The following is a 72,089-nucleotide window of genomic DNA, read 5'->3' as shown; positions in this document are numbered from 1 at the left end:
CGAGGTACTAATAAAGAAATCAGTATGATCTAATATATTTCCGCAGTGGGGCTGGGTCTCATAATGTTGACATATCCGTAATCGGCTTAGTAGCTTGGCTGTAATTCATTGATGTGTCCGGTCTATGAATACAGCATTACGTTTGTATGGTTATAAATATTTTAGTGCTGATAATGTGCTGCACTGGAACATATAGCTTATTAGGATTATATGTATACAGTATGTATGATGTATATATGGGCATGTATTTTGAGGTATAAGATGTACTGAGGTCACACACGTTCAGTATATACAGTTAACTTATATCTGCTGACATAAAACAAGGCGTTGGAGAAGTCACTGTTCTGCAGAATGAAAGACTCCATACTATCACACTGCATACTAGCATACTGCCCATTTACACTTAACTCTGCTAGACTTTACAACGTCTCACTCTGCTATCCCTCACATCACCACAACTCTCATTGCCACATCGCATATTGACATACCGCGCACTGCCACACCCCACACTATCACGTCTCACGCAGCCACACCTCATACTGCTGCAATACATATACTTCTTCACATCACACAGGCGAGACTCACACACTCCACTCACTGCCACACCTCCTTTCTAATTCACAAAAACTTTTCTTTCAACACTCCTTACATACATATGCTTGAGTGTGAGTAGGGTGGTGTGTATGTACGTATTCTTATCTCGTGTATGTCCATCCATGTGCACATCTCCTTCCCTGTTGTTTATGTATGAGTGTGTGTAAGAGCGTCCTTGTCACTCTGTTTGTTTAACTGGGCGCAAATGCAACACAATTTTGGTGCGTGTGCCTGTGTGTTTGTCTGTGTGAAAGTGCTGGTGTATCCGTGAATTCATGCAGGAAATTTATGCTTCTGTGTGTGTGTGTGTGTGTGTGTGTGTGTGTGTGTGTGTGTGTGTGTGTGTGTGTGTGTGTGTGTGTGTGTGTGTGTGTGTGTGTTTCATCTCATTACTTTTTACTTATACGGTCGTTGTTTAATTTCGTTCACCATGCCTTCCTTTCCTCACCTCTTTTATATATATCTACGTTCAGGGAACGAACAATAAATTATGTAAGTGTGACCTTTATATATATATATATATATATATATATATATATATATATATATATACATACTGTAGATAGATAAGATAGATAGACTGATAGATAAAGATAGATAGATGGATAAATACTGAACACACACACACACACACACACACACACACACACACACACACACAGATCGTATATATTTTTCTTTATGCACTGTAAAATATTTGACTTGTTATATTTCCTAGTTAACCTGTAGGTCAGTAACATTCAAGTTTTGACGCAATAAATCTGAAATACAGGTCGCCGGGATAAACAGAATTCATATACTCTGAATGTAGAAAAATGTTGAAAATGAATTATTTTTACGTAAAACGAGAGTTCGAAGACAGAAAAGACTCTTTGTAAAGTACTTCTCCCACTGAAATCCATCCGGTTTTCAAAAACATGTGTTCTGTATGTCAGCAATATCAGTCTTTTCAAGCTCTTCGAATGTCATAAATTCAGGCTTCACGTTTTGTCCGTCGATTATATGAAAATATGAAACGTTTTGTTTCCTGGCTCAGTTCTTTCAACAACACACCAATGTATTGATAATCTCTGTCATACCGCTAAACACGCTACAGCATAGTGATTTTATTTATATCAGTAACGGTGGTACTATCATCAAAGCTGTACAACACTGTTCCATCGCCTATCACTTCCACAACAATTATTTTCCCCATTATATGCATCACTATTGTATAAGTAAATGATGTTTTGGATGGGCGTAACTACCCCATACAACCCTGACACGACTGCCCAATTCTAGTCTATCAGGAACTACATACTTTGAGCTCATAACCAATAATTCACATGTTGGCCATAACGTACTGTCCGCAGTCGGTGAGAACAGCATGGTGTGTGAAAAAGGGTTAAACACATATAACACCAAACTTCAAGATTTCCTGCATTTTTTTTTTATGGACAATAAACGTTTTCATGTTAAAAGAATATATGGAAATCACGATACACTCGAAAATTTCAGACAGAGTAAGTTACTGGTCAATAAATGCGTCGCAAACTGGTATATATTTTCGTTTCTAATTTTGTACCTATGAAACAAGTTATAGACAATGAGACCAGCCAGCCTTACTAGAATCGTTACCTTTTATTGCTTTGTGGATCTATGTAACTAAGCCAATCAACATATCCTCCTCCCCTGTTTTCTCTCTTACCCTTCCTTCCATTCTGTCCTCTTTTTTTCACTTTCTCCCCCTCCTTTCATTTTCACATTCTACTTATTAGGCCATATCCTGTTTCATTTACGCTGTTTTCCTCCCATCCTTCTCTCTCTCTCTCTCTCTCTCTCTCTCTCTTTGTTCATTAATTGAATTTTCCTTTTCTTTGTTTTGTCCCCGTCACCTTTCACCACTTTTCGTATCTTCCTACATCTTCCAAACACAGTCCATCTGTCTGAGACTAATAAAGCGATCACATTCTTTATCTTTCTCTGTTTCACACACACACACACACACACACACACACACACACACACACACACACACACACACACACACACACACACACACACACACACACACACACACAGCATTACCTCAAACAGTATCAGCTCGTTCAGTCTGTCCGTCTCAATTCTTACCTTATATTTCACTCGTTTTTTTTCTGTTGTGATTCTCCTTTTCTTCTCGGCCTGCTATTACATTCTTTATCCTCCAGCTCTTTGTAAATCGGGTTATTCTCTTTCTTCCCACCACCTTCCTTCCCATTAAGACATCCACTTGTGAACTTTCTTTTTTCGCTGTTGTCCATCCCGTTTTTCATTTGTGTTTTCCAATTCTCTCTGACACTACTTACTGTCAATTCTGCAGTTTTTCTCACTCCTCTCACCTCGCTTTCATTGTTTTCTTTCGGTCGTTCTGCCAGATCCACCACCATTTTCCTCCAGGTCCCATTTCCCACCTCTCTCTCTCTCTCTCTCTCTCTCTCTCTCTCTCTCTCTCTCTCTCTCTCCAGTTTTACCTCTCTTCACTCTTTCTTCTTTTGCTTTGATCCTCCTTTTCTCCTTCATTCTATTTTGACTTCGTTATTCCGTAACTTATTTTTTCCCCCGGTTCCTCCTCTCCAGTTCACCTCCCATTAGTACTCGGCCACCTGTAAAATATATTTCTCTCTGTTTTTCATTTCCTGACTTCCGTCCCGCTTTTCCCATTCTCTTTTCCTTAGTCTTGGCTTTATGGCATTCCCCTCTTCTCTCCCCTAGCTCTCAGCCTCTCCTCTCAGTCATTCTCTTTTCTCTCGTCTCCCTTACCATTTCCCTCTAACTTCCATTCCTTCTCTCACCTCTCGCTTTCTCTGCCTCTGTCTGTTTGAAAGTGAGGACATTGATATTTCTTCAACCAAAGTTTAGTACGGTCAGATTCGGGTAATACAGTGCATTTTGGTTTCCTCATTGAACAAGGCATTAACAAAATGAGTGGCCATACCATAAGGACCAACTGAATTATTTCCTTAAATTTACGACAAATATGGATATATACTAAAACAATTTTATCTATACGCCCAGTCTAAACATTAACAAAGACCATATAATGTTTCAATATAGTCAAAGGAATTGATAACTGAAAAGAAATGGATAATTTCTTCACACCTGTCCCAGAGACACCAAAACGTGGAAGCAGCTAAAAACTAAAAGTATACAGAGCTAACCAATAGATTGCTAAATATGTGTGGACAGACAGCTGTGAACATGTTGTAATATTAATGGATATTCAGATGCAGCAGTCAGCATTGTCTACGTGAAAGTTAGCACTGCTTAGATAAAACAGAATGGTGTGCTGGTATCTCATATGTAAGTAAAATAAATGGAAGTATGGTTACTACCGGTTGATTTGTCCCCATTAATTCTATTAAATTCTCTCTTGCTATATGAGTAAGCATCATACAGTGGTTACGCCGTGAACAAAGGACCTGAACGAGACTGAGGAAAACGCCTTTGAGCCCTCCTGCTTGGTGATGAAAAGATGAATAAAAGTTTAGGCTTCCCTTAGATACATAGACTTTTAACATAATCTGACACATAATATATATATATATATATATATATATATATATATATATATATATATATATATATATATATATATATATATATATATATATATATATATATATGTGTGTGTGTGTGTGTCTGTGTCTGTGTACGAGTATATGTAAGTATGTAAGTACGTACTCGTTTGTTTTACTTCTGTAGGGTTATTCTTCTGTGTAATTTCTAGTATTGGTTATTGCCGGAAGTTCTGGAGGTTGCGAAATAGCTTTCTGTAATGATATTCTCTCTCTCTCTCTCTCTCTTCGTGTTCTTACCACATCTTTCAAATACATCCATCTGTATGAAAGCAATTGAGGGATCACTTTCTGCATTTTTCTTTCGCGCGCACACACACTCACACACACACACACACACACACACACACACACACACACACACACACACACACACACACACACACCCTCCACAAGCATATCAGTGTCTCTCTCTCTCTCTCTCTCTCTCTCTCTCTCCAGTTCAACTTCTCTCCGACGCTATTCTCAACTCCCCTATACTGTATTTTTTTCATTTCTCTATCCAAATCTCTCCCTTTCCGTTTTCTTACTTACTTTCTTCTTTCTTTACTTCTGACATTTTTCATTCCTGCGTAATGCAGTTTCTTTTATCCTTTTACTATTCTACCCCTTTTGGGTTTTCCTCAGTTATTTATACTTTTTTCTTAGCCTCTTTCACGCTCACTTGCTCTCTTCTCTCCCCGACTTCCATTCTTCCAAGTCACTCTGTTTTCTCTCGCGTCCCTCTCCATTTCCATCTAATTTCCATGCTCACGCTCACGCCTCTCTCTCTCTCTCTCTCTCTCTCTCTCTCTCTCTCTCTCTCTCCATCCCTCTTCCCAACTGTCTCCATGTATCTCCTCTCCTCCCCTCTGTCACTTTTCCTTTACTTCAGCGTCTCTTATTCTGAAATTTATCTCTCTTTCCTTCTGTTTCTATTCATCATAGTTTATTTCCGTTTCTGTTTTCCATTTTCATGGCCTCTATATTTCTTCTTTCCTCCACACTTATTCTTTCCCCCCGCTTCTTTCTCAATTTCCTCCTAATATCCATTCTCACCCCATCCTACCTGTCTGTCTCTTTTCTGTCTGAATGTTTGTCTGTCTGTCTGTCTGTCTGTCTGTCTCTCTCTCTCTCTCTCTCTCTCTCTCTCTCTCTCTCTCTCTCTCTCTCTCTCTCTCAATTTGCCAAGATGCATAATAATATAATACCATTTATTATAAATATGGCTGATCCATCTCTTTGCTTCATTTCTAAAAAATGGTTCCATAAACCCTCAAGTAATAATTAATGACAGCACTGAAGCGGCAACAAATTTCAAAAAAACATATAAGAATGGACAAGAATGAAATGCTGAGCGTGTCACAGTCACAAAATGGTTACTGCAATGATGCATCATCTCCGCGGAACCAGTAATAGCGGTACTGGAGTAACTTCAGGGGCGCTGTTGGGGGTCAGTTCTCTTTAATATTTACTTCCGCCAGCGAAGTTGGACGGAGGTTAAGAATTCACGTATGTTTGTTTGTCTGAGTACAAGATATCTAAAAAAGTTACTATCGGATTTCAGTGAAATCTGCTAAGCAGTGGGTCAAGGAAGGGTTGATTAATTTTTAAAGTGCATCCGGACTCGGATGCTGGGGAAAAAAAATAAAATAAAAACGTAATTTATTGCTGTTGGCCGAGGAAATCGTTCCGAGATTGTTTAACAGGGCAAATTAAAACCGTAGAATTAATTGAATATATGAGATCTTAAAAATATGTTTCACAGAAAATAGGAACCTCAGTGGTTAATAATAAATTTTAATGACATTCACGAAGGTATGTGCTCTCTGTGTGCCTTCTAGGTACTAAATGGTACTTATGTACGTTACAATATTTTTGCACCATATATGACAGATGATTCTATATCGGAAAATTAGTCAAAGCTGATGAAGATATGGCATCTCTCTAAACAAGACTCAGAAAAAAAATACTGATTGGTCACTACAATAGCAAATATGCTTCAATGTTAACTAACGTATTACAAACAAAGAATCACAAGAGAAAGTGTGAGTATAAAATATTAAGAAGGCAAAGAAAGAACATCTCCTGGCGTACAAATCTTAGAAAGACTATATTAACGAACTTAGTTTTCTAATAGTGTATTGAAGAAGCCAAAAAAGAAAGTTATTAATGTAAAAGCAAAGAAATCGTGAAAACATTTAATTGGACATGAGCATTGTTAGTTTCCTGTGTGTGGTGGTGTGGATATAGGCAATGATTTTCGTGTCGTTATTCAAAGCTGTATTTTCAATAGAGAATAAGTCCATCCAACAGTACCAGTATTACAAGCAAACAACCTAGAGTGCTTAGTGATGTTTTTGTGGTCTGTACTGCTGGGAATATCTATGTTAAGTCTCTCTCTCTCTCTCCCTCTCTCTCTCTCTCTCTCTCTCTCTCTCTCTCCAACACGGCCATCCATCTCCTGGAAACAATACTGTCTCTCCTTACTTCTCCATCTTTCTCTCCTCCTTCTCCCTCCCTTCCTGTGCAGTCCTCTCTTACATCCCTCCACACACACACACACACACACACACACACGGGAACAAATAATCATGTACATAACACACACACACACACACACAGGCACAAACAATCATGTACATAACACACACACACACACACACACACACACACACACACACAAATAATCAAGTACAAAACTTAGCGGACACACACACACACACACACACACACACACACACAAATAATCAAGTACAAAACTTAGCGGACACACACACACACACACACACACACACAGGTAATTATAATCATGTACATAACACACACACACACACACACACACACACACACACACACAGGCACAAATAATCATGTACATAACAAACACACACACACACACACACACACACACACACACACACACACACACACACACACACACATACAGACACAAATAATCAAGTACAAAACTTAGCGGACATACACACACACACACACACACACACACACACACACACACACACACACACACACACACACACACACACACACAGGCACAAATAATCATGTACATATCTAAACACACACACACACACACACATACACAAATAATCCCGTACATAACTAAACACATACATACACAGACATAAATAATCACGTACATAACCAACCCTCCCCCCCTCCCTCTCTCTCTCTCTCTCTCTCTCTCTCTCTCCAAACCCATCAATCTTCCAAGACAATATCTGAATCTCTTTCTCCCTGTATATCATCAGACTCAAGCCTCCCTCGCTTTTTTTTTTTTTTTTTTCGTCGTAAATTCTCGTCCTCTGCCCCAATTTCCTCTTTTCCTCCTTTACTCCTCTTCTCTCTTCCACAGGCTGTTCAGTCTCTCCGTTTTCTTTTTCATTCTCTTGTTTCTCCTTCCTCTGTTCATCCAGTCCCTCTCATTTATGTGGCCCTCGTCTCTGTCTCCAATTTTTGTGTCTCCTTTCAGTCTGTCTTTACTGTGTCTCTGTTTCACACCCACATGCTTTCTCTCTCTCTCTCTCCCTCTCTCTCTCTCTCACCAGGGCCACCCATCCATCCCCTCTAAGACAATAGCTGCCTAATCGCAGGCCAAGACTCCGCCTGCCTCCCCTCTCTTACCTCACGCCTCGGAGGCTCGATTGTTTGCCCTCCCCTCTTCTCTTTTATTTCCCCCACTCTCTATTATTCCTCTTACTTTTATTTTCCCCTCACTGTTATTCCCCTTACTTTTATCCTTCCTCCTATATCTCCCCTCTGAACTGTCCTTCTGGCCCTATTGTGCTTCTTTCTTCTGACATTTTTCATTCCTCAGTCAATTCAGCTTTCTCCCTTATCTCTTGTCTTCCTTTACTCTTCTGTCTTTTCTCTTTTTTATTCTCCCTTTAAGGTAATCTTTCTCTACGGTTTTTTTTATGCGTTTGCCTTCAGTCTTTTGATATCCCTTCTCCGTCTATCTTCTTTTCCCTCTGTAACTCTTCATTTCTCATATTTCATTCTTCATTCCTCTTACCATTCCTCCTCCAGCGGTTCCTCTTCTTTATCTTGCAGTCTCTTTTCCTTCTGCCTCGTCTGTCTTCCCTCCCGCCTCTAAGACACGATTGTTTGCGGCCCCCCTTTTCTTTTATTCCCTCTTTCATCTTTCTTTTATTCCCATAATTCTTGTTTCCTCCATATTTCCCCCCCATTTTTATTTCTCTGATCTTGCTGTGCTTTTTCATTCTGTCCTCTTCGCTCCTCTTTCATATTTATCTCCTTTTCTTCCCCTCTTTTATTCCTCTGATCTTACTTTGGCTCTTCGTTCTGTTCTCTCTCCTCTCCTCGTTCATTTTTACTATCTCTTCTTTTTCTGTTACCATTGCTTCTTTTAGTTTCATTAGCCCTCTTACTTTTGTCTTGTTTTTTCTTCATCTGATCTTACTAATCTCTTCTCCCCTCCCTTCTCTCCTGCTTCATCTTTCCTTCTACACCACGTTTTTCCTGTTTTCTTGCTATTCATCCTCTAATGTTCCTTTCAGTCTTTTTCCTATATCCCTTTTTTTATTAGTGCAATCTTCTACCACCTCTCCATTTTTACTTTCTTCTCTGTGTCTTTTCTAGGCATTTCCTCTTTTCTTACCACTCAATTAATGTCTCTTTTCTTCCTCTGTTCTTACCTCGCCCATATTCTTCTCTCTTTTGTCAACCCTGCAATGTCAGTCGTCTATTCTTACTGCTTCTCTCGATTCCCGTTTCTTCTCATGCCCTTTTATTTTCATTCTGTCCTTTACCATTCCCAGTCCATCTACATTCTTGTAAAACTTATTTTTCAAAGCTTTCTTCTTGTCCTTCCTCTTCCACCGTACTAACTCTCCCCTTTTAGTCTATTTATTACGGCCTCAGATTGCTCCCCTCGCTTATTCTTTTCTCTCAGTCATTTTCTTTTCTTTCGTGTCCTCTCTCTCTCTCTCTCTCTCTCTCTCTCTCTCTCTCTCTCTCTCTCTCTCTCTCACCCCTGCCATTTCTCTCCTGCTTCACGCCTTGGAGACTCGATACTTTACTAGTTTCATTTTTTCTTTTTACTTTTACATTCTTTTTCTCTCTCGTTTTGACCATTTTTTTTTTTTTTCCTGATTCTTTTAGCTTCTCTCCGTCAATCCAGTTTTTTATCTTCCTTTCTCTTACGCTCTCCCCTACTTTTCTCTCCAGTTCTTTTGATCCTCTTATTGTGTATCTTACCTCTTTTTTCCTCATCTATTTTATCGTCCCTTTCCTTTATCAAGTCTTATGGTTATTTGCTCTATTTTTTGTATTCTTCTTTCATCCTCTGCCTTTTGTATTCGTATCTTCCTCTTGCCCCTTCCCTCCCATTAATACTGACTTTTTGCACATACTTTTTTCTATCCTTTCTCCCTCTATGTGGCTCTCACTTTTTTTTAGTTTTAAACCACACGCCTCACCAACTCTATTGCTAGCCTTTTATTCTCTTTGGTTTCCCCTCTTTTGACCCATTTGCTTTTCCCAATCTCTCTCTGCCTCTACCGTTTTATTATGTGTCTGTTCCTCGTTCCTCTTTCATCGTCCCTCCTCTACCTGTGTTCCTTCCTTACGGTGTCTGTATTCTTCTTTTCTTTTCTTTTCTTCAACTGTGTTTACAATGCTTCATCTTTCTTTATCCTCTCTTCTCTGCCCACCATCCGTTCTTACTGTATCTCTATTCCCTCAATCTTTTTCATTTTTCTCCCTTTTCCTTGCCACGCCTTTTCCTTTCCTTCATCTTTGTTTACTATGCTTCATCTTTCTTTATCCCCTCTTCTCCGTCCACCATCCGTTCTTAATGCATCTCTATTTTCTCAGCCTCTTTCATTTTTATTCCCATTCCTTACCGCGGCTTTTCCCTTTTCTTCATCTTGTTTACTATGCTTCATCTTTCTGTATCACATCCTCTCTGCCTATCATCCGTTCTTACTGCTTCTCATGTTTCTCATTCTTTCTCATTTTCCTCCATTTTCCTTACCGTTCCTTTTCCCTTTATCATCCCTCCATTATCTTCATTTCTCAACTCGTTCAGCAGGAGGGCGTCAGTTATACTTTATTTTCTATTTTCAGACGATTTTGTTTTACTGAAAAATGATTTCTCGACCTGGAGGGGCTACATAGTACTTTCGTTAACCCCTACAATACAATAAGTCTTTCCTACGCTGATAGAATTTTCCGGAGGGGGGGAGAGAAGAGGAAAAATGAATTAAAATAGGACATCATGACAGCGAAGGAATTAATGCATCTTATTTTATTTTCTCGCTCTTCCCTCTGTCTTTATATGCCTGGTCCACGTTTTGCCTGCGTCATCTTTCTGTTTCTTATCGTTATCTTCTCATCGCTTTTCCTTTTATGCTTTATATCTCTCCCAGATTCACCCTTTCTTCTCCCATCCTGTATTATATATATGTCTTCCTTCTGCCCCCCCCCTCCCTCTTTATTTTTCTGTACCTCTTTCACTAAGAAATTCACCTAGAAAACATTCAGAAAGCACATACCTCCTCATACGCCGACAAAATTTATCATTTAATACTGTAATTCCTCTTTCCTACAAGATGATTATTTTTACGGTCTCACAGTATCAGTCTGCTCTGCGGTCCTGATGTGCCCTCTTACACATATCAGAGAACGCATACCTTCATCAACGCCAATAATATTCATGAATTATTCTTGTATCCAGATCAAGATCCATCTCAAATCTATATCAACTTTTCCTCGACCCACTGAACACCTACCCAACAGATATCATTGAAATCTGAGAGCAACTTTTGTGATAACTTACACACAGACAAGATAAACAGACCAACACACAGGCCAATATACAACATGCGACCTACTTCGTTGGCAAAAATAATCAGATGGCATTTTTTCTTTTTATATTCCCTCGGCATCCAAAAAGTTCTGTTCTGCTTAGGGGTGACGCTTCCCTCCGAGGATCTTAGACATGGCCTTAATTAACCCCTTAGCTTGTAGACATTATTTCGAAGCTTAAAAAAATCGTCCGGAGGCAGAGAAGATAAATATGATGTCCTGCGAATGAACGAGTTAGCTCTTCGTTGCTTTGGATATGCGTTACTACATCTCCCACTTGTCACTTTCTCATCTCTTTAGTTCCTTGGGTACGGCCAGGGAGCTTAGGTGATTAATTCCAGCTGATCCCAGACGATTTTATTAAGCTGAGTGAGGCCTTCCAACGCAAGGGATAAATGTTTGTCTGTTAACTTGCATTCTCTGATATTTCCCCTTTCCTTCGTTTGCTCTCTCTCTCTCTCTCTCTCTCTCTCTCTCTCTCTCTGTTACATTTTTTTATCACTTGCTCTTCCTTTTGTTCACTTTATTTCTATTTTCTTTTCACGTCCTTTAGTGTTTTCATCTTTTTCTTTTTTTGTTACTTTTCTTTATCTTATTACCATTATTTCTTCCTTCCCTTTTCTATCTCTTATTTCACGATCCTATTTTTTTCCCCTATCCCCTTCCTTTCATCTCCTGACTTATTTCATTTCTCCTTCCTCTCTGCTCATTTACTTTCTTTCATCCTTCATCCCCTGTGCTTTATAAATACTCACTCTTTTTCCCCCCATTTTCTTCTTACCCTCTTGCTCTTTCGTCTTATCTTTGACCCCCATGTTTTCTTACTTTCTTGCTCTTTCATCTTATCTTTGACACTTCCCTCTTTACGTCCTTCAGGCTCATTTTGAACCATTTTTTTCTTACACTTCTAGACTCTCATCCCTTCTTTTCCTTCATCTACCTTATTCTGTTGCCCCTCCTCTTATGCTACCATTATTTCTTCTTCCCTTCCTGCTATTCCACATCTGCCATTCTCTTTCTCAGTTCCTCATATCGGACGATCCCTCCTTTTTCTTATAAATGACACCTAATTTAACTCTTTTCTTTCGTTTATCTTTCAAAGCCATTTATTCTTGGCTCATTTTTCAGTCTTATCAATGCTCTTCGTAATTTTCTTCCTGTCTTAATGACTAGCTTCGCTTCTTCCACTTTCTTCCGTTTATCCTACATTCGCTCTTCTCCTTGCCCTCTTTCATTATTCTTTTTCATTTTTCTCCATATGTTCCCCTTTTCTGTTTACCTCTTTCCTTTCTCTTATTCTTTGACTCACTTTGCTTTTGTTTCTGTTTCCTCCAACTCTCTTTCTCCCATCTTATATCTCTTGCCTTTTACGTGTATTATGTGTAATTCCTCTTTAACCTCCTCTTCCTCATAGTGTATCTTTTCAACTTCGCTTTTCATGTTCTCATTCTGTCCTCTTTTCTTCCACGTAGTCATATACCCTGTGTTCTTGCTTTTCCCTTTCTTTCTTTCTTCTTTATTACATCTCTTGCTCTTCTTTTGCCACTATTACTACCCTTTTTTTCATTCTCTTCCTCTAATCTTTCATCCACAGTTCCTTTACCTCCTTCCTCTTTTTTTTTTTTTTTTTTTTCCACTTCCCTCTCCACGTTCCTTTTTAATAACCACATCTTTCTCTTCTCCTTTGACCCCCTTTACTCAACTATTTTAACTCCTCCTGTCATTCCATCTTATTTCTCTTGACCTCTCACAATATTACTACGGTATTTCTTCCTCTTTTTCTCCTATGTTATTTCTCTCGTTCTTTTCATAATACTGCTGCTTCATTTACCCCTTTCCTTGCAACTGTTCCCCTTTCCTTTTCACTTCCCTCTTGCCTCTTCCTCTTCCTCTTGATTCCCTCTTGCCTCTTCCTCTTCCCTTTTCATTTCCCTCTTCCCTTTTCACTTCCCTCTTGCTTCTTCCTCTTCCCCTTCATTTCCCTTTTGCCTCTTCCCCTTCCTATTTCACTTCCCTCTCATCCTCCGTTTTATCACAGTCATTTCTTCTGCTCTTTACCTTCATGGCTTCTCATTTCTCCCGTCTTACCTTCTTGTTTCCTTTCTCTCCTCCTGCCTCATATCTCACGCTCTTTATCTTATTTCCTGCCTCTTTTTATTATTAATTTCCTCGCCCTTCTCTCTTCCGTTCTCTTTTCTGTCTACCTAATATTTCATGGTCTTTTTCCTTTTCTTTATCTCTCGTTCTTGAGCTTCGTTTCTTCCTCTTCCTCTCTTTACTTCCTTCTTCCCTCGGTCTTGCTCTCTTCCTTCTTCCTTCTCTTTGCGCCCTTTCTCATGCTCTTTCTCTGATACTTTGCTTGTTTCGCTTTCTTTTCGTTCCTTAAGTTGAAATAGGTTTTCTCTTTCTCTGATTAACTGCCCCCTCCATCTCTCTCTCTCGCTCTCTTTCTCTCTCTTTCTCTCTCTCTCACTCTCTCTCTCGCTCTCTCTCTCCGCTGTTTCCTTCCCCTGTCTGTCCCCTCCATTTTTTACCTTCCCTTTTCCCTCCCCTCCTCATAATCTTCCTCCATCATTCCAGTTTACTCTTCTCACTATTCTTTCCGTCATTTCCCTCCATTTTTCTTCTCTTCCTTTCCTCCCTAACCCTCCCCTCCCCCTCCCTTCCCTTCCTTTCCTTTTTCGTTTCTTTCCTTTCCCTTCCTTCTGTCGTCTTCCCTTCCTTTCCATTCTCTTCCCTCTTCTTGTTTTCCCTCCCCAACCCTTCCTTTTCCATCTATTTCGTGCCCATTCCTCACCCTTCCTTCCAGCCCCTTCCTTTCCCATCCCTCTCCTTTTTTCCCTTCCCTTCCATTTCATCCCTTGTTTTTTCCCCTTCTCTTTGCTTTGTTTTTCTTTCCCTACCTTCCCTCCCTCTCTGCTTTTTCCTCTTCCTCTCATCTCCCTTTTCTTTCCTTCCTTTCCCTTTCCCTCTGTTTCCTACTCTTTCCTACGCTTCTGTTTCCCTATCTTTTCTTTCCTCTATCCTCCAAGTGCTTCTTTTCTTTTCCCTTCTCTTACCTTCCCTACACTTCTCCCTTTCCTTGCTTTCCTTACCCTTTCCCCCAGCCTTCCATTTTCTTTCTTTATTTTCCCCTCCCTTCCCTTCCCACCTCTTTCATCCCCATTCTTTCCATTCCCTTGTCTTTCAGTTATTTTTTTCCCTTCACCTCCATTCCCCTCTCCTCTTTCCTCTTTCCTTTCTCTTACCTTCCTCTCCTTCCTCTTCCTTTCCCCTCTCCTCTTTCCTCTTCCTTTCCCCTCTCCTCTTTTCCCTTCCCGTCCACTCCTTTCTCTTCCCCTGTCTTCCCTTCCCATCCCTCCCTCTCTCCAATTCCTCCTTCTGACGTGGCGTTAAATTTGCATAAACAATAATCTTCAGGGGTTTGTGAGTTTATAAACTGAATCTCCCCCCCTCCTCCCATCTCTCTCTCTCTCTCTCTCTCTCTCTCTCATACATATACATACACTCATTGTATAAATGTGTGTGTGTGTGTGTGTGTGTGTGTGTGTGTGTGTGTGTGTGTGTGTGTGTGTGTGTGTGTGTGTGTGTGTGTGTGTGTGTGTGTGTGTGTGTGTGTCATTCCTATCCCAGTTTCTACTCTCCGTCTGTCTGTCTGTCAGTCTGTTTTTAACCCCCCTCTCTGTCTGTCTGTCTATCCGTCTTTAAGCCTCTCTCTCTTTCTGTCTATCTATCTGTCTGTCTGTCTGTCTATCTTTTACTCTTTACTTCTCTCCCTCAACCCACTCTCTCGCTCTGTCTATCAGCCTTTAACCCCCCTCTCTGTCTGTCTGTCTATCAATCTTTAACCCTCCTCTTTGTCTGTCTATTTGTCTGTCTGTCTGTCTGTTTATCTTTCTTTACCTCTCTCCCTTCTCCCCTCTCTCTCTCTCTCTCTCTCTCTCTCTCTCAATTCTGCCTCGTTTCACGGCCCAAAGAACCAATTGTTCGATATTCTATTATTCCTGCATTTATTTATTGTTAATTCTCTTGCCTCTCCTATTTCTTCCACTCCCACCATGTTCTCTTAATGGCGCTCTTTCTCTTTTCTTTATCTTTATTTACTCTTTATTTCCTGCTCCTCCTCTCTTCTGGTCTCATCTTTTTCACCTGCTAGTTCTCTTCTCCTCTCTTTCTTTCCTCTCTAGTTTGTCTCTGCCGTCTGTATTTCTCTTTCTTCCTCATCTCGTGAACTTCATTTTCTATAGCCCACCTCTTTCTTTTTCCTCTCTTTTTTTTTTTTCATCTCAGTGTGCGTATTACCTCCTTGCTCACTCTCTAATTATTTCTGCTTAAGCTTTTTTCCTGCTGTCATTTATCTTTTACTTTTTTAATAATTTTCTTCTTATACCTGATCTTCATTCACTTTCTGCCTTTGAACTTGTCTTCTTGTCGTCTATTAGTATTTCCTTCTTTTTTTTTAATGAAGTTATTGTCTTTGTATTTTCCGTGCATCTTCTGCTCTTATTCCTTCTATAATACTTCCTTTTTCATTTTGGTATATTTTTATTAGTCTGGTTTACTCACTTCTTGTCATCATCATCATCTCTCTCTCTCTCTCTCTCTCTCTCTCTCTCTCTCGCCTCTCCTCCTTCTGTTCTTTCTTTCCTTGCACCTGCCCCCTTGTCCGTTTTCTCCTCTCACTTCGTCTCAGTTCCTTACTCTCAGACGCTGATGAGAAGCCTACACTTGGTGGTATACTGCACCCTCGGTGGGGGAGAGGCGGCGTCCACCGGAGAGCCAAACCTGATATATCCCCCGCACTGTGCGTTTGGGAAGGACTCTGTCCGACCCTGGCAAGGTGCTGTCTACAAGTGGGTGCCGGGTCCCTAAACGATTTATGTATTGTGCTGTACTTGTAGGACGGCACCACAGAAGCAGTTGTTTACCTGTGATCGACGAGGTTACCTGGCAGACTGACCGAGGTTAAGCACCACCAACAACAACTGTCTATTTTCCATTTTCATATTTTTCATTCCTCAACCTCACCTCCCCTCTCTTGCCCTTCCTACTCGTCCTGTTTCATGTCTTTGTCTTCTTGCTTTCCGTCCTTACTTCTTTCATTCCATCCTTCCTACCTTCCCTATTTCTCACATTTTTTTTTCTTTTCTCACTTCCGTCAAGTGACTAATTACAGAGGTTTTGTATTTTTGTCATCTTCCAATACTACTTTTTATTACTCATTAGCTCCTCTTGTTACCCTCCCATTCCGCGTTTCTTTTCTCTCTCTTATGCTCCTTTTAAAAATATTCTTCTCCCATTTCTTTCTCCCTCGTTTCTTATCTGTTTCCTTGTGTTCGTCTCCACATTCACTTTCCTCATCTCCATAGCTTTCTTCCTCCTCTTCAATTCCCTATTTCTCACTTCATTTCCCTCTTGCTTTTTAACCTCCTCCACTTCCATCCTTCCTTCTTCCACTTTACACCACGTCTCCTCTTCCTCTTTCTGTTCCCATTTGCTCTTATTTCTCCTTCGTTACAATTTAGTCGTATCTTACCATTTCTCTTTTTCTTCTCTCTTCTCTCTTACTTTCTTCCTTTTCTACCTCCTTCAGCCTACTTACACTTCCGCTCTCTTCTTCCTCTCTTCTGTATCCACCTCTGTCTATTCCCCTACCTCTTTACTCCTCTTGTTCCGTCTCTTTATTTACCTCCATCTCCCCCAATTTTTTTCCTTCATTCCTTTACGTTCCTTTTTAATTCTCTCGTTTTTTCCTTGTTTTTCTCCCTTCGCCTTGTTTCTCTTCGCACTTCGTCTGTATTTAATCTCTCTCCACATTTATTTCACTTCTCTCATTCTAAATTCTCTCATTTCCTCCTTTTTTCTCGCACCACCTCTTTGTCCTCCCTCAGTCCTCTCCTCGATCCTCTACTCCCATTCCCACTCTGTTTTTACCTTCTCTTCCAGCTTCCTCTTCTTCTTCCTCTTCCTCCTCATTATTCACCTTCTCCTCTTCCATCTTCCTCTTCTTCTTCATTTCCCTCTTCCTCCTCCTCACTTCACGCTCCACCAAACCCTTTGCCCCCCAGCCTTTGCATAAACATAACCTTCCCTTTTCCTACATGCCTCCCTTTTTCTTGCTCTTTCCCTTAATTTTTCTTTGCTCTTTTTCTCACTTTTCCTCTTTATTAATTTTTTTTTTCTTGTGTTTCGCTATTTTCTATTAAAGTTTCAATATCTGATCCTTTTCTCTTCTTTCTTGTTCTTTTCGTCTGTTTCTTGGTTTTCCTTTTCACTGCTTTTCCTAGTCGTCTTTTTCCATTTTTCTTCCTCTTTCCCCCTTACTTCCACTTCCTCGCTTTTCTTAATCCATTTCCTTCCTCTATTACCATTTTTGCTCGTTTTTCCCATTTTTACACCATGCTTTTTTTTCTTGTTCTGTTTGGTTTCACCCTTAGCTGATTATTTTTTTCAGTCTTCCTTTCTTTCTCCCTTTTTTGCTGTTTTTTCATTTCTTATTATTCTCTGCTTCCTGTTCCTTTCCCTTCAATTTTATCGCTTTCTTTCATGACATTTTATCCAATATTCCCACATTTTTTGCATTATTCTCCATTTTTTCTTTTCTTTGCTCACTTTTCAAACCTTTTTCCTGTTCTTGCTCCTTTTTTCGTTTTTGTTGTTAAGCTGCATACGCTGATGACAAAGTTGGTGGATTAATTACAGTTTTATTCTGTGGCTGTGTTCTTTGTTTCAGGCACCAAGATAATACTTTTCTGTTCTCCATTTATGAGTTTATGTTCATTTTTTCATTATTATTTTTTCTTCTTTCTCTCTCTCTCTCTCTCTCTCTCTCTCTCTCTCTCTCTCTCTCTCTTTCTCTCTCTCATTTTTCCTACTTACCGAATTCTTTATCACCATTTTCTACTTCTGGTTCCGTATTATATCCATTTCCTGGCTAGCGTCCTTTCTCATTCTCTCCCTCCCCTCTCCTTCTCTCTCTTATCTCTCCTTTTTCTTCTCCTTCTCTCCCTCCTCTCTCCTTCCTCTACTCCTTCTCTTCCTCCTTCCTCTTCTCTTTCTCCTTCTTCTCCACTTTCTTCAGTCTTTTCTATCACTTAGTTTTTCCTACTTTTCTATTCTCCACCCTATCTATGCTTGCTCCTTTTTATTTCTTCTTTTTTATATATTTTTTCCTTACTTCCATTCAGCCCTTTTTCTCATTCTTTCTTTCTTTTATCCATGCCAACTCTCCCTTCAAAATTTCCCCCTCCTCTATTTTTCAATTTTCTCTTCTCCTTCCTTCTGTCTCCCTACTTCCTCTTATTCTCCCGTCTTCCTACACATTCTTTTCTCCTTTCTCACTCCCTCTTCCTTTTCTCTCCTCACTTTCTCTTCTTTTTCTCTCCTCACTCTCTTCCTCACATGTCTCACCTCCTTTTCCACCCAATATCCCCGCTTCCCTTTCCTTCTCTCTTCCTTATTTTCTTTCTCTTTTCCTTCGTTCCTTTTATCCTTTTCCCCTCTCCTCCTTTTTTTCCTGTTTTCTTTCCTTCCTTTTCTTCCCCCCCCCCCTCGCGTCTGATTCCCATCTCCACACCATCTTACCTTCTCATTCCCACTCCCTTTATACTTTTTTTCCCTTTCCCCTAGCTCTCCCCTCGCTTCTCCTCAACCTCCTTCCTTCCCTCTCTCCATCACTTCTTCCTCCCTCTCTCACTCTCCTTCTTCTCTTCTCCATCTCCCCCTTCATTCTTCTCCTTCCTCCTTCTCCTTCCATTCGGCCTCTCTCCTCGCTCTCTTCTCCCACCTCTTCCCTCTTACTTTCTACCTACTTCCCATTCCTTCTTCCAGTCTATCCTCTACCAACTTTCCCATTTCCCTTTCCCTCTTCTCCCTCCACCACTCTCCTTTCTTCTTCCATCCCACTGCCCTCCCGCCTATCTCCTCTACGCTTCTCTTTCCTCCACCCTCCTCCCCATCCTTTCATTTATTCTTCCTCCCACCTCAGTGCCTTCTCACTCTACCTCTACCCACCCTCTTTTCATTGTTCCTTCTTCCTATACCTCTTATTCTTTTTCCATCATTTCTGTCTCCTTCCTTCTTACTTCCCCTCTCACTTTCTTCTGTCTTTTTCCTCCCAGGATCCATTTCCTCTTATTTTTCTTTCTCATTTCCTCCCTCAATTTACTCTCCCTCTTTCTTCCTTCTTCTCTTTTCTTCTTCCAGCCCTTCATCCTTCTCACTCATTTTGTCTCTTCCTCCTCCCCTCTTGCCACTCCCTCTTCCTCTTCCCCCCACCCTCCTCACTCTTCCTCTCATCTGTCGACTCCTTCCTACTGTCTTCAGTTCTCCTCCCTCTGCCTCCTCCCCACTCCCTCCCGTTCTCTTCCTCTCACCAACCCTTATATTGCATTGTATTCCCTTTCTCCCTCCACCTTTTTCTGTTCTCTTCCAAACCTTTCCTCTTGTCTCCCCGTCCCATCGCTTCCCCCCTCACTCTCCACCCTTTTCCTCTGTATCCCCCTTCCCTTCCTCCTTCTCCACTTCTTCCTCTCTCTCCATTGCATTCTGTCTTCCCATCTCCTTCTCCCTCCTCACTCGTTCCCTATGCATTCCTCCTTCCTTCCCTTCCCCTTTCCACTTCCTTGTTATTTTCGTCTCTCCTCCTCCCTCCTCATTCTTCTCCTCTCTCCTTACCACTTCTTTTTCCTTTTCCTTCCGCCTACTCTCCTTTCCATTCCCTTTCCCCCTTTTCCATCTCCTCCTTCCTGTTGCAGTTTTTCTATGATTCATGGCGGTCCTTCACACTTATAGGCTGGGGTGTGGGTGAATCATCTTGTTTTGCTATTCTTATCTTCATCTCGTAAAACTAGATGTCATAATCACACTCCTCTCCGTAACAAACAGCCGGGAAAGGGCCATCAGGTCTGCTGCTGCATGCATTCCTTTGTACTCCTTTGTTATTTCATCCTTCTCGTCTCCTTTAACCTCTCTTGTCAACTCTTTCCTCATCTCTATCCACTGTCGCCTGTCCTCTGCCTTCTCCTCCTCACTTTTTCCTCCTCTCAGGCCATTAGTTCATTCTTTTATCTCCTATTCCCACCTCCTCCCATTCACTTTCCTCTTCATTTCTTCCTCCCCACTTCCCATCCCACCACCTCTTCACTTGTTCCTCCCTTCTCTCCACGACCTATTTCTTTCCCATACTTTCCTCTGCTCTTCCCAGTCCATCCTACTGTCTTGCTCCTCTCTCTCTCTCTCCCCCTTCCTCCTCCTCCACCTTTCCTCTCAACTCCCTCCTCCTCATTCTTCTCCAATCTCACACTCCCGTAGTTAACTCCCCATCACCTACAACTCTCCTACTGCTTAACTCCCCACTCCCATCTCTCTCTCTCTCTCTCCAACTCCTTAACTTTGCCGTCCTCTCTTCATAACTCCGTAATCCCTTGCCTTCTTACACCCTCAGCTCCTCCTTACTTCTCTTGATGCACTAGCTTTCTCTCTCTCTCTCTCTCTCTCTCTCTCTCTCTCTCTCTCTCTCTCTCCACGTCCTTGCTTGTCATCTCATATCTCACCTCCAACTTCTCTCGTGTTTCATCTTTCTCATTCAGTTTTCCTTCTCAGTTCCTCCTCTTTCATTCTTCCCTTCAATGTTCTTTTTTACTCCATATTCTTCTCTTAATGCACTTTCTCAACTCTTGCCTTCTACTTCCTTGCTCTCCTCTCCTCATTTCTATAATATTCCTTTTTCTCTACCGCATTTCATTCTTTCGTACATTCTCTTAGTTCAGTTTCTTTCTTTTTCTCCTTTTACTTTCTTTTTTAATGCACATACTCGTCTTTCAATTTTCCTTACTTTCCTACTTCTCTCTCTTTTCTCTAGTTTTTTCTCCCCCCCCCCCGTGTTTCCCATTCTTCTTTTTTACTCCTCTTTTTCTTCCTATACTCCTTTTTCACTTTCGTTCTTTGCCCTCCTCTTCCTTCTCTTTCCTAATGCCTTTTCCTCTCGTTTTTTTCCTCCACCTCTGTATTTCCTCCATTTCTCTCGTTCTTCTCCTCTCTTTTCGTCCTTAGTTTCTCTTGCTCCTCTTTTCATTGGATACTTTCCCCCGTCTTTTTCGTCTTCATCTATCTTGTTCTGTCTTTCTTCTTTCTCAATTTCATATCCATTTGGCTTTTCATTTCTCTTTCATTTTCAGGTATGTATTCAGTTTCCCTTTTCTTTTTTTTATTTCTTTTTTATCTTCCTTTTCCACTTCCTTTCTTTCCTCCTCTTCCTCCTCCTCCTCCTCCTCCTCTTCTTCTTCTCCTCTCCTCTCTCCCTCTGTTTCGCCCACTCGCCCCTTCTTCATATATCTCCCTGTTCTCCTCCTGCCCTTCCTACCAATTTCTTATTTCTTCCACCTCTTCTCTCTTCCTACCCCTTCCTTTCTCCTCGCTCCCATCTGGCACCATGTTATACTCTTCTCTCTATACTCTGTGGTTAACCTAACTCAGGTCTTCTTCTTTGTCTTTTTTTCTCCTTCCTCTTCTTTTTCTTCTACTCTCTCTCTCTCTCTCTCTCTCTCTGCGAAATTTATCATCGCAATTTTCTATTTCTTGTTCTGTTATGTACCCATTTGTTGTTCTGTTATTGTCTCCTCCTCCTCCTCCTCCTCCTCCTCCTCCTCCTCCTCCTCCTCCTCCTCCTCCTTCTCCTCCTTACAACTAATGCATCAGCTTGTGACGGTGGTGGTGTTGGTGGTGATGTTGGTGGTGGTGGTGGTGGTGGTGGTGGTGCTGGTTCAGGTGATGATGATGGTGGTGGTGGTGGTGGTGTTGCTGGTGGTGATGAATGTGGTGGTGTTGGTTCAGGTGATGGTGGTGGTGGTGGTGATGGTGATGGTGGTGGTGGTCTTGGTGGTGATGGTGGTGGTGGTGGTGGTGGTGGTGGTGATGGTGAAGGTGGTGGTGGTGGTGATGGTGAAGGTGGTGGTGGTGGTGATGGTGAAGGTGGTGGTGGTGGTGATGGTGAAGGTGGTGGTGCTGGTTTAGGTGGTGGTGGTGATGGTGGTGCTGGCGGTGCTAATACCAGTACTGATGCTGGTTCTGGTGGTGGTGCTGGTTCAGGTGGTGGTGCTGGTGCAGGTGGTGGTGCTGGTGGTGTTGGTGCTGGTGGTGCTGGTTCAGGTGGTGGTGGTGCTGCTGGTTCAGGTGGTGGTGGTGCTGCTGGTTCAGGTGGTGGTGGTGCTGCTGGTTCAGGTGGTGGTGGTGCTGCTGGTTCAGGTGGTGGTGGTGCTGCTGGTTCAGGTGGTGGTGGTGCTGCTGGTTCAGGTGGTGGTGCTGGTGCTGGTTAAGGTAGTGGTGCTGGTGGTGGTGCTGGCGCTAATCCTGGTGTTGGTGCTTGTGCTGGTTCAGGTGGTGGTGCTGGTTCAGGTGGTGGTGCTGGTTCAGGTGGTGGTGCTGGTTCTGATGATGGTGCTTGTGGTGCTAATCCTGGTGCTGGTGCTGGTCCTCTTCCTCGATCTGTTTTCCCTCTCCTTCTCTCCTTTGTCTTTTTCCTTCCTCCTTCTTTTCTCCTTTCTCCTTCCTCTGCTTTTAACTCTAATCTTTTCTCTCTTCCTCTGTCTTCCACTCAGTATTTCACCTTTGTACTCCTAATTAAATTTTAACTCAATCCAACCTTGCTTACCTCTCTTATTTCCCTTCCCTTTTCCTTCTGTTTCTGCTTCATTCTCTTTCTGTTTTCTCTTTTTTTTCTGCATTGTTTTATATCTTTACTTCTAGTTCTGCATTTCATTATTCTTTTTATTATTTTAGCCCTTTTCTACTTCATTCCACGTCTCTGCTATTTCACTTACCCTCCTCGGCTTCTATTTCTTTTGCGTTTTTTCCTTCTTTTCCCTATCCCTTTATTTTTCGTCTCTCTGCTCCCATTTTTGTCTTTTCTTCAGTTCCTCTCCTTTTCCTCGGTACTTTCCTCTCCTCCTACTTCGTTTCCTCCTACTTTCCTCTTTCATTATCCCACTTCTTCACCTTCATCTTGTTTCTGCTCGGAGCTTTCCTCTTCCTCTGCCTTCTTCATCCACTCCTCTTCCACTTCCTGCTCCAGTTCTTATGTTTTTCGTCCTTTGTTTCCCCTCCTCCCACATCTACCTTCCATCTCTCTGCACCCATTTTCTCATTTAACCCTCGCTTCACCTCCTCCCCCTGTCTCTTACTCCCTCCTTCCTCCTCAGCCTCCTTCTGTCTTAATTCCTCTTTCCTCCTGCTGCTCCTTCTCATGTGTGCTCTGCGTCTATCCGTTTCATCTAACAGCCTCATTAAGTCGCTAAAGACCCGGCCCGGCCATTTGGTAAACACAGGCGCGTGTCCTTCCTAATTTAGCACAAACAAATTACTACCGCATTCTGCCCGCCACTGTCTTGGTCTTAATACGCATTTCATGGACTAGTCTATTATTCTGAGACTTATTTAATAGCTCAGTGATCAGATGACTTTGGTTTTGTATTAGAGTGATTGTTTTAGCTTTACCTTAATGCGTAAGGCTGGTTGGCACTTACGTATGTCATTCTGGGTACAGCTAAGTGTCACGGAGTTCAAGTACTTTAACTGCAAATAATACATATTTTTCTATGATATTTACTTTCACTTAGCACTACTGTATTTGCGTTTGTGAATAGAATATCACTTCTTTTCCCTTTTGTTCTTGGCAACACTTTTCATATGCAAAGGATAATAGAATTACTGTAGAAGACTGGGTATTACCGACATCCGTGGGAAGTTTCATTATAAAAGTGGGGTGGGGCCCAATACCCAGTGGCCGGACACTGTGCTCTCAGGCGGCACACTTAACCCAAGTATACATAGGCGAGCTGACAACACCATATATAAACAGTTCTTCTGTCCTTGTACAAGTCTCAGGCTTTACCTGTGGCTGACTGGTCCTGAATCGGATTTGTATTGCAGCCCAAGGACAAACTGTATCATACTGTACTTTGTTCACTTTATCATGGCCTAATATTGCCATCTTTCAATCTTGATGCTAAGCTGTAGCAAAAGAATAACACTAGAATATGATGCCAGTCATAAAAAAAAAAATGCTATGGAAAAGATGCATAGCAGTAGTATTTTCTTATTGTGCAACGGAGCACCGGTAAAAATTTTCAAAGTGACGAAAACCTCCAGCTAAAGCAGGACGAACCATAACAGCCAAATAAAGCCAAAAAACGAAGCCTTAGGTGGGGTAGATTTTATAAACGAAGAGCACGCTTTAGGTGGCAGGATTAAATGAATGAAGTATGATTTACACGAAAGAGCTTGAAATTCTGAAAAGCAAATGAGGGTGCATGGCTGTGTGTGTGTGTGTGTGTGTGTGTGTGTGTGTGTGTGTGTGTGTGTGTGTGTGTGTGTGTGTGTGTGTGTGTGTGTGTGTGTGTGTGTGTGAAATAAATGAGGCAAATATGAAAAGATGCGGTGTGGGGGAGTGAAAACATATGGGAGTGTAGGTATAAGGCCAAATGAATGAAATAGCAGATGAACGTGTGAGTGCATTATGACTGACAAGATGAAAAAGGTCAAAGAAAAGAAAAACAGTGAAAGAAGATGGATGCATGGAAGCAAGAACTGTACAAAGTAGATGAAAGTGAGTATGAAAATGAATGACAAGAAAAAAAAAAGAAAGACAATGAGGTGTGGAAGCAAGAACTCCATGGCTAAGGATAAAATATGATTGTATATATCGGAGTATTTGTGGTAGGAAAGTGACTTGGACAATGCTGGAAGGTCAGAGGTCACGACTGAATGGGATACAGAGAAAACGGGAAAGGCGATGCAATCACTGGGGCGAGAACTATAGAGCTAAGGAAAAAAATATTGGCATACATACCTGACTCTTTGTGTGAGTGTGTGATTGAGACCTGAACAATGGTGGAAGGTCAGAAGTCACACGTGAAAGGGACAAGGACGAGTTTTGTGACCAATGTATGATGTCGAGTTACATGGAGAGATAAGTGGACAAGTGAACGAGACAGAGTGGCGAGGCGTTGAGCTTAAGTGGTGTAGTTACGAGAGATGTAATGAGGTGGATGGAACATATTAACACTCTCAGGCTTGTATGTTCACACTCAGCTGACCAAATCGTCTGCCCTTTGCTGGGAAAAGAGTACTTGAGTTGTTCTGATCACAAGAGGGCTAACAAATGCAGAAAGCCCGAAAGATTAATGGAAGCTCAATAGAGAAAATCTGACGGAAGAACAGAGAACGAAAGATTAAATAGAGCGTACAGAAGGAAATTTGTGGAATAAAAGATGAGGAAGACTATGAAATAAAAGGAAGGTTAAAACAGAAGAGTTCCCTAACCTCGCACAGTAGCGACAACTCCAGTATTTTATTCTAGCTAACGCCTGACGATTTTATTCAGCTGTGAGTACGCCATTGAAGCCTGGGAGTTCCTTAAGAAAAGCGGCTTGGGCTGGCATGGAGGAGTGAGCCTGAACGGTGAGAGATTATCTTGGAGGAATGTTTTGTCGCCCCGGTCCTGTAAGTTGTCTGGGATTAAGCGTCTGGTATTGGAGCAGATGGGGGCAATTGAGGCTGAAGGGAAAGGTTGAAGATTAGTCGCTTGAGTCAGTCAGTATACCCACGCGAGAGAGGGTGTTACGCTTTACTGGACACGTGTGTGTGTGTGTGTGTGTGTGTGTGTGTGTGTGTGTGTGTGTGTGTGTGTGTGTGTGTGTGTGTGTGTGTGTGTGTGTGTGTGTGTGTGTGTGTGTGTGTGTGTGTGTGTGTGTGTGTGAACAAAATAACTCGAAGTCTTCATCCAATTTCAAACTTGGTGGAAGAGTTGAGGGATAGCGAATGAGGAAACAAATTTTTAAAAATAGGTAATAGGTCAAAGTTCAAGGTCACAAGGCTAGATCGAAGTATGATTAAGTAAAATGAGCTCTAATAGTTTTCCAACGTATATCAGAATTAGTGAAATGATTCAGGATAAGCCGGGAACGAACTGAATCAGAGTAATTAACAATTAGTCAGTGGTAAAGGTCATAGGGCAAGGTCAAACTTCAATCTGTGTCCCTGCGTGTGAACAAAATAACTAAAACACTTTTGATCTAATTTGGAACAAACTTGGTGGATGGGTTGAGGACCAACCCTGGGGCTTATCAGTAGTTTTTGAGAACAACAGGTCAAAGGCCATGGTGACATGGCAGGGTCAAATTAAATAGGTTTTATCTGATTTAAACCAAACTTTGCGGAAGGGTTCAGGGTAAGGTGAGGACAAAGGATTCAGATTTCAAGAACACTCGGTTAAACGTGAAGGTTCCAAGGAAAGGTCATAGGTCAAAGCATCATGGCAAGGTCAACTTCAAGATTCGACCTGATGTCAACTAAACTCCGTGTGAGGGTTCAGGGTGAGGCAAGGCTGAAGGGACTCGATTTTGAGGGTAATCAGCAAAGGTCAAGGTTACAGGGCGAAGTCAGACGTTCGGCCCTTTGATCAGTTGATGGGAGCCCCAGTACTGCCCTCGGTGTATAGGCCTACTCCTTCTTGTTTTAATTACTTTTGCATGTATTCATATCTACAGGTACACCCCACCGAATATCCTCCATGTCTATCTATATATGGGCAGACGGAGAAATGGCTAACTAGATATATCGGAAGATAGTTAGGAAGACAGACATACTGATTGACTGATTTATTGCAATTGATGTTTTTCAGTATTCTGTTCTGTTCTGTATAGATATTACGGTATCGGAGAAAGCGTAAAAAAAAAAAATGACAGGGATGTGGCAGGAATTACAGACGGGAAGGGAGGTCGGACATTTTTAAGGGCAGTTAAGAATTTTTATGAAATGAGTAAGGCATGTCATAGAGTAGGGACAGCGAATGATCAAGAAAAGATGGGATTAATGTCAGGTGTGTGATATCATCATTACTCTTCAATCTGTTCATGAACGGGCTGGTAGGGAAAGTTAAATGTATGGGTATTGAAGAGAGGGGAAAACTGAAGGGATGTAGGGAGCAAGAGAGATTTGGGTGGTAAAGTAGTAGTTGTCTGCAAAAGACAAAGGTCTGGTCACAGGCTCAGCAGGTAACATTTAACAGTTAGTGAAAGATCTATGAAAGGTACTGTAAAAGGTGGAGACTGAGAGCAAATGTGAGGAAAAAAGTTAGGTAATTATATGTAGCAGGGTGAGAGCGCAGAGTGACATGGCAGTATATTAATGTATAAGATCTGGAGAAAGACGAATGTCTTAGACGTTAAGAAAAACGAAACTGCAGATGAATCACAGAGACAAAATGTAGTCCTCAGGATAAGGGATGTGTGAAAAAAAAAAGTATTGAGGCACTGAGAAAAGTGTGCGGAAAAAAATTCTGTCAGATTAGGCAAAGGAAGTTTGTAATAACAAATGGCACAACATTAATTAAAAGAGATGTGGGAGTAAATGCAATATGATGAAAATTGATGACAGGGTTGTGCTAAAGCAGTACAGCCATAAAGAGAGAACGTATTATGAGCCATTGGTAAGTAGCATATACAGTAAATACCTAAATTACAGAGAGCGAGAGGAAAAGAGGGGCCAAGGAGGTGGAAGAACGAAAGAGGGATTTGAATGATATAGGCCTAAGGGTCCAGGAAATTGAAAACCGTGTATGGAGCAAAGTAAACTGTATGGATTTCTTTCCAGCAGTAGTGAGTAACACGCAAGTGATGGGGGGGGGGGAATAAACCACATACTAATAAGCAAGGTTTGATTGTAGACACAAGTTTGTTTTGGTGTATGTTATTTATTGTACAACAGCTGCATGAGCGACTGTTTTTCCGACTTTGAATATATTTCTGACAGTCAGTTTCCTGAGGCCCAACATTCTAGATGCCACACACCCTCATATGCCACATTTTGGCATTGATAACTACAGTTACTGAGTAAATACAAGCGCCGTCTCATTCAGGACTGGTTTGATGATACTAGTGGGGTGAGTTTTCATGACAGGTCGCTGGGTCAGACTCTAATGGAAGACCAAGAAAGACTAATTTTAATTCAAATGCCCATATATATATATATATATATATATATATATATATATATATATATATATATATATATATATATATATATATATATATATATTTTCCGGACAGCAGATCACTGCTGTTAACAATCCTACTTTTGGGCCCCGGCTCGCTAAATATTCTCCAAGGAGGAAGAGTGATAGCCAGAAGTTCAGATAAGGGAAGGATATCTGTAGGAAGAGTGATACAATGGAAAATCGAAGGGTGTATGTGCCTAAGAGTCACTGCTTGTCACCATTTGAATCATACGCAAGCAAATGAAAAGACATGTTACTAGATTTCTGTCACATTTAGGGATTGAACGCAAGTCTCGAATCACATGGACTGAGAGACCAAGGAGTTAACCACTGAGTGACCTTAGCTTCAACATATTATATTAACATAAATATAAGTTACACACACACACACACACACACACACATATATATATATATATATATATATATATATATATATATATATATATATAATGTGTCCGACTCTGGGCATAGGCTTCACAGGCTGCTCTCAAGGCCCAGTAGTCCTCCTACATGCCATACATCTCTACATGTCACCACTTCGGCGCCAACACCCACCGTCCATATTGAATACATGCTAGGGCGGTCTTATATAGGACTGGTGTATTGGTAGTAGCGGGGGTATTTTTACATGTCGGCGGGTCTTCTGGTATATCAGTAAAGTCTGTTTTTATGAAATTCAAATCTTTAAACTGTTCCCTGCCCCAGCGGGGATTTGAACCTGGGTCCGGTAGGACTGCAGGCCACCTCTCTACCGACTGAGCTACCGCCTGCCCCATCTCTCTCTCTCTCTCTCTCTCTATCTATCTATCTATCTATCTATCTATCTATCTATATATATATATATATATAAGAGAGATGAGAAAGAGAGAGATACGCTGACAGGCAGAGAAGCTTTGTACTGTCCTGCACCAGCACAGCCTCTGAAGTTCATCCCTCCCTTAGTCAATCACTCACTCTATTGTGCTTTTTATTCAGAGGTGTTTTTATCATTCACCTTTCATCCTGCCTCAGCTACTCCTCTTTGGCTGTTCATACGCTTCCTACTTCCTTCATTTATTGTTACTTCTCTCCCCTTCATTGTTTTCTTCATGCTCTTCCTATCGAAATTTTCCCCTCAATCTTTATCATCATTTTAATATTTCTCCAATCTTCCTCTTCTACTTCCTGTTTTCTTCCTCTTTCTTTTCTCCTCTTTGGCACCTCCTGCCTCATCCATCTTCCTCTTCCTTCTTTTCCCCATTAAATGCTTATCCTTTATTCTTTTCTGTTCCTATTTTTTCTCTCTCCCTCTCCTATTCTGTTTCTTCCTCTTCCCACTTTTCGCCGTGTTACTCCTTCTTCCTTCCTCCCCCGTAATCTCCCTCTGCTTATCCCTGTCTGTCTTACCTTTAATCATTCTATTATTTTCCTCTTCCCTCTCTTCCTCTCCATCTTCTTCATTATCATCCCTCTCTTCTCCCCGCATTTCTCTTCATTACCTCCTCTCACTTTGTTCTCTCCCCAAGCGTACTTTCTTTCCTCTCTCTGCTCTTTTATTCTTTCCTGTTCATATTTTCGACTTCGTTTCACATTTCTCCTCTTCTTTCCTTTTGTTCACACATCTCGTTTTCCTTCTCAGTAATTGCATTCTTTTTTCTGATGTTGCATAATTTTCTTCCTCTCTCCACTCTCTCTCTCTCTCTCTCTCTCTCTCGTCTTTCGCCTCTTTCTTCCCTCCTCTTCCATTTTCTTCCTTTCTCCTCTTTCACTTCCTTCCTTCCTTCCTTCCTCCCTCTTCTTCCTCTTCCTTCCTCCCTCTGTTTCCTCTTCTTTTCTCTCTCTCCTCAATCTTCGTTACTCCCTCTTCCTCCCTCCCTCCTCTTCCTTTTCCTTCTTCCCTCTTCTTTCTCTTCCTTCTGTCCTCACTCTTCTTTCTCTTCTGTCATCCCTCTTCTTCCTTTTTTTCCTTCCTCTTCCTGTCACGCAAGCAGCTGGATAGGTCATGAATCATAGCCTGCAGGATTCCTTTCTTGTTGGTCCCCTCCCTCTAATATCTTCCTCTTCCTTCTTCTTTCTTTTCTCCTCTTATTGGCTTCCATTCTCTAATTTTCCTCTTCCGTTTTCTTTTCCATCCTCTTCTTCTTCTTCTTCTTCCCTCCTCTTCCTTGTTCTTTCTCACATACTTTTCCTTGTTCCTTGTCTTCTTTTGTTTTTTGTTTCTCCTCTTCCTATGTCTTCTTATCTTTCTCCTCCACTTTCCTTTTGTGTTCCGTCTTATTCTGTATCCCATGATGCTTTTTAATTTTCTCTTTTCTTCCCCCCCCCTCTCTCTCTCTCCATCATTTACTTTAATATCACTTTTTCCTCCATTTCGTTCTTCATCCAATTTTACATCCTTTATTATATTCATCCATCTGCTCGCCATCTGCCTTTTTCATTTTCCTATTTCGCACTCTTTGTTCATATTACTTCCCCCGTCATGTTTGCTTTCATTTTTAACCTTAATCTCTGTCTTTAAATCTTTTGCTGTTTTACTTCCTCTCTCTCCTTCCCCTTAATTTCAGACATATGGTATTGTATTGTTATTCTTTTCCGTTATTCACTTTCTTTTTATTTTGCCTCCTCCTCCTCCTCCAATAATCCTCTTCTTCTTCCTCCTCCTCCTCCTCTAATAATCCTTTTCTTCTTCCTCCTCCTCCTCTAATAATCTTCTTCTTCCTCCTCTTCCTCTTGTTCCTCTTCCTCCTCTTCAGGCATAGTAATTAATCTTGATGGTGGCTGGAGGCAGGAACGTAAACAGCGGTACAATCTTTCCTCCGCTGCGCCAGCCCGCACACGAAACTCTAGGCAGTTTGTTTTTATCTACCGTAACTACGGCAATATACACATAAAAGCGAGGGTAAATGCTAAGACAATACCATATGAAACACGAATAAATAATAAAAGATAATGAAGATAATGTGACAGAGCATAAAGCACGAGATGATTATGCAGTACAACAAAATTAGATCGAAATAATACAAGAAAGTCAGATACAAATATGCTCAGTTTTAAGAGCAGAATAAAACAAAAAGAACTACTGTACTAACAATATCAGTAATATTAATAAAAATTCTCTCTCTCTCTCCCTCTCACTCTGTGTGTGTGTGTATATATGTATATATATATATATATATATATATATATATATATATATATATATATATATATATAGATATGTGTGTGTGTGTGTGTGTGTGTGTGTGTGTGTGAGTATGTCCGTGCGCTTGTTCGTTTCTGTCACGAGAATGGTAATGGACATTGACCTAATTCTTTTCGCATCAAAATAAAGCCAAACCAAAAATTTGGCAATCGCAGGCGACGCGACGGCGAGAAATTGTCGGAAATCGCGACACGCGAAAATATGCGGAAATAATTTTTTTGACTTCTTGGTCAGAATTGGTCATGTGGGCTCAATAACGCCATGGAAACAAAGATAACAGTATTTACAAACATTTTGTGATGTTAAGGCTATTAGATAGTCCCGTTAATTTGTGCGGGCAAGCACTAGTATGTATATATTACACAGTTTATACAGCGAGAGAGAGAGAGAGAGAGAGAGAGAGAGAGAGAGAGGAAAAAGTTTATGCGAAAAATTCTGTTATAGATAAATAAGAGAATATCATTTATAGATATGATAAAATCACATGCGAAAACGCCACAAGAAAACATAAATTAGTCTTCTGGCGAAAAATATCATCATCATCATCATCATCATCATCATGTTGCAACTGACTGGTGGTGCGGGTAGGATCCAGAAATAGAAATAGGGAGCAGAGAAATGGTGTCACTCAATTGTCATTTACTCTAATTAGATAACACACACACACACACACACACACACACACACACACACACACACACAATAACATCGCAGAGGCACAGGATTTTTTTTTTTTTTTACTGATGAATAAACATGCAATTAAATTTTCATTCATATTTCATTTGCCAACTTTCTGATCCCCGGATGACATTTATACACCCCCCATCAGCCATGGCTTCCAATACTAACTAAATGAAAAAAGTCATTAGTCCAGCAAAGCAGCCTCATAATTCGGCTTCAATCGGCTATAATGGATGTGTAAGCCACCATGCTTATCCGGACTCCAGTGCGAACAACAGAAAATGTTACTTGTGCGCAACTGCAATAATATAATACAGCGAACCTTTTAGTCTCATGGCGTCTTTATATATATATATATACATATATATATATATATATATATATATATATATATATATATATATATATATACACACACACGATGATTTTATTGAACTGGTGAGAGCTCTTTTGTTAGAGGCGTTAATAAAGACTAGGCTTTCCAGTTCAAAACTACACCACTAGGGTGAAGTGGCTAAATGAACAGCCACCAAAATTGTGTATGTATATTATAATTATCTACTATAATATACTGCTGCTACCAAACAGTCTTATTTAATTCAGAGAAGATCCCTCTAAAAAAAGGGATTAACTGAAGAGCATATCCTGCCACTCCAGTTCGAAAGCCTCATTTAAGGTGAACAAAAACGGTAAAATATATGAAAAATCAACTGAAGAACAATTAATCGTAATGGAGTCGTATATATGAATAGCGAACATAATAATGTGTTTTTTTTTTTTTTTTACAATATGGAAATAAATTTATTGATGCTGATACCAAAGGATTTTATACAACTTAGGGCTAATTCCAACTTAAAGAGGCTAACGATGGTTATGTTTTCCCTCTCCAGTTTGAAAGGTTTCTCCTGAGACGAATAAAACGACGGGATACTATTATATCCACAGTAAAACAAGTCTGACACCACCGACCTGAAGATTTTTTTTTTTTTTTTTTTTTTTTTTTTTTTTGACAGTGATCTAAATGGTGTGTGCAAAGTAACTTTAACGTACCGTATTGTAGTGCCCGGGTTGCCACAAGGCTTCCTCTTAATCAATGTGATGATAAAAGTTTTGCTCTTGCCACCACCGGGCAATTTTATGTCTTACACGGGAAACTCCTTTTACCGAAATGGTAATAAAGGCTATATTCAACCTCTCAAGCTGGAAGAGTCAGTCCCAAACTTAATGGTTTCCTCTGGCTGGAATAGGGCCAAAAACAAATACATGAATAACTAAATTGAAAATAAACAAGCTAGTAGGCGATGATGGCCAGCTCTCAACGAATCAAGATTTTGTCAGCGACTGGAAGTGAGTTTCGACACTAAGTCATTTCTATATGGAGATACTCCAGTGCAACAATCCACCCAGGAATCACGGCCCTGGCTTAATAATCTTCGGAGTCTTAGCATTTTGCACGAGCAAGGTCGTAATTTCAGTGTTTTTCATATTTTCTGCACTTGATGACCTTTGACCCCTGACCTGGCGGATATAGGTCATGCATGTACGAAGCGCACTTGTAGTGCTCATTAATGTCTATATGCATGCAAAGTGTCATTCGATTTCATCCAAACACTGTGGAGCTAAGGAACTTGAAATTTGTGGAATGACCCTCCAGAGGTACAACTTCTAGGTGGCACTGCCAGCGACTGGGAGTGAGTTTCGACACTAAATGTCATTTTTGTATGGAGGTACTCCAGTGCAACATTTCACCCAAGAATCATGGCCCTGGCTTAATGATCTTCGGAGCCTTATCATTTCACGCGAGCATAGTCGTGATTTTAGTTATTTTCATCATTTTTGCATTTGATGACCTTTGACCCCTGGCCTGTCCAATGCAACACATAGGTGTACAATAGAAATCTGTAGTAATAATAAGTGTCTATAAGCATGCAAACTTTCATTCAATTCCTTTGAACCGCTGGGGAACTAGGGGGACATTTTTGAAAACCGGTACTGGTTGCTAGGGAGGCTGGGGCCAATCTTCGCTGGGTTGCCATTCAAAAACTAGAGGAGAGAAGGGAAAAATGGATGGCACACTTCCTATAGGGTATGACCTAAAGATTACGCCTAAAGAAGTCAGAGCTTTCTTTGCCCATTAGTAATGGTTCTACAGCTCAAAACGTGAATAGTACGAAAAAAGAAGGTTTTCGGCCGCTGCTAGGCAACAAACAGATAGTTGCCTAGCAACCAAAACCTTGCCAACACAACTACGTCATATGCAGCTCATTGTGTCCAGGTTTGATCGGAATCGGTTAATTCTAAAGGGCAGAGGTGCCTGCCACAATTAAACAAGAAAGAATACAAGAAAGGATGAGAGAAAACGTGACTAACAATAGGTTACCATGCAGCTGGCCAGTAAACAATCGTCATTGTCGTGAAGGGAATCAACAGCGGCCGGCTCCTACCAGACATGTTTAAGACTCGCATGGTCACGCCTAAATCATTTTTTTTTTTTTTCTTAATCCGGATCAAGACAGACGATTTAAAACAAGCAGAGTGAGTCATAGGAGCCTGAGTATTCATGCTTCGACCATTAACCCTCAATCGGTGGGGAAAACTGTTGGTATTTATATTCCAGCTAACACCAGACGATTATGTTCAGCTGCAAGGGAATCATAGGAATCTGTGGAGTAAAGGGAGGGGAGCCTCTCACGATACGGGATCAGAACTGCGAGTGAATATGTGGTCTGTTCGAGTGGCAGTGTTTTTGATGAGTGGGTGTTTATGTGCATGTGAGTGAGAAAACTTTTGTCAGTGAGAGAATCTTTATGTCGGTGAGTGAGAAAATATGTATGTCAGTGAATGAAAGAATATGCGTACGTCAGTGAGTGGGAGAATATGTACGGTATATGTCAGTGAGAGAGAATGTGTATGTCAGTGAGTGAGCGAATATGTATATGTCAGTGAGAGAATATGTATATGTTAGTGAGTGAGAGAATATGTCTATGTCAGTGAATGAGAGAATATGTATATGTCAGTGAGAGAATATGTATATGTCAGTGAGAGAATATGTATATGTCAGTGAGTGAGAGAATATGCATATGTCAGCGAGAGAATATGTATATGTCAGTGAATGAGATAATATGTGTATGTCAGTGAGAGAGAGAATATGTATATGTCAGTGAGTGAGAGAATATGTATATATCAGTGAATGAGAGAATATGTATATGTCAGTGAGTGAGAGAATATGTATATATCAGTGAATGAGAGAATATGTATATGTCAGTGAATGAGAGAATATGTATATATCAGTGAATGAGATAATATGTGTATGTCAGTGAGAGAGAGAATATGTATATATCAGTGAATGAGAGAATATGTATATGTCAGTGAGTGAGAGAATATGTATATATCAGTGAATGAGAGAATATGTATATATCAGTGAATGAGAGAATATGTATATGTCAGTGAGTGAGAGAATATGTATATATCAGTGAATGAGAGAAAATGTATACCGGTACGTCGGCGAGTGAGAGAAAATGTGTATGTCTGTGAGGTGACTTGAAGAGGGTACGAACGAATTATATTAAGGTGAAGTACTCCACTCAAACTAATATGCGACTGGAATCTAACCCTGGTATAAATGTTATTGTAACTGTAGCAGCCCACATATGGTCCGCTGCAGGATCAGACCTTCTCCTCGAAGGGATAGTAGCAGCTGGAATTTACCTTTTCTCATACGGTGTACGATTGGCGATGAAGTGTCAATAGTGAGAGACTCTTGCGTGAAAGTTGAAGGGCTCCAGTGAATATATATCTGTGTATCAGAATCTAAAGGGCGTATTTATGTCAGTAATGTGAACCAACAGCGTGTGAACATACACAGTCGTCTGAAAGGTCTCACTTTAAAGACCGCCATGGCTAAGCTGATCCACACAAAATCCAATCTTCACTGTTCCCACACATCGGTGATGCAGAAAACTCCGTGGTCTCCTTGTCTACAGAGTTTTTCCTGGCTGTTTAGCGTGCTGTCTTAAACATAGTGGTCAGAACGAAAACTGTATTTACCTCCGCCAACGAAGTTGGAGGAGGTTATGTCTTCACCTATGTATGTCTGTTTGTTTGTCTGTCCACACGATATTTCCAAAAGTTCTTAATGAATTTCAGTGAAATTTTGTGGATGGGTGGGCCATGGGCAAAGAAAGAATTGATTAAATTTTTGGGCGAATCCCGATCCGGATCGGGATCCTATGTATCCCGCACAATAACTCCTAAGGCTCTCAATGAATTTCAATATAATTTTGTGGAAGAATGGGCCATGGGTCAAGGAGCAACTGGTTAAATTTAGGGGCGGATCTGGATCCTGTGTATTCCACAAAATATCTCCACGGATTCGGACCCTTTTCAATGGCAACGGGATTGGGGGAGGTATGCACTCTCTGCGTGCCTTCTTGTTATAGTTGTTGTTATGATTTTCTGTAGCTTTATAATAATGCATTCTACTATCTTTTTTCATGATAATTGTTATGTTTATATTGGTCTGAGAAATATTTTTTATATTCTGAGATGTGGTTATGATTACGGAGTGTCATTTGATTGTTTTGTTTACAGGAAATTCCCACACGTGAAGGCAACATAGAAGGCAACAAGGCATATTTAAGGTCCAGGGAAACAGGCTTTTTGAGCTAGTAAAGAACCACGAATATTCTCTTAATGACATACATAATCCTTCACTGACATATACATATTCTCTTACTCAGTGAACACCATTTGTAGTGAACTCAGGGTCTCTTCTCTATAAAATCTATCCAGGTTGTGGCTCTCTAGCGTGCGTCGTCAGCTGTGGACAAGGTCGGACTGTAGCCAGCCGAGAAAAACTGGGCTGAGCTAGATACTCATAAAGACGACGATGAACTTAGCTAGGTATATGGAACACAGTGTGATAGGCAATACTATTCTATGCTGCCATTCTGTGCTGCCACTGGCTTCTGTTCTATGACTGGATGGTCCATGTAATAGGCCTTAACACGCCGCAATGATGCTACTGCAGCTCCCTGGTCCAGTTGAAACAAAGACAAATGCGTTCTCCACTCGCTTTCTGGAGCTCCACCTACGTGATCAATTTTACCCACACTGGGCTTTAAAGTGGATGGTACACGGTACATCTGCATTTTGTTAGCTTATGTAGTACGTAATCCTTTGTGCTTACATTGTCAAATAATATTCTTGCTTTCTCTTTTCGCTTCTCCCTTTTCTTGGCAGAATCATTACCTCTTCTACTGTCTTCCTCATCAATCATTCCTTTGTCATTTATTATCTTCTGTACTCCTGTTCTCTCTCTCTCTCTCTCTCTCTCTCTCTCTCTCTCTCTCTCTCTCTCTCTCTCTCTCTCCCTCACTGTCCTGTAGTTTTCTCCCCTTTCGCTATTTCCGTCTCTCAAGCTATATTCTGCTCCCCTACTGTCTCCTCTCTAATAATCTCTGTCTGTATCTTCCTTCCTAATTATCTCTTCTGCAGTAATGTCCTCTCCGATTTTCTCTTCCCTTCCAGTTATCTCTTCTCCAATTATTTCCTGTTCTCCATTATCTCCTCCCCCCTCCAGTTATTTCTTCCCTAGTTACTTTTTTTTTTCTTATCGCCTCCTCTCCAGTTATCTTACCCACATAATATCTCCTCCAAATTATATTCCGTTGTAATATCTCCAGCTTAGTAACCTCTTCGTCTACAATAATCGCTTCTAGATCTCTCTTATCACTCATCCTCTCCAATTGCATCTTCGTCTGCAGTCATCTTACCTCCTACGATTTCCTTCCCTCCAATTATCTCACATGTCATCGTTAAGAACTCCCCAATTATCTTGTCCACTACAATTATATCCAAATTATTCTCCCCTGTTCCATCATCTTCTTTCGCACACTCTCCTCTCCGATCCTCCAGTCACCTCCCCTCCTATTCTCCAGCCAACTTTGATTCTCCTATCATCTCCCCGTCTGTCATTATATCCTATCATTTCCTTGTCTCCTACTATCTACCATTTTACTATTTTTTCGTCTCCCATTCCCTCCTACTATCTCCTCCTCCTTTTCTTCCATCTTCTCTTTCCTGTAATCTCTAATCCCATTATTATATGCCCTCTCACTACTATGCCTCCTCTTTAACTATCTCCACGATTTCCGCTGTCTCCTACTGTTGCTCCCTCTGTTAGCATTTCCCATCTCTTCCCCTCCAACAACCTGATCTCCTGCTGTCTCCCAGTATCTCTGTCCTCTGTTATCTCCCCGTCTCACATATTTCCTACTATCTCTCCCTCTCCTGCTCTCTCCTGTCCTCTTTCGTCCCATTCCTTTCATACCTCTTTTCTTATTATCTCCAAATTTCCCATTATATCATCCTACGTCTCCCTCTCCATCATTGACTCTCACTACCCTCTCCCCTACTTCTCTCCTCCTCTCCCGTTGTCTCCTACTGTCTCCATTTCCCTGCTATCTCCCTTTCCTATACTATCACCCCTGTTACCAATGTTTCTCACCCATTAACAACAGGCATCCTCTGTTTCTGCTGTCTCTACCCTTTAGTACCACGCTCTAGTCTCCCAGTATCTTCTGTTCCCTTATATACCTCCTCATCTACTGTAGCTTTTATTATCTCTTACTATCTCCTCTTGTCCTACCTCTCCTTATCTCCTACTCTCTCCTCTCGTCCTATCTCATACTATCTCCTAATATCTCTCATTATCTCCTACTACCTCCCCTTGTCCTATCTCCTATAATCTTCTACTATCTCCCCTTGTCCTATCTCTTATTATCTCCGATTATCTCCCCATCTCCCCTTAATTACTCCAGCCCTGTTGTGCGACCTTCCCAGTGGCCGCCATTACCACCACCACCATCACAAAAGACAGGCAAAGGCAAAACAAATCAACTCATAATTAATGGCTGTCTAATGAGGTTCGGCCGCTGCCATTCAACAGTTAATTACCGTTCGGAAAAAGATGGCGAACTGGAGGCTGTCTTTAATTTCACCCATAATTGCGGCCTCGGAGTCTGGGAGTACGAATTCGAAATAGCTGCGATCAAAACAATGGATTCGTGTATCATCATTAGTATTTTCATCGTCATCATTATTTTCATCATTGGCCTGCATAATTTTTCCACAGGATAAATGGCTCTCCTAAATTTTCCCACTCTGATATATTGGTAGTTTGCGTGTTTCATCCATGTCCACTATACATACTGTACGAAAGTCTTCATTGGCGACGCAGAAAGAGGAGCTATTGTTGTTGAATCCGTCTGTGTGTGTCAGAGAATCTATATGTGTATATTAACAAAATTTCTCGTGAACGCCCCAGTAAATCTGGATGAAAACTGGTGCATAGATTGTGCGTGGATCTGAAAGGATGTGATTCAGTTTTGATGCAGATCAGCCAAAGGTCTAGGTCACAGGTCAAGGTCAAAGGTCAGGGCAAGACATTATCTCATGACTTCCTGATGCGACCTGGGAAGAAGAGATTCGATTTTGGCGCAGTCCCATCAGTGATCAAAGATACTGATCAAAATAAACTTCTGGAGCGGCAATCTGTGTTTTCTAAGCACTTTTGGTCTAGTTCCAATCTGGTCTCTTCTTGCCTCCAGTTCTCACTTCATCTCTGGACAGTCACTTGCTGTCTTAGTTATCTATATCCAGTAAGAACATATCAGTCTTTACTACCTGTTCATCATAAACCGAATCCTCAGAAATGTAATTGCCGTTGGATACCTTTTATACTTTTCTTTTTCTCAGTCCTGTTTTACGTACTGTGGTTTTTCCTGGGAGTCTCTAAGGGCTATACCAGGGAACTGATTTATTTTTCAGACTTCCTCCACTGCGCAAAATTTCTTCGGTTTTAATCACGTGGAACTATCGGAAACATAAAATTATATACAGAGTATAATAGCTCTAAAGTTTTAAAAATGAGTTACGTTCGACACAACAGGTAGAAATGTTATTATGTCAGGACAAACTTTACACCAAAAAGCAAGAAACATGAAAGGAGGATTAATGCTAATAAGGATTTGCTTTGTACGTATGAGTACTGTGAGAAGTCCAGATATTAGTTACAGTAATCATCGGCTTATTATCATGCTCCGGACGGCAGAGTCCGCCCAAACTGGCAGGAGCACAACATCCACCAAACCTCTCTGTAACTATCCCATCGCTATTCAAGTCACTCTCCCTTATGTCCGCCTTCACATTACTTTTCCGTCTTGTTCTCCTTGAAGACCAAGACTTTTTTCTTTTTCATTCTTGATATCTCCTGGCAATTTTACTCATCGTAAGAGAGGCGTTTTGAAATGGAAGGGTTTGATATAGCCTTCACTAATACCATCACCACTAAGGACTAGCCGGTTGCAATAAATCATCTGGTAATAGCAAGACTAAAGTGAAAAAAAAAAGAAATCAGACAGATGGGAATAACTGGGTATCAACCCAGCTTATAATACACCCTCTTGAAATATTCTTGGTGCTGGAGAGGGACGCCTTCACGTGCTGGTATCGAAATGACCAGGAGATGGAGCTGCATGGTTACACAAATGTCCCTCAGTCCCCATCTTGTCCTCCAAAACTAAGTTGGTAAACTGAGGAAGAAGAGCATCTTTTTTCCCTGCAGTCCACCAGGTTCACGTTCAGATGAGCCAGGGGTTGCAACTACTGCTACTGCAATGTTCATCGTTACATATATTAGAGAAATATTACACGGCAGCCATTAGCTATCCCATGATTAAGATAGATCTGGTTCTGGGAAGGGTGTCGTATGAACAGGAAGGTGACCCCGATATTCCTAGAAATGTCAAGCCGTAATTTATATATAATTCTGAGTTAGGTTAAGCCTCGGGAGAAGGGAGGAAATTATGCACGAAGAAATTAAGGGAGACGAGATTGAAGGAAAGGGCGGGGCAAGAAGTAAAGGAGAAGAGAAAGGAGATGGAACTGAAGAAGGGAAGAAGGGAGAAAATGAATGAAAAGGAGAGAAAGAAAGAAAAGAGAAATGGAGGAAAGAAAAAAGGATGAAGAGGCGGAAAAGGAGAAACGTATGGAGGAAAGGAGTAGCTGGGAAGAAAACAGAACAGAGGAGGAGAAATGGGAGTAAAGGTGGGGAACACAAAGTACAGGAGAGAATAAGGGAATGACGAAAGAATGCGGAGCTGAAGGAAGAAAGAAAAGGGCAGAGGAAGGGATAAAAGAGTGGGGGAGAGGGAAGATGGAGGAAAGGATGAAAAAATGAGTAAAAAATAAAAAGTCCGAAGGAAGCGGGATTACAGGAGGAGAATAGGAAATGAAGGAGGGAGGCGGCGAGTTAATGAATGAATAAAAAATGAGTGGGTGAATGGCCTGATGAAGGAGATATGGGAAGGAAGGGTGAAAAAATGGAGGGAATATGAGAAAGAGGAAAGTGAAGAAGGGGAGAGAGGTTAGAGAGAAGGGAGGATAGATGACAGGGAGAGAATATGAGCAGAAGAAAGGGTAGACATATATTAAAGAACAGTAACACAGGAAGAGAAAGACAGAGCAGGTAAACAAGCAGGTAAGTTGCGAGGGGGGAAAGGAGGCAGGCAGGTAAGTAGTTGTTAAATAAGGAAATAGAAACGACTGAAAGGACAGGGAAGGAGGAATACTGGTAGGCTAAACCCATCACCCGCAGGGGATATCTCATGTTTTATTCCCCGGACGATTTCCATTTAGCTTGGGAGAGATGTCAGGTAAGGAAGGGTACGTAGTCAAAATCAGTCAACCCTCTCACCACCAGATAAAATCGTCTAGCAGGGGTGCGAATACAGTGGAAAAAAAAGACATAATTGTACTGAAGAGGTCAAGGAGGGATGTTGGTAGGATAAGAAGGGCTGTTGGTACGTTAAGGAGCGATGTTGGTAGGTTAAGGAGGGATGTTGGTAGCTGAAGGAGGGATGTTGGCAGGTTAAGGAGGGATGTTGGTAGGTTATGCAGGGATGTTGGTAAGTTAAGGAAGGATGTTGGTAGGTTAAGGAGGGATGTTGGTAAGTTAAAGAGGGACGTTGGTAGGGTAACGAGGGATGTTGGTAGGTTAGGAAGGAGAAATGTTGGTAGGTGCAGGAGGTCTGATGGTAGGTGAAGGAAGAATGATGGCAGGTCAGGAAGGAAGTGTATTAACAGAGAGAAAAAATGAAGAGAAATATAGTACGTGATACACACACACACACACACACACACACACACACACACACACACACACACACATATATATATATATATATATATATATATATATATATATATATAGTATATTGTATATGTAATGAGAGAGAGAGAGAGAGAGAGAGAGAGAGAGAGAGAGAGAGAGAGAGAGAGACAGACAGACAGACAGACAGACAGACAGACAGAGACAGAGACAGAGACAGACGGACAGACAGACAGAGAAACGTGAGCGAAGGAGGCAAAGAGGAAAGAATGTAAGGAGGACTGAGAGTGAAGTGTGTAAGTAGGGAGTTAAGGAGAGTGGTACTTAGGTAAGAAGGAGGGGAGAGAAATCCATAGGTAGGGAGGAAGGCGGAGAGGCTGGGAGGGATGGTAGAGGGGGAGGAGGAAGAGAAAAAAAGGGAGGAGGAAAAAATTAAGTTAGTAGTGAGATGAGAGAGAGAGAGAGAGAGAGAGAGAGAGAGAGAGAGAGAGAGAGAGAGAGAGAACGGTGAAGGAGGAAGAAGGTACTGAAAAAAAGGAAAAATAGATAGAGTAAGGGAAGTAGAGAAGTAGGTAAGAAAAATACTCAGGCTTGAAGGAGGGGAAGGAAGGAGGTGGATGTAAAGGATGAAGTTAGGTAAGGAGGAAAGTAAAACAGAATATGAAATAGAAAACAGTGAATAACATACAGGTTGATTTGTTCTAAGTTACGAGTACTGTGTCTGTTCCTACTGACTACGGTAAAGGCATTAAGGCAGTCTCTCCCCATCCTCCAGTCTGTCCAAACGAAGCTGGCAGAGAATAAGAAGTACATGTATACCTTATTATATGCAAATTCTGTCACTGAAAGAATGAATGGTACACATAGTCTTTATTTTACTGACTTATAAAGAAATGTAGCTTTACGATACTATTAACTGCATGACGATGTTGAGCTGTTACTGCATCTTCAGTGATCTGGACTGGTGAAAATCAAGAATTCAGTTCGAAATGTGTAGGCTGTCATTCAGTCGTGTATGTACATAGATGGAAGCATGAAGCGAAAACCTTATCCAAAAGGCTTCTGAAAGTAATTAATGTCACACTCCTTCCCACATTTGCAACAGAGACATTCTTTTAACTTTACTTAAGAAAATATGTCACACTGTTCTGTTTGTCCGGAAAACTTTAATTAATTTTATGTCCATTCCTTGTATTAAAATTCCATCGGTGTATTCTGAAGTACGGTATTTTAAAGCTGCTATTGTTATGATATAATTTGAACATCTTTCATGCTTTGGATTAAATAGCCTTTTACCTTACGCATTAATAATTTAAGTTGATTTTGTTCTTCAGAGGTATAAATCTCGTGTGTACCTGATCCTCAAATCAAGTTACTGTTTTGTCTCCCTCGGCTTGACAATTTTCAGTACCTCCCAAATGACTATCTATCTATCTATCTATTGCCAGACGCCTCAATCCCGTTTGGGGTTGCCACAAACAAATCGCCTCCACGTCGCCCTGTCCCCCGCCATTTCACTGCCCTGCTCCCAACTCACACCCCCCTCTCTCATATACCTCTCCACCTCATCCCTCCATCTCATCCTCGGCCTCCCCCTCCCTCTTCCCCCCTCCACCTCACTCACATACACTCTCTTCGTCAGTCTTTCACCCTCCATCCTCTCCACATGGCCAAACCACCTCAGTGTGTTCCTCATAACGCTTCCTATCACATCCACATCCACACCACAACGCTCCTATATATCCTCATTCGTCAGCCTGTCTCTCCATGTGACTCCACAGGCTCCTCTTAAATAACTCATTTCCACTGCTCTCACTCTTGACTTGTGTCCTTCCAACAACGTTCAAGCTTCACTTCCGTACGTTAGAGTTGGTATCACAATACTGTCATGTAGTAACTTTTTCACTTCCATGCTCACTTCCCTGTTTCTTATCACTGCTTTCAAAGAACCAGCAACCTTTCTTCCCTGTTGTACCCTTTCAAGCACTTCCCCCTCCAAACCTCCATCCTTACTTATCACACTACCCAAGTACTTAAACGTACTCACATTTTCCAATTCCTCACCATCCAACCTCGCTGTACATTCACTGACTTCACCTCTCTCAAAGACCATCACTTTACTCTTCCCTACATTCACCTTTAGATTCCGTTTCTTACACACTCTCCCAAACTCATCCATCAAAATGACAATCTTCAGTATCTCCCAACTTTTTTTTTTTTTCTACGTATCCGCAGTAACTAGGACTAATCAGAATCACCTACGTGTGGACCAACTACGAACTTGAAAACTGTCAAAATAGTTTTTTCTCGAGGTAATTAAAAAGCCAATTATTTTCTTAGCTAACCTGAAAACTGTAAGAATTGTTTTTCCTGAAGATAATTAAGAAGCCAATTATTTTCTTAGCTAACTTAAAAACTGTTTTAGTAATTTTGTCTTAAGATAACTAAAAAGCTAATTATTTTTTAGCCAACTTGAAAAGTGTTAGAATAGTTTTTCTTTTTTTCTGAAGATAATTAATAACCAGTAATTTTCTTAATTTTCCTAACTACCATCGTACATGTAAAACTTGGATTTAAAACAATTATCTTTTTTTTTTTCTGAAGCTTTCTCTTGATTTGTATTCTCGAGTCCCATGTGATTCACTTTTACTGCGAATGTTTATCGCTTTGCATTCTTCGATATTAAAATCCATCTGTCACGTCTGGGTCCAAGTGAATTTTTAATAGGAGGTAAAGGAAAGAGGGAAAAAGGATAAAAGGGGGAGAAAGAGGCACAAAGGAAAAGGAGAGAAAGAGGGAAAGAAGTAGCAGGAAGGTAAAGGAGAAACAGGCACCAAAGGAAGAGAGGAAGTGATGGAAGTATAAATGAGGAGTGGTGAATTAGGTCGACAGGTAGATTGGTTGGAAAGTAGGTAGGTAGGTAGGTGTGGTGCCTATGTGGATACACAAGAAAGGAGGAAGGGAGAAAAAGTGAGAGGAACAGAGGTAGGAAGGAAAAAAAAAGCTGGAAGGAAAAGATTACATAGAGCAGAATAAAATAAAAAAAGAGCTAAGGACGGCAAAGTAGCAGAAGGAAGAAGGTCTTATAGGGAGGGAAGCATGGAAGGAAGAATGGAGAGGAGGAGGGAGATGGAGAGATAGTGAAACGAAAAGTGAGGAGAAGAAAGTTTTAGGACGTTCAAGGACATAAGGGGAAGAAAGCATATAGGGGCACGACGGATGGTGTGGAATTTATCATTAATCGCCAGGAGGATAAATATTTGGCTGGTAAGGAGGAAGGGAGAGAGAGAGAGAGAGAGAGAGAGAGGAACAAAAACCAAGGTAAGGAAAGCAAATTTAAGTTCAACGACAGGAAAACGTGCAGTATGGAATGGCAAGGGGGAAATTAAGTATAGAAAAAGAAGGACAAGCGTGAGAGAAAAACAGGAGGGCTATAAAGAGGGAGAAAAGAAAGCTGAGCGTATGGAAGGGCCGGAGGGAAGGCGCATGGTTTATCAGTGGTCACCCTAGAGGAAAATCGGAAGGGTGAGTGGGGAGAAGGGAGAAAGGGAGAACGATTAATAGAAAGTGGGGACGAAAAAGCAGGAGAACCTTCAAGGCCAGGAGAGGAAGGGCTGGATGGATGGAAGGGCTGGAAGGAAGGACGGCGCAGGATTTATCAGGATAGGGGAGGGAGGAGGAGCGGGATGAAGAGAAAGTGAGGGAGCAAAAGGAGAACCTTCAAGGCCAAGAGAGGTAGGACTGGATGGATGGAAGGGCTGGAAGGAAGGACGGCGCAGTATTTATCAGAAGGCGAAGGAGAGAGATGGCTTGAAAGTAAAGGAATAAAAGCAGAAGGAACTTCAAGGATAGAGGAGCAAGGGCTGGAGGATGGACGGGTAGGAAGGAGGGATGGTGCAGCACTTATCAGAAGGGGTGGAAGGAGGGAGATGGAAAATGAAGGAGTAAAATCAGGAGGAACTACATGGACAGAGAAGGAAGAGTTGGATGGATGAGAAGACAGGAAGGAGGGACTTCGCAGGATTTATTAGATGGAGGAGATGGAGGAAGATGGAGAGAAAGCGAAGGAGTAAAAACAGAAGTTTCAAGGACAGAAAAGGAAGATCTAGATGGATGGAAGGAGAGCAAAGAGAGATGGTGCAGAATTTATCAATGGTGACCCAGCGGCGCCCTGTCATTACACAGGGCGACAGGCACATCATTCTCTGCCTCTGCCCCGCCACGCACACCGGCATAACGTAAACAAAAGTGATGTTGCCAAATCTCTGGGACCGGGACTAACTGTGTGCTGGAAGGGGGGGAAGGTGTCTGGGGGGTGTTTGTGTGCATGTGTGTGTTAGGGCCGGATCCAGCACTCTTTAAAAGAGGGAGGGGGGCGTGATTGCTAGTAAAACTGCCTTTTAATTCATTTAAACAGTCAAATGGAATACACTTTTACTTTACTTGTTTCAACAGCAAGAATACATTTTACTGTATTTAGTTTAATCATAGGAATACAAGTGCAGTAGGATGCAGTCAGATATTCACTGCATAATAAATAACACTATTCTTTTACTGTATGTAATAATTAGTCTGCCAAAAATAGGGAAACGGGCTAGCGCACTTCACACACCACTTAAATCCGTGCATGTGTGTGTGTGTGTGTGTGTGTGTGTGTGTGTGTGTGTGTGTGTGTGTGTGTGTGTGTGTGTGTGTGTGTGTGTGTGTGTGTGTGTGTGTGTGTGTGTGTGTGTGTGTGTGTGTGTGTGTGTGTGTGTGTGTGTGTGTGTGTGTGTGTGTGTGTGTGTGTGCGTGCGTGCGTGCGTGCGTGCGTGCGTGCGTGTGTGTGTGTGTGTGTGTGTGTGTGTGTGTGTGTGTGTGTGTGTGTGTGTGTGTGTGTGTGTTTCTCTTCCATTTTGATCAGTTAGTTATTAAGTCACATTCATGAATACTTTTAATTCAGGAACAACAAAAACAAATGTGTAATGCTTGTGGAGAGTTCAGAAGAGTGGCTCAGGGTAGGTGGCCGGTGCTGTGAAGGCCTTGATACTAAACTGAAGGGTGAATACACAAGCTGTAAGAGGTTTGCATGGATGTGTGTTGGTGGCCAAAGTAACATTTGGGTTTGAAGCTTTGGTATAATACGGGAAAAGTCAAGAGTATGAGCTGTGGAAATAGATCTGTTAGGGAATCTGTGTGAAGTGCATGGGGAGGAAACAGCGATTCGTGAAACCTGGGGGGGGGGGGGGTAAGGAAATCTCTAAGCATAAGGGGACGAAAATAATGCGCTTAGATAGTATGAATATAAATGAAAAAGAAAAAAAAAAACTAATACAAAGAGATGAAACATGTATATGTGAGAAGAAAGTACAGTTGAAGGAAGTGGTAAAATGGGTGTGGGGAAATGTAGTATGGAAGCTGTTGAAGCTAATGCATGATACAGATGATACAGGGGCTGGAAGCGGATGGATGAAATAGGTAAGAAGGTCGATATAACAAGTGTGTGACCCTTCCTTTTAACTAGGTAGTGTACGGGATGACCATCTGACAAGTGCGTCATATGCATTTACCTGTCTATCTAGCTAGTTATTTGTATCTGATCTATATCTATCTACCTACCTATCTATCAATCTATCTATCTGAGCAGATGGTTACCTATTTGCAGGTGAAGTGAACGCAGGAATCCAAAAATCTGAATAACATGCAAATGCCGGAATAACTGAAAACTCGGTAGCTGAATAAGTGAATGACTGTTTTTACTTTTCCAGGAGGCATGTTGTTAACAGTTCTCCACTTTGTGAGTTCTTATCTTGTTTGTGGATCCTACATTACCCCATCATTTTATGTGGGAATGAAGGTTGGAATGATGATGATGATGATGATGATGATGATGATGATGACGATGATGATGATGGGATGATGATAATGATGATGGTTAGCACTATTTTTATATGTTCAAAGCAGTGGCAATGATAATACCCGATAATAAAAAGATGTAAAACTAAAAAAACATATAAACATAATCATAAGCATCATCATCATCATCATCATCATCATCATAATAATAATAATAATAATAATAATAATAATAATAATAACAGCAACAACATCAACAACAATACCAATACCACTGCCATTGTAATAATAGTAAACAATAGCAACAGATTGAAAATGTGTTGGCGAGCGCTGTGAGAGGCCCTGTTATTACTGGAATTCTTTGCGTCGGGATATTGTTTAACAGGAATTCTTGTGTGTCGTGAACTTTGCCTCGATAGTTCTATTATTTCCCCGTCCACCTCAGTCACGCCGCAGCTCTAAACAATTGCAGTGTCCAAAGTTTTCTCAGTAGCGTGACTTTCATTGCTTTTCTATTTCGCTTGCCCTCCTCTTTCCCCCACTGGTTGTTCTGTCTGTTAATTTACTGCCGGACTCATTATCTTTTCAGTATGATGATTGTTTTACGTTTTGTTACCATCCGCGATAGAGAAGTTGGTATTGTTTTCTGTGTGTGTGTGTGTGTGTGTGTGTGTGTGTGTGTGTGTGTGTGTTAGCACAGTAACTTTGCAACCGCTTAAGATATCATCACAATTTTACAGGTGTGTAGTAGGGATAAAAAGCGATGACGAGCACGAAATCGGTGAAAGTAGGTCAAAGTCTGTCTGTTTGTTACCACGATAACTTCGCAACTGCTCAAGATATCATGACAATATTTTGCAGGTGTGTAATAGCGATGAAAATCTCCTACAAGTATTGTTTTCAGTTTGTCTATATGTCTGTGTGTTCGTTAGCACGATAACTTCGCAACCGCTCAATATATCATCACAAATTTTTACAGGTGTGTAGTAGGGATGAAAATCTCCAACGAGTTAAAAATTGATGAAAGTAGGTCAAGGTCAACGCCATACTCCAAGCAGCGCTAGATATGTATCAGCTCGCGGCTGGTGTAATTCCCTCATTGCCGGGGCCTATAGTTTTGTCTGCTTTTAAGTGATTTATATTTTGGTCTATTCTTACAATCACCAGACGAATTTATTAAACTCAGTGAGGACCATTTATTTTGGAGGGGTTATTGCCAGAGTTTATCCAGGGTTATTATTCACGCGCGCGCGCACACACACACACGCGCACGCACGCACGCACGCGCGCGCACACACACACACACACACACACACACACACACACACACACACACACACACACACACACACTCATACACACACATACACACACACTCACAATAAACCTTCAAATTCCTCTATCCCCTCTTATATACACACACACACACACACACACACACACACACACACACACACACACACACACACAATACCTTCAAATTCCTCTATTCCCTCTTATACACACACACACAATAAACCTTCAAATTCCCCTATCCCCTCTTTATCACCACTCGCTCTCCCTTGCCATATCGAATCTCCATCTGTCAGACACTCTTCCATGTTATTCTCATCTTTCGTTCTGGGTCCTCTTTTACTCAGTCTCATTTCTGATTACATGATATTTTTTGCACTGCACACGAGAATATATTAGCAAATAATTACAGATTCCTGCTCTGGTTACCTCAGCCAAGGAGGTTATTTTTTCACCCCTGTCCGTTTGTTTGTTGGTTGGTTGGTTTGTGAGCAAGATGACACAAAAACTACTGGACGGATTTCCACGAAACTTGGTAGAAGAATGGGCCTTGGCCCAGAATACACTCCATTAAATTTTGGTCCGAATCCGGATAAAAGTGCGGATCCAGGATTTTTTTTTTTTTCCACTTTCTTTAACAATGCGAGATAGGGCGTTGGCGGAAGTATGCACTCTACTGAGTGCCATTCTTGTTATTATAATTATTATTATTATTATTATTATTATTATTATTATAATATTCATTTTTATTACCTCCGCCAAGGAGGTCTGTTTGTTTGTTGGTTGATTGGTTTGTAAGCAAGATTACACAAAAAATACTGGACGGATTTCCACGAAACTTGGTAAAAGAATGGACCGTGGCCCAGAATAGTCTTCATTAAATTTTAGTGCGGATCCTTATAAAGGTGCTAATCCAGTTTTTTTTTTTTTTTACTTTCCTTAACATTGCGAGGTAGGGCGTTCTTCGACATTTTCGTACATTTTTCAGTGAATATTGCATGGATTTTGATAAAAATAAGGCATATTTAGGATGTTGGTATCTATGAATGTGTACAGTTTGGCGCGGATCCATATAAAATTCCGGATCTAGCGGATTTAAATATGCTCTTATATGGGTGTAGTCTTTTTACATACTGGATTAGACTTGACTGAATTAAAATGAACTGCATGTTGGGCCTTGGCGGAGGTATGCGATCTACTGAGTCCAATTCTAGTTTAGTATTTTTTTTTTTAGTTTAATTTTTCGTGTTAACATCCCTACTACAGTGATGCCTCTTTTTTTTTTTGGCCATCTTGGGACGAATTATTCAGTTCAAGATGGACAGCTCAAAAGTGATTAAAAATAACATCCATTAACCCATTCACTGGCATGACTATTAAACTATTTAACTCCTGCTACTGCCTAGCGATTTTATATACAACTCTCGTATCAAAATGGGAAAAACAGAGGACAAGAGATTATAAGAAGCAATAAAGAAGTTAAAAAAAAAAAAAAGCACCAGAAAGGAAATACTGGAGGGTAGAAACAGCAGTACTGGAGAGAGAGAGAGAGAGAGAGAGAGAGAGAGAGAGAGACAGACAGACAGACAGACAGACAGACAGACAGACAGACAGACTCCTGCTTTCAGCCCTCTTTCCACACCCCGCCCTCCAATCCCTCCGGTTAAAAGTGGGAGGACAAGTGACGCAGCGGCTATGCAATACAAATAACAATCACGGCAGTTTTGTTGGATGGCAGGGATATGAACAAACTCGGTGGCCAAAAATGGACAAAACATTCGAGTACGATATTGTTTTGCAGTTATTAACCCATACACCATAAGAGGATTTTTTTCCCTTTATTTTTCCTACCTCGAGACGATTTTTATTCAGATTAGGTTTTTCGAACTAAGATGTTTGATACAGATTTCAATGACCTTTTTTGCAACTAAGGTATTTTCCGAGCTGAATTAAATCATCTTGCGGAAGCATAAAGTAAACCATAGCTTATTTTATATACCCTGAGAAGAGTTGTCCTAGTGCAATCATTAATGATGAATCTTAAATTATTCATATTCTAAGGGTTACAATAACCGTTTAACGATAAGACTGCCCAAATAAAATATTATATATAGTTATCTATATAGATTGATTTAAAAACGGGACCTCATAAAGATTATCATATGGTTTAGGAACGTTTGAATTTTTGAATTATCGGGACAAATCAAAACACATTTAGGTAAAGTTTTACGAGTACCTTGATTTTTTTTGGCCATGTTCAGGCAAATTAAGGTAAATCATCATTACTGTGACATTTTGTACGCCGTAACTAAGCAAAACATTGGAACTCCAACAAGAATGATTTGTAGGCACGGTTAAAGAAGCTTTGTCACTGTCACTTAAATATCCCGGAACCCATACCTAGTCGCAGCTTTGAAAGTTGATCCAGATATTCGAAACTATAAACATAGAAAATTTACTGATGATGCAAAAACAGAAAGCATAATACATTTTGATGCAACAGGAAAAACTCTCTCAAATATATTAGAATATTCGCGTGCTTAGTTAAGTAGGAGATGGCATGGGCGGCCTAGCCCCCCTCCCCACCGTCATATTTGCCAAGTTAGATTTTACAAACTGTCGCAGTGATGACATAATTTATCTTAAATTGCCTGAACATCAGAACAAAATCAAGGTACTCGTAAAACCGTACTTGGACATGTTTTAATTTGTCGAGAGAATTCAGAATTTCAAATGCGTCTAGACCATATGAAAAACTTTGAAAGGCTCTTTCTTTTAATTAATCTATACAAATAATTATATATAATACTTTATTTGGGCAATCTTATCGTCATATGGTTATTGTGACCCTTATAATAAAAATAATTTAAAATGCATCATTAATAATGAATGCACTCGGACAGCCAATCAGCTGCCAGCTTTCACCAGCTTTATGCTCATCTCTTCTCACAGCAGATCGAATAAGCTATAGTTCGTTCTTGGGCTGGTAAGTAAGCTGTGGTTTGCGTGGTATGAGTAAACTGAAAAATCGGCGTTAAAGTTACTGTAATAATAATAATAATAATAATAATAATAATAATAATAATCATAACACTGTTTACATCCATGTAGTTATTACCAGCTATTATTAATTACTCCTGGTAAATTATTACTACTTACTACGCGCGTAAGGCCAGCCTACGCTCGTTTGGTTGGTCACCCTTTGTTTATTTTCTTCTTGAAATAAGTTAAATATGTATGTGAGTAAGCTAAGCTCGAAGAAAATGGACTTTTACAGAAAAAAAAAAATATTGAGGGGTAATAATAATAATTTCGAAAACTAAGTATTATTCAAACTTTTGAAACAAAAAAATAAAATGGGGCCGTAGGTAGTGTTTCTGCAAAGTTTTATTAAAATCAGTCCACACGTCTATGAGTAGTAGCTGGATAAACCCCATTACAGATGGACAAAGGTCCATTTTATATAGATATATTTATTTATTTATTTATTCATCCATTATTTTGTTATTGTCATCCTTGAATAGAAAAAAAAAAAGAGAGATCAGGATGATGATGAATGATAAATATTCAGCTTCTTTCCTATGGTACTCATTTGCCCGGCAAGCTCTAAAGACTTACTCCTAAAACTGCGTGGTGTTAGCTTCAGTAAATTACAATAGACGACGTGACCATCATAGGGTTAACATTGGCAATGTTCCCGTATATGTGAGTTGCTGATATATCAAAGTAAGTTAACCAATTCACGCTGAAGACGTTTTTTTTTTTTTTTTTTAATCTTCATGAAACTGTTACTAGATTATTTTATTCAGATTACGTACTAAAGGTGCCAACAAGGGCTATATCTAAACCATCCAGTCCTAAAAGTCTCTACTAAGTCGAACTGAGGTGTCTGGAAGGAGTAATAATGAAGCCATAAAAAAAGACAATCACGGTAAAGGAAGTGGATATAATTACAAAAAGTACTGGCCACATTTCAGGGACTATCTATTTACGAGCAACTGCTGGTGTAACGTGGCTTTAATTGTTCCATAAATATACACCTCGCTCTAAGCACGGATTCCCTCTTCCACTTAATTGAAAGGCTTGCCATTTAAAACACAGCTCTTATTCCTCTTGTAACTTAACTATTAAACTTGTGTATTATGCTTTTATGAGGCTGAAATACCCTCTGACAATTTTGCATACATGGATTGCACATACACTTTCTCGGTATTAAGTGGCAGTGTTGAGATTTTTTTCCCCATGCACTTTATTTCACTTTCTGGTTTTTAATTGAAGACGAATACTCTTCTCTTCACAATATTTTATATTCTTTAAACAGTTACTAGAACTATTTTTGTTTTTCAGCGTTGGGTCAGTGGGATATTGGGTTTTCATATTTAATTCTTTGGGATTTTTCTCCTGGTTTTAATTTCTTGCTGTTTTCATTGGCTCTGAGCAGTGACTTTTGAACTGTCTCTTATTGCTGTCTTAAGTTTATTGAGGATCCTAATATAGCGTACACTTTCATTTTACTGGCTGTATGAAGCAGTGGCGAACCCAGAGAGGTTATGGAGAGGAGGGGTGGAGTGAGTGGGTGGGTGGGTGGGTGGTAATACGCTCATGCTTTCTCCTTTCTTGTCTTGTAGAGCCAACCAAAAACTCTCAAACTTATATAAACTGAAATGCTGGTAAGTTGCTAAATGCTCAACTTGCATTTAACTAGAAAATAAGAATAAAACAAAAAAAGAACCATTCACTGTATATTCTGAAGTTTACAAAAACAACACTAAAATTAAATAAATCAATAGTCTATCGGTGTAAATAATGAGATACATAATTAATAATGAGATAATTATGTAAATGCAGTCAGCACCTTCCTTACAAACAACTACACCCTTAGTAATCTAACCACGTGAGACCCATGTTCAGTTTTAGTAGTCTTTATTCGATTAGAGCATGTGAAGTGTGATTATATATATATATATATATATATATATATATATATATATATATATATATATATATATATATATATATATATATAATCAGGTCTCTAAATTACCTACTGCATTCCTTCAATAAATTTTTACTGTCGTTACTATCCCGAAATCTTTAATGAGTCTCTCCCGAGCTGCTTACAAATACCTGTTGGTAGCAAAAATAGGAAATATGATATACGTCATCGTGCTAAATGTTATTAAACACTGCTCCTAATCCCTTCCATACAAGGTCTTTCCATGTCTGAATAAAATTGTTATCATTGTAAAGAGAGTAAGTCAAACGTCAGAATACTAACTAATGCTGGTGCATGTTTATAATGTTTAGTTATCAAGTATACAATTCATATTGTTATTTCCCTTGACGTTCCCTTACTCTGTGTTAATTCAGTGTTTTGATTACCATTTTTTGCTTCTTCAGGCACACATTTCTGCCGTTCTTAATCGTCCTCCAAATAACCCAATGTTCGCTCTGTCGATGTGTGCATTGCATTTCACGATACTGCAATCTTTGTTACAGTAATATACAGGCGGCAAAATAATACTGATTTTCTTTCAGTATTATTTTGCAATCCACAGTTAACTTGCAAAATAACCTCTGCCTATTGTTCACCCATGAATACTAGTGATCGTTACTTCATACTTTGAGATCTGAATGAATGAACTAGATATTTTATTTAGGTATTATTATTCAGCCTTGGGACCCTTACCTGTGTATTCATCAAAGTGCTAATAATTGTCAGAGAGATGACTTGCTGCATTTTTTCTTTTAATAATTCTGTCATCGTTATTTTTACAGGCAATGCTTTCAGAAAAGCGGCACGTGTTTCCTTTCAGTATACAGTATATGTTAAGTGTTCAGTATTTTGCTACAGCTTCTATATCTTGTAATTGTTGGCCGACGACTAGCTTTCTTCTTTGTTACATATTCACTACTTATTATTTTAATCCTTATTCAGCTAGAGCTTTTAAAACTATTTGCATGTTTCTTCCAACACACACACACACACTACATTAAACATTATATATATATATATATATATATATATATATATATATATAGATATATATATATACTGTATATATATATAAATATAGATAGATAGATAGATAGATAGATAATCCTTAGCCATCATCGTAATAATTTACAATATTATCTTTCTAAATATTTACATTCGGGATCTTTATTCAGTCTTAAAAATATCTGTTTATGCTTTTCGAATACTATTTTCTTTACCTTATCGACCTTTCAACTTACCTGCTGCACTATCAGTCGGTATATATACTTCCTTCAACTTACCTGCTGCACTATCAGTCGGTATATATACTTCCTTCATCTTAATCAATGAGTCTAGAATGTCACTGTTAGGTTTCTCATATAATATATTGTTATGGTCCATAATTATAGACTCTAAGTAATTCACTATGCTTATCTTCAATAAGCTTTCATGATCGTTCTTTAATTACATCCTCATAACAATTCAACACTTTTGAAATAATAATATTCATCTTGTTTTAATTCATGCAGCTTCTACTTCCGTGGTTTATATTCAATTAAACCTTCAAGGCTACTAATTATCCTTTTTAATACATTTTCTTGCTTAATATTTAATCAGAATCTCAAAACTACCGAAGTGTTCATTATATTTTAAGACTCAAAAATATACATCACGTAAATTTCCAACGTATCTTCCAGGCTACAAAATTTCGCAGTGCATTTTCTCCAGTATTTGCTTTCAAGATCCACAGGAAATTAGAAGCTCAAAATCCCTCGTTACGTAATCTTCCAGTTTACGTTCACGATCTTTATTAATTCCTCGCCTATCCCCAGTCTAGACATACGTTCATGACAATAAATTCTTTGTGCCCCTCCGTCTAAATACTACGTTTGCGATCTTTATTAAATTTATTTTTCGCCACTCCCTGCCTACCCACCCCGGAGGATTAACACGGGTGGTGGTGGCTAATTTGGTTAATGGTGGTGCAGTGTTGGTGGTGGCTGAGACGGAGGGGCGGGGGGTGATGCATGTCTGATTAGAGGTCGCTGACTTGGGGTGTCGAACTGAGACGGAGACGGGCTGTATTTGGTGGTTATGCTTTTGGGGATGCGGATATTACTATTGTTGTTGAGCTGGGGTGTTGTATTGCAGATGGGTTGACTTTTGTTGTTGATGATGCTGGTCAGGATGTGATGGTCTTGTTTTTATGGTTATTAGGATTATCACTTTTGTCGTTGCTAGTGATGATGCTTTTATTATTATTATTATTATTATTATTATTATTATGAAGGGCATTATGATCATCGTTGTTGAGTTTGGGTGCCGTGTTGCAGATGTTTTTATTGCTGTTGCTGATGGTGCTAGTCTGAGTTTGGTGGATGTGTTTTTGTGAATATTAGAGTTGTTACTGTTGTTATTAGTAGCGGCAGGGATGATTTACTCATTATTATTATTATCATTATTATTATTATTATTATCATTATTATTATTATTAACGATATTACTGTCGCAGTTTCTGACATAGAGTGTCGAATTGGAAATGTGGTAATTGTTGTTGGTGGTGAATACTAGGATTAGTTGTTTATTTTATTATTATTGTTCCTGTTGCTGTTCTTGTCGTTGTTACTGGGTGTTTTTGTGATTATTAGGGTTATTTTTGTTGCAGATGGTGGTGGTCTAATTTTTTAAAATGATAATCAGGGGTATTATTTTTGTTGGTGTATCTGTTATTGATATTATAATGTCCCCTGTATCGGGTACGTGATATTCGTAATCGCCTTTGAATGTTTCTCTGTCTACACATCTGTGTGAGCTTTAACTCTTACTAACTATTATTTTTAGCTGGTAGTTACTGATCAAATCTAGGCCAAATTTGGATGTAAAGGTCTTAAAAGACGAAGGTCAAGGTCACAAGCGATAAAAAAAAGAAAAAATCTACCCCTAGCAGTGGTTTCTCCCTATTTCGGGGCTATTATTATTTTTAAGCTTCCCCATATATATATATATATATATATATATATATATATATATATCTATATATATATATATATGGTGAAGCTTACTGTAATGTTAAGTATTACTGTAATCTTATTTTTTTGCATTTTTTTCTTAGATCTTGATGATAATACACAGGAAGGTACCCTTGGGTAACCCAAGTACTTGTGCCAAATATAATTGACCTTGACCTATTTTTGAAGGTCATATCCTTTTGGAGGAAAAAATTGCATATTTGAACTTGAAATATTTCAGAAACTAATTGAGATACTTCTATTTGGTTGAAAACCCCATGATAAAAAATTTTGCTGAAATTTTTGGCTGAATATTTTGCTTTCAGAATAGTGGAAAGTACCGAATTCAAATATGATGTTTGCTTTGTATCACGTTTTAGAAAACAACACAGAAGGTGTAAAGCTGTAACTTTGCAGAAATATAGCTGAGGTCCCTCCCATTATTTGAGAAGAATGTGGTTACAGCTGAGCATACACTTAGCCAGTTAATGAGACAAATGTAAAATGTACCCATGCTTAAAAAAATAATCAATACCATAAACAGTTATGGTGAAGCTTCCTCACTGTGGCTACAAAATAAGTAAATAGGTAAAGAACTATTTTATTATTATTATTATTTTTATTATTATTATTTTTATTATTATTATTATAATCATTATTATTAGCAGGAGTACCCGGCATTCCCCCTCTCCCTCCTTATTTATCTTCCTCCTCCTGTCCCTTCCCTCCATCTCTCTCTCTCTCTCTCTCTCTCTCTCTCTCTCTCTCTCTCTCATTACCTGACTCTTACTACTCTGCCCGCCTCCCTCAAACCATCGGTTTTTTTGGTCTTAAAACCTTCCTTGGGTCATAAGACCAAAAAGAGGAACACTCCAATCCTATTTGTTCTGGTTCGATCTTTCTTTCTACTCCAGAAAGACCATGTACCTCTCACGCTTTTGATGAGGGATTATAAAAGGTCCATTTCAGCTTTCACAGACTAACGCACAGTATTTGTGCGTACATGTTTACTATCACCGGTGACCTAAAATGACCTCCGACCGGTGACCTCAAATAACCTCGAAGTCAACCTCACATTGCCTATGTCCGAACTGGAGGTCATGTGAGTCTCCACGCCAAAAACTGGGCTGCAGGGGTACCCAGCGTTGCCCGAGCCAAAAAGGTGAACGGTCAACCGGTTACCTCAAAGGACCCAGATCTGAACTTTGATCCCCCCTAAAACCTTCCTTGGGTCATAAGGATTCCAAATATGTAGGTTAAGGCCAGGTAAAATGAAAATTGAGAGAGTAATTCGTGAACAAAAAGACAGACAGAAAGTGCCCTTTATATAGTAGATTATTATTGTTGTTGTTGTTGTTATTATTATTGTTAAGCGTTGCCATGTAAATGGCGAAGCTTATTGTTTTGATAAGTATTTTCATTATTTTTCTATGCACTGTTTTTTTTTGTTACATCTTGCTGATAATATACGGGAAGGTACCCTAGGGTTACCCAAGTACTTGTGCCAAATATAAATGACCCTGACCTATTTTTGAAGGTCATATATTCATTTTTGGTAAAAAATTGCATTTTTAAAACTGAAATATCTCAGAAACTAATTGAGATACAGCTATCTGGTTGAAAATCCTACGATTAAAAAGTTTGCTGAGAATTTTGGTTGAATACTTTGTCATTTGGCTTAGTGGAAAGTACCGAATTCAAATCTGCTCAGCGTATTCTTTGTTGAATGTTTGAAAGAAAACCAAAGAGGCTGTGAATCTGTAACTTTACAGAAATATAACCATGGTACATTTTATTATATGAAAGGAATATGGTTACGGTTAAGCACACAGTTAGCCATTACTTGAGACAAATGTAAAATGTAGCCATGCGTTCTTCCACACCTTTGTCATCAGATCTTGTTGATATTGCACAAGAAGCTACCTTAGGCTGATCTAAGTACATGTTCCACATATGAATGGCCTTGAACTACTTCTAAAGATCACAGATTTGTTTATGATGCCAAAATTTCATACCTAATACCATAAATGGTTATGGATAAACTTCCTTATTGTGGCTACACAATAAGTACATAGGTAACTACCACCACTACTACGACTAATTATTATTATTATTATTATTATTATTACAGAAGACACAAGTATTTTGATAATGTAAAAATACTTAATATACGTGATTATGTTATGTCTAGTTTTTTATCCACGTACAAAAGAAACAGGAAGTAATAGTCCTGAATTACATTTAACTCTTCTGCAGCTGTTCGTTTACAATTCTGAGTTCCATTATTACTTACTTCTTTTGTTATGTATGAAGCCGAAGTTTCCTTGATGAGTCCATTGATGGCACTCCTGGCAACCTGAAAATTATGGACGAAATCAGGACTTTTTGGAAAATTCTATGCACTTAAAAAGGATGAAGTGTGTGAGGGGAGAGGAGTCAGAAGGAGAAGGATGGGAAAGAGAAGAAGAACTGAAAGGGCGGGAGAGGAAAGGAGAAAGGGAAGAATTAGGGAAAAGGAGGAAAGGAGAAAGGGAGGGAAAAGGAGAAGAGGAGGAAGGGAGAAAGAGAGGGAAAAGGGGAAAAGGAGGATGGGAGGGTAAGGGCGAGGGAAGATAGGAAGGGAAAAGGGAAAAAGAGGAAGGGATGGAAAAGGGAAAAGGAGGAAGGGAGGAAAGTGAGGAATGGAGGATAAGGGCGAGGGAAGAAAGGAAGAGAAAAGGAAGAGGGAGGAAGGGTCAAATGATAGAAAATATAGAGGGAAAGGGGAAGACAAGGGAGAGGGTGGAGTGACGGAATGGATAAGGTGAGAAAGAGTGGAAAAAGGAGTAGGAGTGAGTGAAGAAATGGAAGGAATGGAAGGGTGAAGAAAGGAAGGGAATGAAAGTGTATAAGAAGAGAACGAAACTGTGTGGGAAAGGAGTGACGGAAATTGTGCAGGAAGGAGGAAAGAAAGGAAAGAGAGAAAAGAAAAGGCGAAGAAAGGAAGAGAAAAACAGGCTAGGGTGACCAATTATCTCTCTATTCCCTCGGGTCTTAATGGCACAATACCTGTCATTAATCTTCCAAACCTAAGATTTAATGGAGCAATTAGCGAATGACTGGTGCTGTGGGGTTCGAACTGGGTGTACTGGCGTCCTCTGCCTACCAGTGCCAATGTCAGATTTATGAGGCTTGATTTAAGATGAAGGTTCAAACACTGCCACTATTCACAGGCCAATGATTCTTGCCTTAATAGTCCCATGAGCCTGGTAGTGTATTCTTAATTATATTCCTGCAATATCCAGACGATTTTCTTCACTTTAGGAAAGGCTTCGAGCTGGAGGGGTTATACAGGGGCCTCATTTTCCCCTTCACAGCACGAAGTCTCCCCAGAGGTAAATAACAGCGTCAATGGGTCGCTGGAATAAACCATTGCAATAATTCACTGTACTGAAACAATTAGGCCTTTGAATAAGTTTACTAGGCCTGATAATTATACGAGTACTCCGGGTTTCGGCGGCACTGGAGAGGTAGAAGGTGCACACACAATTAATTTTTGTGTATGTGTACCAGTGCACGTGGACAATGAGCAAATACTTAACTGAAAGTGAGGTGATAAAAAGTAATCTCCAAATCACCAAGGATTCACCAAGCAAATCTTTCCAACACCAGACCTCACTGTTCCTCGTTCATGGCAGCGAAAAAAAAAAGGGGGGGGGGGAGTGTTTTTTATGTCTTGTGGGGATCAAATCAGTGTGAAAGTGTCGATGAGTTTTAATGTCATCTGAGGCGCTTTCGTGTGTGTGTGTGTGTGTGTGTGTGTGTGTGTGTGTGTGTGTGTGTGTGTGTGTGTGTGTGTGTGTGTGTGTGTGTGTGTTTAGTCGCTGTTCTCATACATTTCTTTGAAGGCGAGACTGTTCCTGGCGGCTTAAACGAAAATAAAGAAAGTAGCCTACCTGAACAATCGTATATTAAGGGACTTGAATTCAGTCTGTGTTTCTGGCTTTCTGGCCGTTTGTAAGGGGTTATTTTTAACCATGTAACAAAGCCGCAGCGATCGGCAAAACTGTGGTGGTGGGGGGGGGAGCAACGCACGTGGATGGAAGAGCAACACATAGCATCGTCTAACACTGCCTTTCTCTCCCTTCTGTCGCTTCCCCGTTCAATTCCTTCTCTCTCTTGCTTCTCGAACCAAGGCTTTAAAAAACAGTACTTGGGTAAGGGAAGCAGAATAAAAATAAAAGTAAAAATAAGTTCGTGGAAGGGGCAATTCGTAGCTATTTTTCTCTCAGTCAGCTTTTATTACTTCTCGTAACAAGGGCCGAAATAAAACCCAGTATCATTAGACTAAAAATTGATGAAACTTAATACTTGCCAAGAGAGAGAGAGAGAGAGAGAGAGAGAGAGAGAGACAGAGAGACAGAGAGAGAATTTCTTTATATTTTATGTATGATTTTTGTTTCAGTTTCTGTGTTTATGCATTTACTTGCTTATCTATATCTATCCATCTATAGCTCGACGCCCTAATCCCGTAAAGGGTGGCCGCAGACAAAAACGCCTCCAAGTCGCTGTCACCCACCATTTGACTACCCTCCCCCCAACTCACCCCCCCCTCCCTCATATACCTCTTTACTCCATCCCTCCACCTCATCCTCGGTCTACCCCTCCCTCTCCCTCCCTCCACCTCACCTACATTCACCCTCTTAGTCAGTCTTTCATTCTCCATTCTCTCCACATGTCCAAACCACCTCAGTGTATTTCTCCTAATCTTCTCAACCACATCCGCATCCACCCCACAACGTTCCTTCACTTCTTCATTCGTCAACCTGTCCCTCCACGTCACTCCACATGCTCCTCTCAAGTAACTCATTTCCACTGCTCTCACTCTTGACTTGTTCCCCTCTTGCAACGTAAACGCCTCGCTTCCATACGTCAGGGTAGGGATCACAATACTATCATGCAGTGACTTCTTAACTTCCATACTCACCTCCCTATTTCTCATCACTGCTTTCAGTGTACCAACAACCTTCCTTCCCTGCTGTACCCTTTCACGCACTTCATCCCCCAAAGTTCCATCCTTACTCATCACACTACCCAAGTACTTGAATGCACTCACATTCTCCATATCCTCACCATCCAACCTCACTGCACACTCTGTGACTTCATTCCTCTCAAACACCATAACTTTACATTTGTTTACATTAACCTTCAGATTCCTCCTCCTACACCCTGTCCCAAATTCATTCACCAAACCTTGCAACTCCCATTCATCTTTACTCAACAATACTGTATCATCAGCAAACAGCAACACCGAAATCTTCCAAATCTCACCCTCATTCATTAGAGCCACCCCCACATCCACTGCCCTACCTTGCACCTCCTTTACAACCCCATCCATGTATATATTAAACAGCCATGGAGACATCACACAACCCTGTTTCAGTCCCACATTGAGATCAAAGAACTCACTCAGCTCACCATCCACTCGCACCGTAGCCCTAGCTCCCTCGTACATACTCTTCACAGCACTCAACAATTTCCCCTCCACTCCATATATTCTTAATACCTTCCACATACCTTGCCTATCTATTCTGTCATAAGCTTTCTCCAAGTCCATGAAGGCAGCATACACTTTCCTTCCCTTCTCTAGATACTTCTCCACTAAACATCTTAGAACAAATATCTGATCTATACACCCTTTTCCCTTCCTAAATCCCCCTTGTTCTTCTCCAACTAGCTCCTCTGTCATATGCCTAACCCTATCAATGAGTATTCTACCATATATTTTACCAGTCACACTAAGAAGGCAAATACCCCTATGATTACCACATACTTCTCTCTCCCTTATCATTAATATAATCTAAGACCATTTTTAAAAGCTCATCTTACTACTCATCCACTTGCTTCAAAATGTTTATTATTTTTAAATATAGATTTTCCCTCACTCAGTACGAGAGCATTTTGGCTTAATATTCTTGTTGCCTTCTGATCGACCGCCAGCACGAGTTCCGCCAGGGACGTTCCACTGGCCATTTTCTGACCTTCCTCTCTGATACCTGGTAGCCGTCGGAACTTGGCCAAACCTTTGGCATCTCACCTGACATCTCAAAAGCTTTTCACCGAGTCTGTCACATATCTTTTATTTACAAACTGTTCTTTAGGGCTTGTTCTTTTGTAGCTACTTTCATCTCAGGATTTCTTTCTGGTTATTCTATAGCCGCTGTTGTAGGGGGAGGTGGAAGAGAGGTGACCTGTAGTCCAAATGGACCCAGCTTCAAATTCCGGTTGAGGAAGGGAACAGTTAAAGGTTTAAGCTTCATGAAAACAGACTTTGCCGATCTACAAGAAGACTCGCCGAAGAGTCGCAAAAACACTCCCGCTAATTCAAATACACCAATCCTATATGGTCAGTGTGATTGGGGGGTGTTAGCGCTGAAGTAGTGGCATTTGGAGGTGCATCGAACGTAGGAGGACTGCTGAGCCTCAGGGAACAGGATTTGAAGTCATTGCCCTGAGTCGGATACAAAAAAAATGGCCACTGTTCCTCTTCTAGAACTAACGGTCTGGATGCTCCTTAGTTTTTTGTACCGGAGGGCTCATAGTACCGTTTTGGCAGGAAACGCTGACCCCTTTTCTGTCCAGCTCTCTAATGCATGAATTATCCGTTAATTCCAGCCATTCATGTATGTAACATGTCAACCCTGGAACACTCTTACTTAGTGTGTATATCATTCCACGAATGACCCCCAGTCTCAATGCAACGGGTCGAGGCATCTCGTGAATTTGGCTTTATCTTCCGTTTTTCTTGGAAAGAGCAACTCTGTGGGTCCTCAGCCCTTTGTTTGATGAGTAAGTCTATACTCAAGCGAGGAGAGGATCCATGCAGGGAAAAGGTTAGAAAGCAACAAACTCTTCAGCAGTTAGCTTTTCTATATTTATTTTTTGGTAACGCTAAGAGACAGTATTAAGGCCAGAAGAGACCTCTTGGTTGGAAGAAATAATACTTTCACTTTTAAATCTTCTTTATCACGTCTTTATTCTCTCCTTCTTCTTTGGCCACGTTCTTTTATCATCTTTATTCTCCCATCCAACTCTCTCCCCTCTCTCCTTCCGCATTCCTCTCTTCATTTTCCTTTATCACAATATTCTTCCCTCTTTTTTCCTCCTTCCATCTCGATCCTGATCCATTCGTGCCCCTTCGATTTATTTTATCTCCTCTCACTCACGGCTTTTTTTTTTTCTTTGGGATTTCTATCCTTTCTTTTTCTTTTATTTCGTTCTCTCTCTCTCTTTGTCTCCCTCTCTCTACACATCTGATCTATACTGTTTTCCTTCTTTATCAGTGACCTTCTCTCTCTTTCTCTCTCTCTCTCTCTCTCTCTACCTACCTACCTACCTACCTACCCTACCTACCTACCTACGTATGTGTGTGTGTGTGTGAACTATATACACATTCGTATCTATCTATCTATCTATTTATAATACTAATTCATACAGGAAATTAACACTCCAATAATAATCCCTTCAACGATATTACAGACGGTCTAGTAAAGGACATTCATTCTGCTCCGTGTCCTGGTGAGCCACATAGTCACCCTCTACTGATAATAAGAAAAAATAAAATAAACCAGTAAGCATTTATAGTTTACGTCGATTGATATTTCTACAAAACCCATACCAGCTGCAGCAAGTACGAAAAGTGAATGGTACTGCATTAAAAAGAAATGAAAAAGAGGAAAAGAGTAAATAACAAGAAGAGGAGGTCGCAGAAGAGAGCTCTCAGTATGCAGATGTGGTAGTTAGAGCGCTCCCACTCCTCAAAACACACACACACACACACACACACACACACACACACACACACACACACACCAAAATAAGAGAGAAAAGAAAGGAGTTGACTAAATGTCTCAGAAAACAGCGTCCAGAGAAAAAGAAAAGAAAGTAAGAGAAAAAAAAAAGTAAAAACAGAGCACGGTTTATTATACGAGTGGATCAAGACTGGGAGGTTTCATGCGCAAGGAGTCTCTATAAGGAGGGAAAATGGAGTGCTTGGAAGCGGGCAGATTATTCTCATTTTCTGCTTAGGGTACATTTTGGTGGATTATTCCTGGCTACGGCCAAGCAGCTTTGTTCAGCTGAAAAAAATCCGTGGACAATCTGAATTAATCCCTTTTCTTCTTTGAACTCACCGAGGCATCTCATGTTGGCTATAGTTAGTTTGTTTTCATTCGAGGGAACTGGGCCACATTTACAACTGGAATAATGAGTCGTAGATGCATATACTTCGATGGGCCTCTGTTGTGAAGTAATTATGAGTCTCCTTCGTTAACAGTTCAATCAACCTTCCAGTCTGACTGCACTTGGTCATCAACGGAGCTGAAATGGTTTATAGATCTTGGCCGAGTGAAAGTAAAGGCGCTGTAGTACCAGACGAATGTATTTACATGTGAGAAATCCTGAAAACTATCTAAACTGAACACTTCATCACTATGGATTCGGTTATATGTTTTATTCAATGTAGCACAGGTCGAATTTATGTAGCTGAGAATAATCCTTTAGTCAAACGTTCAGCATCAGCCTTAATTAAACCCTTAGCTTATATGGAATTACGTGTTGTTTTCATTTCCGAATGCGTAAACTGTTCAAAATACCTTTTTCAATGTACCTGCAACTTGTTAAGTGTAGAGATATTCGCATAACTTTGGCACCTGTCTACCTATCTACCGAATCGTATGTGCAACAAAATCTGTCTGGATATTTTTAGTTTTGAATAATATCTGGGGGAAACTTAGGATATGACAAGGGATCAAAATAGATGGATGGAATACATTTAAAAATATATGACAAAGTACAGTATACACACCTTATTATACTTTTTAGTTAACGGACTGATCACCCCATAGAAGTATGTGCAAAAAGGTAACAATAAACAACAGTACACTGTGATGTTTTTCGGTGTGTGAGATGGTGTTGACTGAAAACACTTGGAGGATGTGTTAATGTATGTATGGCCCATCGCACTGTACACGCTGCTTGAGGAATTTCCTACATTTTCCTTCTTATTTCTTCTATGGATCTTACCTCATTCTACCTTAGAAGTGTGGCATTTTATTCTCCATTCAGTAATATAAAGGCAAAAAATAAACGCTGGCATTCAAATTTGTTTATAACTGTCCATATATTTATCTGTCTATATATTTCTGCTCTTCGGCTTGACAGTGCTGTATTCTGTTTTGATCTCCATTGCCTACTCTAAATATGTATGACGACATCTATCAGCATATAGCTCGCAAGCTTCCTATCATGTAGCTCTAGATACGAGTGAATAAATGACTGCATAAATGAATACCAGAATGATCTATTCCGACCGACTTACACACACACACACACAGAATGAGAGAGAGAGAGAGAGAGAGAGAGAGAGAGAGAGAGAGAGAGAACCAGAATATCAGCCTTAACTGCCATAATTAAAAATGAACAGTGCTACTGGGATAATAAAACTAATATAATAATGCATATCTCTTTTTCAACGGTGCTCAGTCGCCCCTTGTCGGTATATAGACAGGTTATCATGTGGTGTAATTGGCTGTAATACCGTGCTGACTTTGGAATATCATTTGGCTGTGTATTCCGCCCAACTCTCCAATTATTAGAGTCCACTGCAGAGTTATGATTGTGGCCAGACAGCTGTGATTTTTTTTTTCTTTTTATGATATCGTTTGTATTTTTAGTAGGCTCATTGTCTTCATGTATTATTGTTAATTTGCTTTCATTGCCTCCTGACTACCCTCTTCCAAAGTGATTAAAGTGACCATACTTACATGAAAAAAAAAAAAAAAACTGTGCTCTTTGGGTTTAGGAGTATTTGTTTTGGTTTCTATAACTTTGCATTATACATATTTCACTGTCATAACCACCTAATTAACCTCTTCAGTACTATCATGCCTTTTAAGATTTAGGTCAGATCATATTTCCTAATGATACAATTCATGCCAGGGGGGAAACTCTCTGACTGAAAGAATTAACTATGCCGCTTGCGAGGTTTGGCCTACAAGGAAGCTGAAAATATTGACTGAAAATTTTCGTAATTTTAGCACAGATCGCTTTGAAAATAGGTAAATGACCCTTTAAAATGATTCTGGCATTATATCAAGTACTTGCTGAACAATACCGTGCTTCTATTGTGCCATAAATGAAGAAAGTACATTATCAAAGATCGTCCATCTTTTCAAAGTGAGAGTGATATTATTTTCCTTTATCTATAAATCGAAGTATAACATTGTTCAGCAAAGTACTTAATATTATGACAATGCTATTTTCCCATTATATCTATTTAAAAAGCGGGTTAGGTACATACTACGAAAAATATCACTGTCGATATTTTCAGCTTCTTTGCATCCCAAAGCTCGCTAGTGGGCAATTATAACCTCTATCGTCCGCTTCACCACGCAGACGAATATCCAGAGGGTGAGTCACTGCTCAGGGTCCCCACAATAACCCCAGTACATCAGCTAGTAATGTTCAGATTTAAATGAAACTCCGTTCTTACAAACTTCTGTTATTGTAAGTCTCACACTGCTATTGAGAAATTCCCCAAGATTTGAACTTATAAAAATATTTACATAAAATGAAATACTACTCTCTCACCAGTGCGACACAGTGGTCATCACTTGGTCAGCTGCAATGATCCAGTGATCATGCCATACTGGATAACTGACACACTATTGTAGATTCTTTTGATTTAACTGAAGATTTTTCATTGCATTGGAGACATCTTGAGGAAAGAGGATTTGAAAACATACCCAGTACCTCTGGCTTCCTAAAAGAAAACATTATGAGGACGACTATAAACATCCCATAGGATAAATTACACTAAATATTTGCTATTTTAGGGCACTAGATTTAATTATGTTTAAAGGGTGAACGTGACCGTTTTCAAAACTTGGTGTAACTGCTGATAAATTGTTACGAAATGAAGAAAGTAAGCACCAACATTCGTTTAAACTGGTTACTGGATAACGCGAATATTTCAATTACTCTGGAGCCTTAGAGGAGTGAACTACCCAATATTAAATTCAGAAGGACGTCTCGCGGTGAATGTATCTTTTGAGTTCTATATTACATCAGGCTTTCCCTAGTTAACCTGAAAACATATTTTGCAACATTCTTAACATAATTTCTGACAAACTTGTCTAATAATTATTCATTCTTAAACTCTACGCAGAAATTTAATTAGCCACGTGTATAAAAAGTCACCTAACTTTTCCATACGAAATGTACTCGTATCAAATGTACCACAACTATGAGGCGACATTATGCTCTACGAGTGTAATACAATGATGATTTTTATAAATATTTCGAATATGACTTTGTAGTACATATCTGATGTGCATTCCTTTTTGTATTTTGACTAGAAGGTTCATCACGATCTCTCTCTCTCTCTCTCTCTCTCTCTCTCTCTCTCTCTCTCTCTCTCTCTCTATGATAGCTCCAGTTAGGAGGTCAGTATTTTGGTATTTTCTTCCCCCAGACTGCACCCCAAACCCAAAATACCTTTGTACACTCGATAAAAAAAATATAGTCTATACACCGGTGACCGATGGTTTCACAATGGGCACTGTTGCTTATCGCGTTTTTTTCTTTTTTTCCCTCAGGCGAATATTTCAGAATGAACTGTTTACTTTATATGTTGCACATTTTTTTTTTCTAGTCGTACTAATTAAAATACTGGCCATGTAATACCATGAGTAGTTACTAGAGAATATTTTCGTACATTTCGTCTCTGTTTTAAAATGTAAGACGGAAAATTGTTAAAATAATGTTTTGATCAAGTGTACGTTATGGCTGCGTGGTATTTAATTTGTTTAATGCATAGCCCCACTCCTTAGTTAGATGTAACACTGCTGAATATGAAGGTACTTATAGTCTCATAGCAAAAGACAGAATCTGTGTGTGTGTGTGTGTGTGTGTGTGTGTGTGTGTGTGTGTGTGTGTGTGTGTGTGTGTGTGTGTGTGTGTGTGTATGTCCATAATATAAATATAACTCACACAAAGTTCTAGACAAACTATTGCTACCGGAGCTAACACATAAACTGGGCAGCTTCGTGAACAATGGTGACTTCGCTTTGCACTACTGAATGTTCCTTAGAGCTTATCTAAATAAAACACCAATTCCCCTCCAAAGGTGAAGGAACAGTTGGCTACTGTGCTGGCACGACGATTATATCTGCCCTTCAAGTATATGTGATCGGTTCCTTTCCTTTGAGAGTCTATTGCTTATCTATGCAGCCTCAGCTATTAGGATTATTACCACCAGTTGATACATAAATACGACTGTATCTTTAATAATCCTAAGCTACATCATTTTTTTTTATGTGCTGGGAAGGATAAGGAGAAGTCCCTTAAGATTATTTAGCCGTATGGAGAGAATGGAGAGTGAGAGACTGATTAGCAGAATGCATGTAGGTCAGATGGCCGGTCACGGTGGTGACGGGGTTGACCGAAGATGTGATGGAGGGATGGGATGGAGATAAATATGAGAGAGGGAGACTGAGTTGGAAATAGAACCCTGATGACAGATAGAATGGCATGGAGGCGATTCGTTTATGAAAACCTCTTCCTGGGTTAAGGAGTCTGGCTATTGATAGATAGATAGACTGGTAGATAGACAAATGGATAGATAAACAGGCAGATAGAATGCGCACCTCCACTAGCGCTGACCTACCTCCAATATAACAAAATTTCCTCCGAAACTTACACACTAACTATATTAAGCTTTCCACAGAACATGGACTACTTGCCTTGGGGGGTTATGAATGCATGTCTGCGCATGTGCAAAACTGTCCTCTGAATCAGAACACTAAACTTATGTACTGGTGACAGCGGTGACTGTGACAGCGATGTCGTTGATAGTGACCATGATGGAGACGGGGATGATGTTGGTATTAATGATTAGGTAGTAATAATGATTAGGTGGTAGCTGTGGTTATGGCAGAGTTTATGCTCTTCGTGGTAGTGAAGATTGTGATGGTTGAGGTAAGGTAGTGTACTGCTGTTAGTTAAAGTGCTGATGGTGATCAAGGTAATGGACATTTGTAAACAACTGATTTGTTTTTTCAGCAACGACGGGTATGGCCACTTTGATGAATATTATTCCTTGTGAATACTGTCCAGCGCTACCAGTGAATTGAAATTCTTTTAATATGACTACAGATGATTGCTAAAACGGTAATATAATGTAAGGATGCATCTAGCACCTGAAATTATGGTTGATACAATTCTACTATTTTTTCTTAGCTAACCTAGTGGTTTTTATGCAGGTGAGAGTGAGCCATAGAAACCTGAGTGCTATTGTCTCATCGTATCTGACGCAGCACAGCATACGGCGCTTCAGCTTTAGGCGGGTGCGGAACTTAGGGATTGTGCGGCTGTGCGATGCTGTGGGTCACCTTCAGGCTTACCTGTTATTCACTATGTATTAAAATGATAGACAGATAGATCAAGAGAGAGAGAGAGAGAGGAAATTCTCAGTGCAGTGCTCACATCAATTACAGTGCTGTGGAAATTGTGAAGATATGAAACAAGTTAGTGAAATGCTAATAGTGCAAGTTGTACAATGGGAACCTTTTACATTATACTTATTATTTAAAATGTGCGACACCACTGTGCAATATGAACAATAATAACAAAGCAACTGCAAAAATTTCGTTCAGACATCAATTCAACTCATTTCCTCGTAAAACCCTAGTCAGGATATGTATATGTAGTATTTTCTAAAGCAACATACAGTTTAACATTTATCATAGGTTAATATGAAAAATATTTATACCAGTATAACCCATATAGGGAAGCACAATAAAGAAATACGTTAGTTTTGCTTATAATCATCGAAACAATTACCTTGTAACCTTACATCGCACAAATGAATTGTAAAAATGCAGCGTAAGTCAGATGTCTATTCAGCTATCAGATATTACTCAGTGTAGTTTCTGGAGTCTGGAAAAATAAGCAACCATTTAACATATATATATATTTTTTTATTCTATGACGTTAACTCAAAGAACAATGACCGAATTTACGGATGGGCAGAGAATCACATGCACTGGTATACAAATGAACAACGGCAAAGAACTAAGAAACAGGTAAATACCTGAAAAGAGAAGGTGGAACTCGCTACCTGTGTGAGCCTTGGAACTCCCCAGGCGCTGGGTCCGCGGCGGCTACTGCGAACTACTATGCCGAAGAGATGCACCGAAGAATGTTTGGCGAAACCCAGATAATAACGAATGCCAATACATCAAAGGCGCCAGTGCTCTTTCGTACGTCATCTTCTTGTCTGTATTTTATTATCTACACTTACTGTACTATACACACTCCAATTATCCTGAGGTTTATTGCCACTAAGGGTTTTCCGAGTGCCCAGAGCAATTATATTAGGAAGGTGGTCAGTTAAATGCAACCTCCATAAATGTGAAAGTGAAATAATGGTGTGATTGCATAATCTTCTCCAGTTTTCTTTCTGTTTTTTGCTGGTCGCCTTCTATGTTTCTTTTTGTTTCACTTCTGCTTCTCTTTGAATGTTCGTTGTTTAATTCTGTATTATGCTCTGTTTTCTTCCTCTGCTCCTCTCTCTCTCTCTCTCTCTCTCTCTCTCTCTCTCTCTCTCTCTCTCTACACGCAGAGTACTCATTTACTTTTTGTTTTCCCTTATAATTTTTCTCCTGCTTCTGTGCTTCGCATTCCTTCATTATTTTTCCCTCATCCCTTCTATCGTCTCCTTTTCCCTCTCTCTCCTATCGTTTTGTTCTTCGTCCTTCTGCTTTTTCCTCATCCATCATCTCCCTTTTCCCCTCTTGCACCTCCGTTTTCCCCTCTTCCCTT

This window comes from Coenobita brevimanus, chromosome 14 (genome assembly GCF_032717465.1).
Source record: "Coenobita brevimanus isolate Jiangsu-jjx chromosome 14, ASM3271746v2, whole genome shotgun sequence".
NCBI classification, from domain to species: Eukaryota; Metazoa; Arthropoda; class Malacostraca; order Decapoda; family Coenobitidae; genus Coenobita; species Coenobita brevimanus.
Note: the sequence above shows the minus strand (reverse complement) of the source record.